Source organism: Astyanax mexicanus, chromosome 20 (genome assembly GCF_023375975.1).
Source record: "Astyanax mexicanus isolate ESR-SI-001 chromosome 20, AstMex3_surface, whole genome shotgun sequence".
NCBI classification, from domain to species: Eukaryota; Metazoa; Chordata; class Actinopteri; order Characiformes; family Acestrorhamphidae; genus Astyanax; species Astyanax mexicanus.
The window spans coordinates 28,752,073-28,814,688 of NC_064427.1; the positions used below are offsets into that span (position 1 = coordinate 28,752,073).

General features: G+C 38.4%; 2 protein-coding genes across 2 annotated transcripts; both read left to right on the forward strand.

The window, feature by feature from the left end:
* Window positions 1–28,139: 28,139 nt before the first annotated feature.
* Window positions 28,140–32,345, forward strand: LOC103032894 (zinc finger protein 703). Its single transcript, XM_007252428.4, has 2 exons — window positions 28,140–28,939; window positions 30,083–32,345. Exons 1-2 carry the CDS (start codon window positions 28,667–28,669, stop codon window positions 31,592–31,594), a joined length of 1,785 nt encoding a protein of 594 aa, XP_007252490.3. The 5' UTR covers window positions 28,140–28,666; the 3' UTR covers window positions 31,595–32,345.
* A 17,572-nt stretch (window positions 32,346–49,917) lies between these two features.
* Window positions 49,918–60,612, forward strand: gramd2b (GRAM domain containing 2B). The gene is made up of 14 exons (XM_007252430.4): window positions 49,918–50,385; window positions 52,597–52,752; window positions 54,682–54,769; window positions 54,888–54,957; window positions 55,161–55,264; window positions 55,364–55,459; window positions 55,903–55,974; window positions 56,073–56,153; window positions 56,593–56,704; window positions 57,574–57,678; window positions 57,774–57,864; window positions 58,013–58,114; window positions 59,060–59,144; window positions 60,214–60,612. Exons 1-14 carry the CDS (start codon window positions 50,279–50,281, stop codon window positions 60,250–60,252), a joined length of 1,308 nt encoding a protein of 435 aa, XP_007252492.2. The 5' UTR covers window positions 49,918–50,278; the 3' UTR covers window positions 60,253–60,612.
* Window positions 60,613–62,616: the final 2,004 nt, after the last annotated feature.

Consider the following 62,616-nt stretch of genomic DNA (forward strand, 5'->3'; position numbering starts at 1 on the left):
CCCGAACTCCTGCCCAATCATCTGAGTTTGCCCCCTTCTCTTTTCCTTCCTTTTCAGTCAAGGGTGTGGGGAAATACTAGCAAAATGTATGTCAGGGAGACCTGATGCTAAGCCTGAAGAAATAAACAGTCATATAATGCCAAAGGTAGCATTTAGCTTTTTTCTCTGCTAACAAAAAGAAGATAAGGTGCATAAAATACAGTAGTGAAGTAATTTGTTTATGCCTGTACCGCTGCTTTTCTCTGTTAGCAAGCTTTTTGGTGGCACAAACAAGTTTAGTCAAAACTGAGATTAGCTGTGACTTCCTTCAGCACAGTAAAATTGCTGTTTAGCGGCTGCCATTCACTGTCGGAGTGCTGACACTGGAGGAACAAAGCGCAGATATTGACACGGGGGCTCAAAGACGGTGAGCCTGTGTTAAAAATGTAATAAAGGCGCTGTCGCCTGCGGCCTCCTCGGCGCGGCGGTGTTATTATCGGACCGAGGCACAGACTCTGACCTGCAGCCATCACCAGCCGAGCCCCGCTAATCCCTCAGCTGAGCACAAAGAGCAGCGGAGAGACGGCAAGGAGAGAGAGAAACAGAGAGAGAGAGAGAGAGAGAGGGAGAGATGAGTACTTTCAGAAAGGGAGATGAGAGGATGACAAAGACGGCGAGAGAAGAGTCTGAGATTCTGTCCCTGAGGGAAATGCGAAGACGATGGTGATAATTATATCCACTTCAGCCCCAGCCTGTCCTCCACTAGCTCCGGGGCCTCGAGCTCCTCTTTCTTTCTCGCTCTACGTTCCACTTCTCTCCTTCAGACAGAGTTTTATGGGGAGGTCTTTTAGTTGGGGCACCTGTGTTAGCATTTCACAGCTGTCGTAAGACAATCTTTTAACCTTGCTTGTTTTTCTATTGTTTTATACATTGTTTCAAACATATACAGCTCTGGAAAAAAATAAGAGACCAGTTAAAAATGATGAGCTTCTTTTATTTTACCGAATTGAAAAACTCTGAAATATAATCAAGAGGAAGATAGATGATCACAAGCCATCAAACCAAGCTGAACTGCTTGAATTTACCAGGAGTAAAGGCATAAAGTTATCCAAAAGCAGTGTGTAAGACTGGTGGAGGAGAACATGCCAAGATGCATGAAACTGTGATTAAAAACCAGGGTTATTCCACCAAATATTTTTTCTGAACTATTAAAACTTTATGAACTTGTTGTTTTTTTTTGCACTATTTGAGGTCTGAAAGCTCTGCATCTTTTTTGTTATCTCAGCCATTTCTCATTTACTACAAATAAATGATTTAAGTGACAGTATTTTTATTGGAATTTGGGAGAAATTTTGTCCATAGTTTATAGAATAAAACCACAGTGTTCATTTTACTCAAACATATACCTATAAAAAGTAAAAACCAGAGCTGTATATTGCATTGCTTGATTTTAATGCATTATGGAAAGACTCAAAAAGGAACTAAACTATCTTGAAATGAGCGATTTTCTGACGATCCAGTCTGAGAGGTTGCTGATTGATAGCGTTAATATATAGAATTTGACTTTCCTGTTTTCTACCGTTTTTTGACTTGCCAAAAGCCATAGAGAAAAGAATTAGTCTCATGCGGATATGCATGTGGGGTCTCCAGCACAGAGATTTCTTGTCAGAGTGACTTGTCTGTTGGCATGGACAGTTGAACCAGATGCCACCAGTCACAATCATTAACACCAATTGCGATGTGGATAATATTGTCTTTTATAACATTCCTGGCACACACTGATACACTAATATCAGACCTCTCTCAGACCAAACTCCCTAACCTCCCTAGCAAGATATATCATCTCCTAACCTAAATACAGCACACACTGTTTACTTGTATAGCACTACAGTAAAGCTTTTATCCACATTGATTTGCTAAAGCCAGGAAATTGATCCTGAGTCATCATAGAAGGCATTACCATGAACAGTGGACAGTGTAGTAGGTGGTAATGATTGTGACATAGTATTGTCTGTCTGTGGAGAAACAACATCTACATTCAATGTACTGTAGGAGGCCCTGCATACATATCAAACAGATCGCTCCAGCATTCATATGCTTGCCTGGGAAATGACAAAAGTCATGGGACGTGATACAAGTTCCTGTATTATATAACATGTGGCTTGTTAGGCTTGTTATTTGTAATTGATGTTAATGTTACAGTTGTTTAAGAGTATGTTACTGCTATAAGTATGAATGTAGATCTACATATAGAATTAAAGAAGGACCAAGTTTAGGAAAACCAGATGGTCATAGCAAAAACTGTAGTTGTTTTTTGAGTCACTTTTTGAGCATTTGTACTTTACAAGGTTTCTTGTGCCGATGGGCTTGTATGTGTGTATACGTGTGTGTGTGTGAGTGTGTGATCATTCCCATTGTCTGTGTGAGTGTCGTTTCCCTAAATCCATGGCCAACTGGGTACTGTAAACCTCCTAATGTGCTCAATAAGGCCAGGTGCCGAAAGCCACAGCTCCATAATGTGTGTGTGCTCTCTCCTCAGCGGTCAAGGTGCTCTGACTGACACCTCCATTCATTACCATCTCAGGGGAGGAGAGAGAGAGAGAGAGAGAGAGAGAGAGAGTGAGAGAGAGAGAGAGAGAGAGATTGTAAACAGATGGCAGCAGAGCAGTTCCTGAGAAGCTGCGAGACACACAAAAGGCTGACACATTAGTTATGCATTCGCCCAGCATTGTCTAGGACAAGACAGACAATCTGCGGGATTAACACACACAGATGAACACACGCTTGTCTGACAAGTGACATCCAATATAAAACATCCATGTTATGTCAGCAGGCTCAGGTAGTTTGATTGACATATCAGAACGGTGACTCCACTGTGCTGTCATGAGAACATTGCAGATAATAGAGGACTTTAAATAAAGGCTTTTACTTATTCAGCTCTGCCCAGGAAATTGTCATGCCAGTTCCAGACTAATGGACTAATTCAAAACTGTTAAACCCTTTCAACCTTAAGACATTCATACGTGGGCCTACAGTCCTTATAACAACTTTACGTCACATATTCATTCATATAAGTTTCGTAGATTCTACAAATAGTTTAATTGTGTATCTTAATAATGAATGTCTAGAGGTTGTTGTTGTTTTATTATGTATTCATAATGAGCTACACACATATACTTCTTACATGAAGTATCAACAGGTTTGAGTCTGTCCATTTTTGTCACCTTAAAATCCATTAATCTGCTAAAAACAACAACAACAACAAAAACAAGGAGCAAAAAATGATGAAAAAGTTTTTTTCCTTTTTTAATTGTTGATAAATAGAACGTTTTGTAGGGCATTACAGATAATGTTCTTAAAATGTTCAATCAGTCATGTTTTCTGGATGTTCTTAGAACATTTTTATTGAACATTTTTAAACATTCTGATATCATGGCTGCAATGACACTTTTAGTTTTGGAAATGTTAGTATTCCTTGTGATGCAAATCATTATTATGTCACATGTTTTCACACCCTTCCTGGAACATTATTTCTGTAATGTAAACCTAAACAATTTAATTGCTGAACATTCTTAAAACGTTCTCTGTTAGCTGGGAGTCTACAGTCTACTGTACACACTATCACAACACAACAAACCTTTACCCCTCAAAAACCTGCTATATATTATACGTTTATAAACATGTTATTAACATTTTCACAACAATTATCTTGTAAAGATATGCTATTGCAACTGTTACCAGTGTTAAAGGCCCACTTTTACACATCTAGCATTGTTATAAACATGCTATAACAACATTCAACTGCTTAAAAACACATTATCACAAAACATGCAATCACATCATTAGAGGGATTAAAAACATGGTATCACAAAACATGCTATCACAATTTTTACCTCTTAAAAATGGGCAATGACAACATTAAACATGTTAAAAAGTACATTAGTACACATTTAATCTCCTAAATAAACATGTTATTAAAATATTTAACATTTAACTTCTTTAAGACAGGCTTAAACCATATTAGTAGTTAATTACTTAGTACATGGTAACACATTTAAACATGTTAAAAACATGATAAAAAAAGTATTCACAACAGTATCATAGCATTTAACTTTTTAAAACCAACTATCACATTTGACCTTTCTAACTTGCCAATATTGAATATGTTAAAGACATATTATCACTTCATTTAACTTGGTAAAGATACACTATCAGAACACTTTGCATTTTTTTAAAATCGCTTTGACAATATGCAACATTTTACAGACATGCCATAACAACATTTAACAGGTTAAAAACATGCTTTCATGACGTAAAATGTAAAAGTAATAAACACACACTATCCTGACAATCACAACAAAGCTCTGATGGACGCCTTCTGACATCGCACAAACGTTCCGGCAGCTGCACGTGAAATGATTTGAAGTACGTGTGAACAAGGCCCGTGCCATGAAATATGTATGGAGCCGTACCTGAGGCTGACCTCTCCTAGAGGAGCCATTCGTCTTGTGTCAGCACGTCCGAGTGCAGAGAGTGGCTTTTCTGCCCGAGAAGTGTTGGTGTCAGCAGAGGGGGTGTTTACGGCAAAGATCACCTTCGGCCTACTTAAGCCACCAGCTTTCAGGGAGGAAAATAAGAAAAAAAAACAGCTTTAAATGGAAGAAAGCTGTCACTGTATAAAATATCATTATCCAAACTAAAAATAAAATATGTGGAAACAAATGGTTTATCTGGGTTTATTGTGAGAGAAATATTAAGCAATATTAGTTTAATCTAAATTTTCTGAAATGCTTTAAATTCTTTTTTTTTCTACATTGCATTACTAGTGCAGGGAAGATGTTAAGGAAAGGGAAAAGAAAGGAAAGAAACAGAGACAAATGAAAGGGGTTTTTAGACGTTGATGTGACAGAGAAGGGCGATGGCAAATATTGATGGCGTGCCTCGCGATTATATGTTTTGTTGACATGAAACTGTGACTTTTAGCAATGTAATGTCACTCTGACAGTGTATTTATAAGGAGAGTAAGAATGTCAGTCATAAATCTACTGTCCTCTCAAGCTCTCTCTCTCTCTCTGTCCCTCCCTCTCTCCTTCTCTCTCTCTCTCTCTCTCTCTCTCCCTCCTTCTCTCTCTCTCTTTCACCGCCCCCCCCCTTCCATCCTCCCTCCATCCAGGCAGCAGATCAGCACTGCCTTGACAGCAGTATTCACACTCTGCAACACTTCCTCTGCAGGTTGCAATCTGACTAAAACAAAACAGCCTTGAAAGGCATCTGGCAAGAAAAAGCAGAAGAAAGGGAGGGGGGTGAAATAATTAAATTATTCAAGAGAAATCCTCTCATCCTCTCCACGCTCCCACCCCCCTCTCCGAACCCCCCCTCCCAACATCATCATCTCCCTCACTGCCAAATCGTTTCCAACAAATCCGGTTTGATACGACATCACAGGGCTCGCAAAGTGAAGATAATCCTTGACATTTTTATCACCAGCCCCCCTCTTTTATTTAGTCTGCGGCGGGCTCTCTCTCTCTCTCTCTCTCTCTTTCTCTCTCTTTCTCTCTCTCGCTCTATGCTGCCGCGGTGGCCCGATAAAATCTGCCAGCCAACGCAAAAGCCGTGGTGGATCACACATCAAAAAAGCCAGCCTGTCCCTCCGGGCCAGCGAGGTGTCAGATCCATCTTCCTGCGTGAACTCTGGGTGGCAGACGCATTCTGAAAACTTAATTTGATTTGTTACTTTGTTGCGTTTAGGACGGCCTCCGTTTCGCTCTCCTCCCCGAGCCTCCCTCGCATTGACATGTCAACCCACAGAGCTCCCTCTCTCTCCCTGCGAAACGACGCAAATAACAGTGCACTCTACAAATAAGACATGATGCCAATTAATGCTCAGTTCCACTTGTGTTTTTCAAATGTTTCTTACTCAGAACTTACCTGCAAATAATAAAAAATAAAAATCTGCGCATCAACTGGGCTCTGAAATGGTTTGAAGCAACAAACAAAGGTGCAGTCATTAATGACCTTATCCAGTCACGAATGCTTGCTTTCTTATCGGTATGGCCTGGAGAGCTTGACTGGATGGGAATCAAACCCCAGCACTGTTACATGGAAGATTGCATTGTTATCCACTACACTGTCCATTTATCTCTGTGGCCAAACTAGGGGTTTTCCAGTACATAAAACTGGTTTGTGGTTTGGTCCACACTTTGATTTGGGTCCTCAATGTGGTTAAATATGAGTTCCATATATATATATAATAAGTACAATTCCTACAATATCATGCTGAATTCCAAGCTTGCTAGTGGTTTACAGCTTTTTAGGTTTTCAGGTGCAATTCTCAGATGCTTAATTACCTACCAACCAATAAATTTATCCATCCATTCATCCATCCATCCATCCATCCATCTAAATTCACTCATCCATCCATATATCATATGCCACAGTTCCATTCATGCCAGGGTTTGGAACTTATAGTTTAATAGGACTTTGATACAACACGATTCCAAAATATTTATGATTAACTCACTCTCACAACTGCGCACTTACACATATATTTAAATCTCATTGTGGTTGGTAAATAATTTATAGTAGAGCTGAAAAAGACGCCTTGAGATTATTGACTGAATGATATCCTGGCAGTTAAGAGGTTATCAATTCAGTCAATGTCCAATAGTCATATGCTTTTAAGTAAAGTGGGCTAGAAGTGCTGTATTTCAGAATGCTGGGAGCAAACGAAGGTAGACTTTTCAACAAAACACATATCATATATTTATCATCTATATATGAGTGTGGTATGTCAATTCTCTGTTCCACCTTTTCCAAGTTACGTTCTGGCACCTGCATGATTTAGGGTGGAACAGGAATTCAAACAAGAAGCTAGTGAATAGCTAACTTTAGCTCCCTATTACTGAGGAAATATTTTTATTATAATTATGTATTTGGTTCTAAAGGGTTGTCCCATTTCTCAAGAAGAGGATTCCAACCACTACCCTCACTTACTCTTTTCTGAGGGGAAAGCTGACACCTAAAAACAAGGGGTAGTAGTACAAACGACAAATGAGATGGGTCTACTAATGGATATTGGAAACTAATTAATATAACATCCTCAAATCTGTTGTATAATATATTTATACAACTTGTATGAATAAATAAATGCATGTGGGTAGAATCGTATCAGGATATAATCCAGATACTAATTACATGAAGTGACCAGGTGTAAACAGGGTTTATCTCTGTTCCACCTCTGTCAGGTTCTGTCTGTTACCAGTGTGTCAATCAGTGTCAACACAGTACATGTTCATCAACACAGTACACGAGTGGATGAACGACAAGACAAGAGTTTCTGTGTGAACATTCATGCAGTGCTGTTGTCCCAAATACTGTAACACAGCTTTTCCCCCACCAAGCTGACATAATATACGGGGGTGGAGGAAGCTGAGACCAAGACGCATGGTGCGGGGGAGAACGAAGACGAGAGAAAAGAAGGAAGAAGAAAGAAAGCTGCAGCTTTTGAAGAGGGAGGTGTGGATTGTGAGGAAAAACGAGGAAAGAGGAAAATTTTTCCTGGGTCTCTGAGGAGGGGAAAGGGGGCATGGACTCAGAAAGAGAGAGAGAGAGAAAGAGAGAAAGAAAATTGAGAGAGAGAATTTGTTTGCATTTCCAAGGAACTGTGATTTATCTCCAGTAACTTTGATCTCCTAAAAGGCTTGAAGACGTACACAACAATAATTCTTCTTGGCCTCGGCTGAAATAAATGATGTGTTAGTGGCAGCTTTCCAGAATAGATTTTAATAGATTTATCCACAGACACCCAAAGGAAGAGACAGACAGAGAGAAGGAGAGAGAGAGAAAGAGGGAGGGGTAGACAGAGTTTGGGGGGACAGAGAGAGAGAGTAGAAGGAGGAGGATGAGAAGAAGAAGGAGGAGGTTGTGAATGAGTAAGTAGAGAGACGAGAAGAGTTACCATATGCTTTTTGACGTAGGAAAGTACACAAATGTGACACGGAGGAAGAACAGACAGCTTTAGGAGGAGAAGAGCGAGGAAGAGAATGATGGTGGTCGCTTCAGCTATGCTAAACAGACAGTGATAAAAGGCAGATTCTCACAGAACCATAACAATAGGAACGAGGAGAAAGATACAGGTGCATACACAGGGGTCTGAGAAAGAGTGTGTGTTAATTTGTTTCTCTGGTGTATGTGTGTGTGTGTGTGTGTGTGTGTGTGTGTATGTGTGTGTGTTCATGCTGGCTTCAAATTTGTATCAGATTGCTCCTGTTCTAATTGCAAAGTTTTTTGTCATTACCCCTAAAACTTATCCCTACATCATAAGCTTAAATAGGTTAAATTAGCTTAAATAATTTGAGGTCATTTGTTTTAAAAGAATCTTTACTGAAAACTGAGTTAATGAGACTTTTATGTATCATGTCTCAAGTGGTTGGTGTGGTGCAGTGGATAACACCACTACCTGCCAGGAGACTGGGGTTCAATTCCTGCTCTGAATGACTCTGCTGTGCTAAACCAATAAAAAGCCTTGGGCAAGAGTAATAATAAGCAAGTTTTGATTGTTCTTTTTGATTTAATTTGACTAAAAAATATAGGTTTGAAATACTTGTAAAAATAATTTGATGGAGAAAAAAATGCTATAAAGCAAACAGTAAGTTTAGCACACAGCCAACACAGATTTAGCAGGTGAGAAAATCTCACTACATGATGATGATGAGAGAACAGAACCTGACACATCCAGTGCCAAAAGCCAATATAAAAGAAATATAAACTCTGTTATTATAAGATGATTTAACTCAAATATCTCCATTTAAATAGAGATGTGCCCATAAAGGTTCATCTAACTCAAAATACTTAAATACTTTGGTAATGATTAAAAACAGGCTTAATTTGTTTAAGTTCAAACCAATTGTGGGTTTTTAGTGTACCCCTGTGTTGTATAGGCTAATGCCAGGCGTAGGGTGTCCCTATTCATGGTGGGATGGAAGGATCGAGTGAAGTGATAAGGGCAACATGACATTAATAAAAAAATTAACATTTTTCATAAGTACACTCCAAAAAAAAGTTTATGAGAAACACCTTTTCTTAAGCCTAAGCTTATTTTAAGCCTTATATGTCTCTAATAAATTATGATGGACCTAATCTTCAAAACAAGCATTAAAAATCACTAATAGTATATAGCTTGGTACCTATCTAAGTAGTTAGCTAGCTAAATTTCACCTTAAATGATGCAACAGTGACATTCTGGCACCAGAGGCTTTTGCATGATTTAAGGTGGAAAAGGACAACTCAAACAAGAAGCTAGTGAAAACCTAAGTTCAGCTACCTATCACAGATGTATTAAGCTTATTTCAGTGATGTATTTGGTTTTTGAAGGGTTTTCCCATTTGTCAGTGAGAGGATTTCTAGCACTTTCCCTTCCAAAGATAGCCGACATCTGAAAACAAGGGTTTAGTGGTACAAATGAAAAATGGGATTAGGTCTAATAGTTTGAATATATGATTTGCAGTCAAGGCTGTTCTGTTCTTGTAATTTCCTAACACTTCCTCTCATTAAATCAATGTATAACAGTTCCAAAAACCTAATGGAAACTAATGGATATAAAATATTCAGTATAGCACAGCTTGTTCCAGATTCAAAAAGAGCAATGGGATACTTATCTATCACTTGGGTTGGGTTTTTATACTAGGTGTTTTTGAAGCCAACACTTGTTTTGTCATGTTCCTTCATAGTTTTTAAATCTTTAATATTAATCTACAATTTAGTAAACAATACAAATATGTGCTCCAAAGTGTATAGGTAGCATGACAACATAACTTAAAACCAACAAAATATAATCACTAGCTCTAAATACACTGCTAACTGCACTCTGTAACTTTGGTGAAGCTGCAAGACAACACATGTCCACATGTGAGTGCTGTCTTGCTGAATAACCCATAATATGACCATGTACTGTTTAAGTGCTGATGCTTCTGTCACTAATAGTGATGATTCCTTAACTTTCAACTTGTCAACAAGTGCAAAAGTAAAGTGTGTCCTTAGGAGTGAATACCAATTCTCATTTTTAACTTTGGTTAAGATTTAGGGTTTTGGGGAAGCTAAACTTAATTGTGAATATCATTTAGAGCAAAGTTCCAAATCCAAGCATTTCATCTTTAGTTGGGGAATTCACGTATACAATATCCTTGATAGCACATAAAGTCAGCATGTGTGTGTGTGTGTGTGTGTGTTCATGTGCATGCATGCGTGAGTGAGTGTGTTTGTATTTTGGTGCATTTCAGCACATTTGGTACGCAGAGGCTGACAGCCAGAGATAAACTTTTCTTTTTTTTTTTTATCAGCAAACAAATATGCCCAAGCAAACACAACTTTAGCCTAACTATGGGCCATCTGTTACCGAGGCAGGGCCTCGCTTGCTGACTTTGAGGCATGTGAGTGATCAAAGTGACAGCCGTGACAAATGACTGCCATTAAAGTTTTGCTTTTTCGGTGTTGTACTGTGTGCTGTTGGGCTAAAACAAACACGGCACACACGTATCCACATTACTTTGGCGTGTGTGTGTGTGTGCGTTCATTTCTGCGTAGGTGTATGTGTGTATGTGGACGTGGACCGCGGGGCTCGGCTGTTTTCTCTCCGAGCCTCGGCTGCCGGGACGGCCTGTCAGTGAGGAATTCCCTCCAGCTGCTGGCCTGAAATGGATGGCCGTCACCCAAGCACGGTTTTGGTTTTAATAGCAGTAAGCACAAACACTATAAATTTACGGCCACGAGAGAGAGAGAGGGAGAGAGAGAGAGAAAAAGAGAGAGAGAGTTTTTTTCTTTTTTTTTAATAGAAGCTGGACTCAGCCAGTGCTGTAATTTGTCTCTCTCTCGTCTCCATGCTGGGGCAGCTGGTTGTACTCAGTGGCGCAGGCTGACATGCTACTTTGAAACAGCAATCACTGCGTTTATACAGCAGGGAGGACTCATAAATGTGTCTCACGGTGGAATATACAACGCCGTATTTCACCCCCTTTTTTTTCCCTGTTTAAGCCTGCTGAGTTATGGCCGGTGAGATGTGGAGCCATTAAAGGTGATATGATGTATGCCCTGCCTTGTTCTGAGGGCCATTTGTCAAGCCAGACAATAACGAAAATGGCTCCTGCTTCTGGCCCTTCACTTTCACAGCCCAGCTCCTTCCAACCCATTGCCCGCCACGTCAGGGTTATTAATGACGGCTTGGCGCTTTAACCTCTCGAAAAAGAAAATAAGGCATGAAAGGCGTGGGTTCATCCACTGCATAGCTTTTATAACTTACAAATTCAAAAAGTAGGCCGCTGTTAACTCCACTGTTAACCAAAACACGCCTACAGGTTCTCTTCCAGCTCCAGTTGAAGTCATGTAAAGTCGTCTGCTGAAACCTTTTTGCGACAATGTAGGCTGCAAACTTAGCATTGAGAAAATGAGTGAGAGAGCAAGAGAGAAAGAAAGAGAGAGATAGAGGAGTAATATAATTTACCATTTCCGTGAGGCTTCACGAAATGCTGGCTCCTTTTACTACAGAGCAGGACACGTTCAGCGGGGGAACGATTGTCCTAGTTCAGCAGAATCCGAGGTCAGTAGGGGAAATATTTCATAGGTGCCGGAGCAGTCCAAAGACTTTGAATAATGCTCGACATGACAAAGTAATGGTTGTTCAGGTGAAAAACGACTTCTCTCGGCTTTCTGGGGCAAGCATAATCACATTCCCGGGAAGCCGCGTCGACGGCATTTGCTAAAATATGGCGCTGGTTCATATTCATATATTCATTGGGAGGAAATAAATTACGGCACCGACAGTTCAATCTAACTTTTCAAGTACAGTAGTGCGTCCTTACAAATGAGAGCGGAGATTTAAGAGGAGCTTCCGGAGCTAGGTGTGATTATTACAAGTAACGCTCACCTTTTTCAGTCTATAACACTTACCATGTGACAGCTGGATGTAACACGTCAGTCTAAAAGACTCTGCTGTCAGACTGTGAAAGGATTTATTGCGTATAAAATACATATGTGGTCAGAAGCAAGTAATACGTGTTATTTAGAGACCTCATTTTACACATTTTAGCATAGATAAAGTTGTGAGATGTCACAAAATGCACGCAACGCATTTACATAGCCTACAGTACAGCCACCTATTTAGGCTAGAAGAGTTTAGCCACACCCATTAACGGTGAAGTTATAAGGACTGTTTCACACTGTGATGAAGTTCTCTTGTGTATTCTCTGTGTAAGGGGGGTAAACAAGGGGTGGAAAAAAAGTTAACCTGATGCTGCATTACATTTACATCTGATGTCAGATTTCGAAGCTGAGAATCACGTCACATCATATCCATTCATATCCATTTAACTTTTTCACATTTTGTCATCTCACAGCCACAACCTCAAATGTATTTTATTGGGAATTAAAGTGATAAACCAATACAAACCATTCAAACCAGTAAAACAAAAATGGTTTTCAAATTTCAGTGAAATAAAAATCTGAAAAGTATTCAGCCCCCTTCTCTCTGAAACCAGTAAAATAAAACCCAGTGCAATGAATTGCCTTCAGAATACACTTAATTAGTTAATAGTTGCAAGACATAAAAACTGCTGTGCACAGAAGCTCTCCATCCAACCTGGCTGAGCTTAAGCTATTTTGCAAAGAAGAATGGGGCAAAAATCTCAGTCTCTAGATGCGCAAAGCTGGTAGGGACATATCCCAAAAGAGTTGGTAGTTGATATAGGCAAGTTTGTGGTTGTAAGGTGACAAAATGTGAAAACGTTCAAGGGGTATGAATAATTTTGAAAGCCACTGTATTGCCAAGAAATCACATCCTAAGTTTATTTGTTAACACATCACAGTGGTGGTTGTGCTGCATTTGTAAATGTGGTGGAAGGTTTTTGGAAGATCCATTTTAATCGTATTGTATAAGGTTTATGAATGCGGTCCAATGTTATTTTTTTTTTATTATTATTTGATGGGATTGGGATTGTCTGGTTGTAGGCAATATTTCTAAACAAGGGTCAATCTGTTATATTTCTATACTATAGCTCTATACTATCTAACATGAGTACAGTCTAGAAAAGAGGGTCATCACTAAAGTAGTTTGGCCTTTTCGATTTGCCAGATAAGCCTTATCTGGCTTATAGATTTGCTCAGCATTAATGAAGCAAAATATTGTTTTCAAGGTAAATCTTAAGAGATATCTGTCTAAATACAGTTAGATTTCCATAACATAGCATGTTCCACTCAGACCTGTTTAACTAATGTACAGTCATTCAAATCTGTGTTTCATTTTACTCCATGCTAGTCTGTGCCCTGCCCAACCCGCCACCTCATTCTCCAGTCTGACAGCATGAATGTAGAACATATTAAGCTCATGCAGTTCCATAACTGAAAAAAAAATGAGATCCAGCCCAAGCTTTCTGTTGTGCAGTTAGCCAACCTGGAGTTGTCAGATGTCAAGCCTGAACTGAATTACGTAGGCGGAACCTCATAATAATGATTTGTTTGATGTGACAGGGCTGATAGGCATTGATTTACTTACACAATGATAGGCTTTTAATTGAAAGCCTGCAGCCGTCCTCACTTCAAAGCCTGTCAGCTGACACCCGCCCTTTTCACTCATGCACTAACTGACAGGTCTGGAGTGTCGCAATCTTTTTCCCTTACAGTCTTTCTCTTGCAATCTCTGTCCTTGGTCATTCAGCGCCATAGGGAGGGTGTAAACCCCACTATGCAGCCATAAATCCTTACAACCGCTGACTGGCTACAAGGGATTCAAACAACACCTGTTGAAAGCCCTGCTTGTAACAGATGTTTTTGCTTTCTGCCCACTTTAGTGCTCGAAAAGTACACATTCCTACTCCACAAACCAACACACCACCCCGGCCCGGTCTACCAAAAGCTCTTTGTGCTCTTGAGGAACTCACCCATGTTCCTTGTCAGCAGGACCCATATGGCGTGCTATGCAGAGGTTAAAATTGTGCTCAGTGCTAACAGACGTGGAACGGAGAGTGTGATGACACCCCGGCTGTGATGACACCTTAGTCTCCATTACAGCATGTTCGAGGCACCAAATGGCCATGGACACGTCGGTACACATACTGTATGACTAGCATCGGAACATCAGTCAGATTTGGAATAACACTACATACATATTAGTATAACACTAGTGTGACGATGCTGTTGACTTACAGAGAAAAAAAACATTATTTTCAAATAATAATATCTTTACTTAGTATTAAAAAGTAATAAAGAATGGTAACATTACTGACATTAAATTAAATATAAATTAGCATCCCATTATTTTGGAATAAGTTGCAGGTCTGAAATGCAGGAATGAATGTATAATAATGTATATTAATAATTGAAAATAAGTTGAGAAAACAAAACATGAAATAACCTGGGTTTATGCTGTCTGCAATGAAACTTCAGAGTTAAGAATTAAACTCTGTTTATGAAACTCTGTTTTCAAATGGACAAGAATTACACCTTACCCACGGCCTTGATCTCCAGTTAAGGAGGCTTTTATTGGATGGAAGTAGTCAATTTCACACTTGATTCTACTAAAACTAATTAGTATTAGTATTAATGCATTAATGAGAATACATTATTGGGGTTACCTAATTGTTTAGATTACATTTCCAGTGCATAATCCATAACACAGCACATATTAAAATGGATCTTCCTGCTGCCGGTGCTTATGCAAGATGTAGTAACACACATTCGCTTTCTTCTTTGGTCATGCATGTAGAGACGGAACACTGGGAACTGGTTTTATTTTAGCTTCCAGTAATTACATATTGACTTCTCTATAAAAACAGCTAATTCAGTGGAATTGTTAAATGACGGGCATTGATTGAGCTATAAGACACTGTGAAGGTCAAGTGAGATTATTTGGCTTTATGGATCTGTTCAGTATTAATGAGGCTTACAAACCAAAGACAGCTGCCCTTTCATTTTTACACGTGCCTTTAAGTCATAGCATTTTTAGAAGCATTGTTGTATGACCTAATGATAATGATAATTAAATTCTTGCATATATGACAAAACAGTGAAAATTTTATTTTTAATTTCAACAAATGTACTATTGCAACAAAATCTAAATTTGTATGAAGCATTTTTCGCATTATAAGGTGCCCATAAACTTAAAATAAGTTTTTTTTCCCAAAATCGTCAGTACGCCTTTTAATCCAGTGCATTTTATGCATGAATTTTACCAGCCAGGTATTAAGGAGCAGTAAAGCCACTCCGCCAAATTGCAGTGTTATTCAGGAGTTTCTGTTTTGTTCTCCAGAACGGGGCTGAAGTAGCATTAGCATTAGCTGCTAATCACTATTTCCCCATTCAGAGGTGAGTATTATGGGCCTGTAGCCTGCTCCTAACCCCGGCTAGCACATCTCTAGTAACATTAGCATTACACGCTAACCGCTCTAACTGCTATTTCCCCATTCAGAGGGGAGTTCTTTCAGCCTGTAGCCTGCCTTTAACCCTAGCTAGCACTGCTGAAGCGATTAGCTGCTTATGCTAATGCTCCAGCTTTAGTGCTGGAGAAATTCGGGAATCTAGGCTTACTGCAAATAAACAAAACCATTTTACTCTCCCAAATAAACGTTTTTTAATTTGTGTAGATTTACATCCAGCGCTCGTTTGACTCTAAAACAAAGTTTTTTTATTACAGATTTCTTTTCTTAGCTTAGCTTTTCTTAACTTAGTTAGCTAAGTTAACAGCAAGGCATGCTGAATTAGAAGTTCTTAATAATATCTCTTAAAACACGACTTATAAAATGGTGCGCCTTATAGTGTGAAAAATACGGTAGTATAGCTGTTTCAAACATGAGTAGAAAAAGTTAACTATAAACTTTAGTATAGTGTATAAATAATTATCACCCACTTGTTTCTAAACCTAATATCCATTTTATCAGATCCACTGGGCATATAGGAGCACTTTGTAGTTCAAACATATAATTAGAGACTGTAGTCCTGTACCTTTCTCTCTGCATATTTTACTATGCTCCTTTCATCATGTTCTTCAATGGCCAGGACCTCTGAGGGCCACCACAGTGCAGGTATTATTTGGTTGGTGTGTCATTCTCAGGATCACAGTGACACTGAGATACATGGTGGTGGTGTGTAAGTAGTGTGTGTTGTGCTGGTATGAGTGAATCAGACACAGCAGTGCTGCTGGAGGTTTTTAACACCTCAGTTTTTTGTCACTGCTGGACTGAGAGTAATCCAGCAAGCAGAAATATCCAGCCAACAATCTGTGACCACTGAGGACTAGTCTATGACGGCCACAAACTGTTCAGCTACATATTCAGAGCTTCTGTCTCAGATTTTACATCTACAAGGTGGAGCAGGTAGGCAGGACTGTCTAATAGAGTGGATACAGTGTTTAAGAACTCCAGCAGCACTGCTGTGTTTAATCCACCTTTACCAGCACAACACACACTACTATCACATCATCCCACCACATATGTAATACCTGCTCTGTGGTGGTCGATATTTTTTGCAAATGATTCAATATGGCACACCCGTAGTAAAACCATCCTCCCTGCACCTACAATACAGTCAGACATGAACCAAACTGAGCTCCACACCATGTGTAGTGCACAGTAGCCCAATCCAGAAGATGCATGAATTGTTTCCAAATGTTTAGATCTGTCTTTCCTTCACCACCTCTTCTTTCACTGCTTTGAGTTTGATCGTTCAATGTTTTCAGTGAGAGTTCCCTCAGACATACATTTGGAAAGCGTGGCTCCACCACATGGGGCCTTGTTTTCCCCTCACAGTTACGTAAAGCATCAATAGTAATAGATTGCTCCAGCAGTGGCGACTGAGTGAGTCAGAGACATTTGTTTCTGGCCCCAGGGTCGTGTGGTTGCCATCAATTTCCTTGTACCTTAACCGTTCTTAAAGAACTACTATGGATCCCTCAATCACTATAATGGGAGCAGCGCTCCTACACCAGAGCGAGACAGAGAGTGAATATCAATCCAGGTGATGGATGATCATTCGGGTTGATTTCTGCTGGTGGGTCTAGGACCAGCTGAGGCAACCTTGACTTGTAAATGACTTCAGCATAAACCCTCCATCGGCAACAATGGAACCACAGCTAGAAACTAGCATTTAGCAGTTAGCATAAAGCAGCTAACATCTAACAGTTAGCTGGAGCATTAGTTTTTTATATTGTTTAATTCTGTTTGTGAGTGATCAGATAAGTTATATTTACTCAGTTTTGCCTGTTAACTTTTCGTTTTCTGTCAGTGGCCAAACCTTTATTCTATACTACAATCCCCAGGACGCATCCGCCAGTGTCACATGTCCAGATTCAACCAATCACATCTCATTCTCATACTTGTCATCCCCGGAATTCTAAGTTGTTTTCAGATGTTGTTTGTTATCTCATGTATATAAACCTGTTTGTTTGTATTACTTGTCGCAAAGTATAACTGTAGTTTACCAGCGGCATATTAAAAGTTTTCATTTTGTTTGCATTTTCCATGTATGATCTTTTTTTTTTCCTTAAGTACATTTTTTTTTTTTTACTGGCTTTTTGGACATGTTAGCTCATTTAGTTTTTTAGCCGTGTGCATCTGGCTCCCGTCTGTAGTGTTGCTACAGTGGTTGCTAAGGTGTTGCTATGTTTTGTGCTAACATTTTTTGTCTAAATGTTGAGTCCAAAAACAATTGGCTACGCTAAATGGTGGGATGTAAATGTGTTTGGCTAAAACTGCTGTGTCTATAATCTTTTGGCTAAAATATAGGGTGTCTAAACTTTTGCCCAAAAGATGTGTAGTCCAAAACCATGCGTATTCTCTCTGCAGTTGTGTAAGAAAGCTGCTCATTGTGAGATCATTTCAGAACATCCCATTATTTATTCCTATTGGACAAAAAATTACAATTATCTTACAAACTGGCAGTCAGATAGATTCTAAAAGCTTAAAAGCATAAAACTACAATATACGTTCTATCGTTTTAAAAGTTTGTGGCCACTTTTTAATGCATTCCTATGGGAGTGTTTTGGACACAAAAGTTTTGTTTGGATGCGTACTGGACAAAAACTATTGCACTCATCCAAAAACTGTATGCAAACACACCTTTCCAGATCAGAATAGACGTTTTAGACTTGGAATAGTGTTTAAATCTTAAAAACTGTCAAAAAAGTATCAAACAATACTTGTGCACAAGTGTGCACAATAATATTATTATAATGATGTTTTAATAAAAAGAATACATTGGGATTTATATAACATCTATAAAGAAAATAATTACTAAAAGAAAGAGCAAAGAAGAGCAGTAATCTTAAAAGGAACGATTTGGGTTGGACTTTGAAAGAAAAGTAGGAGGAGTAAAGTCAGACTGACAGAGGAAATGTATTCATTCCAGAATTATGGGGCCACAGCACCATAATATCTCTGGAGTAGTTGACAGTTTAAAGGAAGGGACCACCAAGAGACCATTATCAGAAGACCTCAGTGTGCAGGAAAGAGGGTATAGGGCATAAAGGGGTCAGCTAAATGGTAGCAGGTGCTATGCGTTTAGGCTCTTGTAAGTCAAGAAGAGGGCCTTAAATTGGATACACAGTGAAACATGTAGCAAATGCAGCTGTTGGGGAACTGCAGCAGACTTTTGATAGTTTTAATGGTGTTGCAAGATTTTTGGAGGTATGCCAGTAAAAAAAAGATAATTAAATAGGTTTTAGCCTCTGAAAACACTTTGGTTTAGGGTAAGGGGTGGATCTGCACTCATTTAAGTCTTAAGTTCACAGCTATCCTCTAAAGGAATGTGGAGCGACACCCCAGTTTTTAGAAATGTCACAAAGGCGACATAATTAGACCACTAAAAGCGCTTGGAGAAGAACACTAACCGCCAATTATGTCACACCAGCTAACAGACGCTTGCGTTGCAGCTTGCTTAGTGATGGTGTGAGAGAAAGCCTTCTCACCTTTCCACAAACAACAAGGTTAAATTATGCTTGTTAGAAATTGACATATGAAGTATTTTGTTAGCTCTATATGTATTGTTTCTGTGATTATATTCATTCTGTGTAAAATACTGTATTTCCTTGTGAAATTACAGTAAAATACTGGCAGCAGGATTTCCAGCTCTACTGTATTCTGAATTACAGTTTCTTCCACATGTGTTTGGTCCAGACTTTTTTAAACCAAAAATTCTCCCCGATTTAAGAACTCTGGTCTGTGCCAAAGAATCAAAATTTGGTCCATTCAAAGTCAGAACTAAGGATAATTTAATCTGAAGTGTAAAAAACATTATCAGATGGTTTGTACATTTTCAAAAATTACAGATAGTTAAGTCAGTCTATCGTCAACTTTTAAAACAACAGAACAAAAAAAAAGAACCAGTGTTGTGTTTGATTACGTTGATGATTCCTGTGTCTACTGTAACTGTAGATTAACCCTTATTTATGAACAGAAATATAAGAAATCACAGTGTTATCTGATAAGAGGCATCCAAGAGACCGATGTCAAGTGGAAGATGCAGCCATTGTAGGTGATGACGACAGGATGCAATAAAAATCGATTTAATTTAGTTGATAAACTGCTATGTGAAACCAAAACTAACCAGACCAGATATCATTTAACAATGTAACAAAAACATGAACCATGGTTCAAACTTTGGTCTAGATATTTTAGATGTGAATGCATCCTGAGAAGATCTGCTGAAATGCTACAAGGAATATTCTGTCTAATATCACTGATCTGTTAAACTAGTTTGGGTAGAGTCAGTATTCATTAGACAAAACTACTATTATTATGATTTGAGTCTACAGCAGTCATGGTTACTACTGACAAATCTGACAATTCCCCTGCTGGCTGTTAGAACCAGCGTCAGTGACACAGATATCCAAGGCCCAGCTAAGAACGAGACAGAGAGATAACCAGTTCTGTCAACAGTGAGGCACCGGAGGCCCCTGTGAGACAGAGGCGGTGTTTAGTAGTAGACGTGCGGTTGTGAGGCTAAGCTAAGCGTTCTGCGGGAGACGGTAGTGGCTCCGTCACAGAGTGGCTACAGGCTGGGTAGATAAACACCTTTGATGTCAGATGAAATTTCACACAACAGCGCTCCGCAATCAGATTTTGGCCCTGATGGCTGGCCTGCTCCCCACCCACAATCCCCACCCACTCCTGGTGATAACTTCTTCATGAGGAATACAATGCTCACCTTTGTGTGTGTGTGAGTGAGTGTGTGTGTGCATGTATGCGCATGCATATGAGTAAAAGAGCATTTGTGTGTTTCCCTAAGCTAAATGTTAACCTCTTTCTCTATAGAGTTAAGCTGAAAATGATTGTTGGGAGAAACACCATTAAATAACCATTACTGGTTTCCTAAAAAAATCTTCCATGGAAGCTATACTGATGTGCCAAAAGTTATGGAATCATGACTAAATGACTAAATCATAAAGTGTTACTTTAAGGGGCGGATTGGAACACCCATACCTGTATAAGCTGTGAGGTGTTATCTTGGGAGTGAAGGTGAATACTGCACAGTGTGCTCTTGGCAAGACGACATGCATTATCGGAGTTAAAGTGAGGCCTGATAGTGGGTTCCAGATAGAGGGGACGTTCTGTTCCTAAAGTTAAGAATTCATTCAATATTTCTCGGTCCACAATGTCCCGCATGTACCAGAAATATGTATTAGAAAGCATTATCACCTATTGTGAACTTTGCGATTAATATCAAGGATTGTGACTGGCGGTGTCTGGATTCTAAACAGACAAGTGACTCTAAAATCACATCAACATTCAATGTAGGAGCCCTGTAGCATTCTTTCACAGGACTTTAGAACTTTTTTATGTACGTGTATTTTAAAGCTCAGTGGAAAACAAGACTTTTTAAAATTAGTAATAATTTCAATAGATAAAGCAAGAAGAAAGCTGTGAGGCCGCTGTTTTTAGATTTTATTTTATTTTTAGTACAGCAAAAACAGCAGAAATTAGTGATTTGTTGTCTTCTTTTGGATGTGCTTAAAACTCTGAGAAGCTAACCTGCTTATTTTCAGCATATTTCCTGTTATTACCATGGGTGTTATTTGTGAGCTGATTATGTATTGCAGAATTATTATTATTATTATTTTATTGTTGTACTGTGATTTGCAGAATAGCTGCTTTTGTAATCATCTCTCTGCATCCTTGCTACTTTAAATTTTCCTACTGACTAGTTGACATCTCCTTACTGCTGTAAATGTTCTAGTCGTCTAGTCAACTAGTCGATTAGTCTGTTCAATCCCTTCATTAAACAGCAGCAATTCCAAACCCTAGTGATAGAGTATACCCTACCCTACACCCTGTTGTCTGCGTAACTAATCTAACTCATCAGTTAAAGAGTTAAAGAGTCCTTCATGAGGTAAAGTTTGTGTATTAGAGCATAAAAAACCTTGTTGAGAATCTGTGTTTCACAACATCACTTTGAAAAAAAAAAAAAAGTGCAGCACCAAGTGTTTTCTTTTCTGCGTGTGTGTGTTTATATCTGTCACTTGGTCTGTAAGTCACAGCAAGTGTGAAGGGAAGCCGGAGACGTCTTGAGGGGCTCCGATTTTAAATATTTAAGTGAGATGGTGATGGTTGAGGCGATAGATGAGGGAGTGGAGAGAAGGTTGACAGGAGTAGAGACTGAGCTGTAGGGCTAAGAGCAGATAAGTCTAATACTCGCCCCAGTTGACTGACACCACTGGGAGATAAAGCTTAGGTAGGTGTGGGAATATGTAAATAATCACGACTTCAAAGGCCGTCAACATGCCTGACCTGTGTGTGTGTGTGTGTGTGTGTGTGTGTGTCTGTTCCCTTTACAAAAACGTCTTTTGTGTAACTCAGTGTTAAGTGCTTAAAGAGGCCTAAACACTGCTTTGCGTATTCAGCATAATTACAGCAAACATTATTAACTTCTTAACCCTTTCAGGATCGATGTCACGCAGGTGACGCCTTGAGGACAGTCTGTGTTTGAACCTAAATGACTTTGTAATCATTTGAGATGTTAACAAACTCTACTATCTACTACACTCCAAAACTATTCCAATACTATATCCAATACTACTCTGTTGTGTGTTACAGTTGCCTGAGAAACCTCTTCACAGATCTGCAGAATCATCTTCATTGCCTGCCTGCTCATTAGATTACAGTCTGTATAAAATTACAAATTGCAAATCTTTTTTAGGGCAGAAAAAAGGTGTATAAATGTGTAATAATGTATTCTGGTACAGCTACAGCAATGCACATCACCTGTAAATTCATTACCTTGAATGTTCCCAAAGTAGGGCCCTATAAAATCTTTTTTGAGTGGGTTCATTTAAAAATGTAGGTATTAGTTATAGTAGCCAGTGGATTATCTGAGGTAGAGTAAGACCTGATAGTGGATGTCACAGAAGGCATTAATGCCCACAGTGGACAGTACAGTGGTAATGGTGGTAATGATCGAGACCAGAGGCATCTGGCTAAAATTGTCCATGCAAACAGACAAGAAGCTCTTGCAGAAAGCACATCCACGTTTTATGCAGGAGGCCCCACAAGCATATCCCACAGGTCAGTGCAGAGGCCTTTAGCTTCCATGGGACATGGCAAAAGTCATGGGACACAATACTAGTTCCTGCCCTGTGACATTTGACATGAGATCTGTTAAACTTAAAAAATGTTGAGAAAGTGGTATGTATATATGCATAATAGACTTCGTTTCATCTCACAAGTTTACTTAAAAAAAATCACAAATATAATTTGTTTCATTCTGAATATTTTTATACAGAATCAAAATATTTTAACATTTGTACTAGCATACTATTTTTTTTTACCTTCAATAACAAGTTTATGTATTTTTACTAGTTCAATCATGAAAATTACAACCATAAAGTACTACATTTAGCCACATATAGGTTTAGTCCTCATAGGGTTAAACATTGTACCTTTTATTACAGCCTAAGATTTATTATTTAATAATTACATGGAACATAAAACAAACCGGTGACTGAGTTATTTCTAAGTTATAGAACTAAAGGAATGTGTGTCTGGAGCCACAGGCAAGTTCTTTGAGCCTAATCCTCATTTGATTACACGAAATATATTAAATGATTGTTTAATAGATCATTTTTATGTCAACAGTTGTTTGAGCAAAGTCCCCAGCCAACTGCATATCTCTGGCATGAATATTATGAGAAATCTTCACATGAGTGTACACTGCTGGTCTTTCATTACTGAATAACTCAATTTTATGCTAGACTGTGGCATTTGGGCTAGTTTCTGACATTTTTAAGAGCAAATAAAAAAACTTATCTCTGATTATTGTTATGAATTAGTGACAGATTTATCATTCAGCATGCAGTTCATGCTTTCTGCTGGCCAGAAAAGCAGAGGCCCTGAAAGCTTTTGTTGGGAACTGTAGTGATACCTCAGCTGAATCGAGTAAGGGCAGATATTTGCGCTTCATTTCCATCTATGCGTCATTAAATGAAGTGCTTCTGTGTGGATATAATGGCCATCAGCTCCATTTATCCGTCCAGAAGATTTATAGGCCTCACAAAGGGGGACCTGCTTGACAACCATCAACAACAGGAAACGGCAATCAGTCATTAACATGGTGACACATCTGTTGACGAGCAACTTCAAGGCGACCCATGAAACGTCCCATAGCGATCCCCTATTGTTCACGTCACACCCCCTCTCACTCCCTTTCTCTCCCTGGCTATTCTGCTTCCCTCCCTCCTGCTGTCTTTTTATTCCTCCTCTCTGTCTTCCTCTCACCCTGGTCTCCTCCTCTCTGCTTGTTTCTCAAGCTTTTCAAGTCTCCTCCGGTGGCTTCACTTATTAGAACAGCTCTGCAAACCTAACAACAACCGAACTGTGATATTGTAACCTTCGCTTAATCCAAAAGCATGGTTCAAATGTGAAGAGAGATAAGGAGAAGGCTGCAAGGTGTGAAAGATAGATGGACACATTCAGACACAGCGGAATCAGCATTCCTTCTGCTTATAGCAGGGAATCAGTGTGGCTGGCTGATAAAGTAGATCATCTGGGGTCGTGACCCTGTGAAGAGGTCATCCTCTGGTGACGTCCATTCATTCCCACTGCTGAGATAGCCAAGAACAAGAACACAACCCTGTAACTTGTCAGTTTGAAGAAAAATGGGAGTGGCCCTTTGGTCAACAGGACATAAATGGTCAAGGTTTTATGTTAATGTGACAGTTTATCATTTATGGTTGTTGAGAACATTCAGGCCTATTTCAGACTCAGAACAGTGGATATTAACAGGTAATAGTTAATCTGAATGTCTGAATCTGCATAATTCATACTAGCAGCCCTCATACTAGAGCATTTTCCAGGAATGCAGGCATCCATAGTTATCATGAAAGTCCCAGTAAAAAGGATGTACTCAGTATGAAAGGCCAACAGCTCGCATAAAAATACCCCCAAACACCCACACCCACATTTTTCTCTTGTGAAAACAAAGACCTTTTGCTTTTCCAGTTACAAATGCATTGCTGGTGCAGATGTTGCCACACATAAATGTATATTATTATAATTAAGGACCTAGCAATCCAATCAGGTCTTTTTTTTTTTATAAAAAGGCAGTTCTCTGTTGGCAAACTCAGCTAAGGATTGGAGAGGCTGCTTATAGCCAAAGCTATGTTGCTATGTCCCTATTTTTTAACTTTGTTTATGATTTCTCCTTTTACTTCCATTACTTATAGTTTTGCTTTTATATTTAAATACTTTTGTCTTTATAAAATCAGCGAATCACTTTGAAAGGTGCTATACAAAATACAGTATTGTGATTATTACTATTAACAAGGCGTCTCTGAGCGGCGTCTTGGAATAACTACTTTTGTCTCCATGAAATTCTATTTTTGTAAAGGATTTGTGTAAAGTAAGAAAGTGTAAAAAAAAATTGGCTTCTTTATACCCTTAAAAAGTTCTTGACAAACATACATTTTATACAGTATATCCCTTATATATCCCCTTACATTCAGGTTTTGCTTCTCCTCTCTCCTCCAGAATATATATACTCTACATACATACACACAGTGTATATAGTAGAGTATTTGTGTGATGGAGCTAACTTAATTGATGATTATTACATTTTATAGTCATAAGAATTATTTAGGCATTAGTACTATTAAGATTAGTTTTCCATGGGGAGGTGGCACAAAATGTCTAAAACGTCTAAAAATTAGAGATGCAAGCGGCCTCTTGATCATCACATTAACATAAAAAAAAAAATTCACAATATCTATAGCAGCTCACCAGAACAATACAAAACATCATTAAAATCCAATTATTTAATCACAGCTGCAGTTTGTACAGTCAACGCTGTGTCCTTTTAAGCAATTTTTACATGTTTTAAGGTTTATAATCCTGCACCAACAAGAAGACAGCGCATATTAACCATGGAAACTAGAATGAATCTAATTAAACTAATACTGTCTAAAGGGAGATTAAACGTTAATACTGCATAGCTGATATAGCTAACCATATTATTCCCCTGTATTGTTCCCATTTTTGGTAAAAGCTATATATATTACAACAGACATATGACAACTAGAAGATGATCTTTAAGAAATGTAGAATAAAAAAGGCCAAATAGAGTGAAGTAGCCCTGAAACATCAAACACACAAACACACTCACACACACACTCAACTACTTATTATCTCGCGCTAACCATCTGTGTGTGATCTTAAGAAAAGCAGTCACACAGTAAACCCATCACCACACATGCTCTCCAATGCAGTTTAACCCCTGACCTTTCTGCCCGACGGACTTTTGCCCAATCTCCTTATCACTGAGCTGACCTCCGCCGACCTCAGGAGGACTCCATGTAGTGTCTGACACAAAACAAGGGGCTAGGACACGTAGAATAACATTCATTAGAAATCGTTTAAAATGAGGGTAATCATTCCCAGCAACAGTGTATGATTAAAAATAATGGTTAAAAATAAGCACTGGTGGTTTCTAAAAACTACAAATGTTAAAATAAATATACAGTCTATAAGGACTGGAAGAATATGTAATAAAATCTATAGGAAGATTTTTTTAGGACACAAAATATGAAATAAGTGAGTTATTGTGGAATAATAACCTATCTGTCCTAAACTATAGCCCTTTGCAGGATCAGAGAGAAAGAGCGAGAGAGAGGAAAAAAAAAATCATCCGCTTCTCTTTGTAGAAATAAGCCCATAGGTTATGAAGGATAAGGACACATTTCGCACTCCATTGAGATGGCTAAAGGATTCTCGGCTTCAAAGCCTCTCCAGCTCAGACTATTTCGGGCTGCCACTAATAGCTCTTGTCAGGCATCATTTTTAAGCACTTTAACCAATTCATTGTATAATTAGGTTAACGAAATTAGCTCATTGCCAAGTCAGTCAGGAGCAGCAATGAAATAAAGTTATTAACATTCCAGATTTATAGACAGAACTATAGAGTCCTTCTTGTTTCATTGCTGTTTTTCCTTTTTCCTAAATGCAATTGATTCCAGAAAGCTCCGGCACATTAGCCTACATTGAATTTACTTTAATAAAAAAGGGTTAGAGTTGAAATGAGGGGAAAACAGAAGGGATCGTTCCTTGTTATACTGAATTTAAAAAATCCATTAGAAAAAAAAATCTGTCAGCAGGAATGTTGGTGGATACAGACATTTTTAAAATGCTTGGGAAATGCCTCTGTGGTTTGAGTTCAAGTCAGGATATAAGTCTTCTTTCTGTCTTCTGTCTTTCTGCGGGGCTTTTTTCTCAGCTGTTGGGTTTTTAGATTTATGGTTCAATTTGTGAGCGCACCCCTTTTACACAGGAGGTGGAGGGGCTTCGTGTAGCCCTGCTTTTCTGAATCAAGCGCCCTCTGTCTGCCACAAATTATGAAACGCTTTGCTGTGAAACCGACGGAATGCAAGACAGCTCTCTGAGATCTCTGTTAGCAAATACAAACCGATCCGGGCCGAGAGCGTCTAATATAGTGACATATGAAGGGCTGTTGTTGTCATTCTCATGCCACTGTGTGTAGAAACGTGACAAAGGAGCGTTGGGTGGATTTGATGAGAAAAAACACGCCCCGAATGTTGATAGGCCACGCCTCTCATGCAGATTAGTCCCGCCTCCAGACGCTACACTGTATAAACCAGGGCTGTTGTATTTTTTTATGGCTCTGCTGTTTTTGTACTAACTAGGATTCCTTCAAAGCAAAGCTCGCCTATGGAATGATTTCTGTGCCAGTAGGAGTTAAATTTTAAATTTTATAAATCTAAATAATTTGTCCTTGATATGAGCATAGTGATAAACTAGATTAAATGACAATGTAATCTGGAAAAAAAACATGCTTCTCGACATGTTACTACTTCAGTTAATTAAGTTCAAATCTTTAAATTCTTCATACTTTTTGACAGCTGATTGGCTGAAACTAAGATAATAAAACCTTGTTTGCTATTTCTAAGCACCCAGATGTAGTGTTTCCAAGTAATTGAATATGATTTTTTTTTACTGAATTTTAATTGTGCATAATTTTGTTATTTGAAATATTCAGTTTAGCTCTCTATGGCATTACGTTCCCCTAAGGCAACAAAACATCTTTTTGTTACTACACCATTTCATAACATACCATATCTTACAAGGTATATCTACATCCAGAAATGAGGCATACAAGCAGGCTATAAATATAAATAATTTGGCTGTCTATATTCTTACTATATTCTTACACTATAATGTTAAGCTATTATTATAGGTTTATTTTAATTGTTGGGTTTTTGTTGGGCAACTTTATGATAAAGGAGTTGTGATTCAAATAATCAGCTTGTTATCAAAATACAAAAATTGCCTGAAAAAAAGTTTGCAGAGAAAAAATTTCACAAATAGTGATGTGATTTTTTTTTTTTACCCAAAAGATAATTCTTGGCATACAGAGTTAGATTACTGACATAAATACATACCTTTGAACTAAATGTAAGATTTTAAACACACATTCACATACATGTAGTTTATTACAAACTTTCATTTTACTTTCCTATTAAGAACATAATTTAAATAATGAAAACATAACAAAACATAAGAAATAATTCCTTGCGCTATGCGCGAGGATTGGCTAAGAGTTCACAGAGCCCAGACAAGCCAATCATATTTCAGGGAGGCGGGGCTTGTCGAAACACAGGCGGGGGGAAAACAGCTCGGTCCTCATTACTGATGCAGACAGCGGCTATTGGACGGCAGCTCCCGTGCATCTGAAGGTCTTCCTCGCGCTCGTAACGTACGTGAAGTATTACGGGACGGAGCGGAACAGGAGCGGAGCTGTAAAGAGCCGTGTTACTGTTTTATTTCTGCCTTTATTTAGGTTAATGTGGATTTTTATACTCTGCTAGCGCTAACACTTAAATTAGAGTCGGGTTTAGCTCCTCTAGCGCTGATTTTACGCAGGAATCGCCTCAGAAAAAACACTTTTTGATTTTTTTCCGGTGGCGTGTGTCGGTTAGGACGACCGGAGCCCGAAACGGAGCTATGAGTGGCTTTGGAGTAATTCTGCGACCCTGAAAGTGTCGTCTGAGCTCGACTGGACCGACATTCTGCGTGTTGTGGATTATTTTAGCTAAAGAAAGGCGTGTTATGGACCTGACTCTTAGCCGTTAAGTGTTTTTACCGGGCAGAATGTATCTTGTCTGATCCTGCGGTCCGGACCCTGCCAGCCCCCCGTCGAGTCTCGCTTTCAAATGAAAGATACTTTCGGTGGAGCTACAGTGCACCGCTTTCTACACCCCGATAAAGAGCACGCAGACTTTCCCTTCAGAAAGGTCTCTGGGATTAAGAGCTCGCCTGCTGCTGACATTATTAACCTGAACGTTACCTCGCTGAAACCCTCGGATCCTTTCCGCCAGGCGAAGCGGCTCCCCGTTAAAATCCTAACCATGTTAACGGCACATTCAGGACACTTACTGCACCCGGAGTATCTCCAGCCCCTCACATCAGCGCCTGTGAGCATCGAGGTAACTATTATTTTACCTTATATACTTAACCTATATATCACCACATAGCTTAGTTTGCATTTAATTTGTTAGTTAACTCTTAACTATTCGTTATTTAACTGTTTTTTTTTGTTATTAAAATAATTGTTTATATAAATGTAAGGCAAATTATCTAATTATTAATTGACACTAGTTAAGACATTAATAATCATTACATTTAACAAACATTTAAACTTAAATTTGAAATGGAATAATATTTAAAAATGTCTTAACTAGTGTCAGTTGATTAGTTGAGATATCACTTGAGATATATAACCATTTAACAATGTAAATGTTAGCTTAAATGTAAAGTGTTATCTGCCTATATAAAAAGAGGACAATACATAACACGTCCTGTAATAAATCAGCCTGGATGATATATTGTCCCAGAAATAATTGCAATAACGATATTACTGTTATTTTAAGATCATTTTACGCTGTAAAATGTAATTATAATAGAATAGTTATTACAATAATGTAGTTAACCTTTCAAATCATTTTAATTATTAAGATTATTAATACATTTAATTAACTTAAACACCAAATGCCAACTCCTTTATGTTCATAAACCGTCCTTGCTAGGAAAAGAAAAACATTATAGGCAATATTGAGGTCAGCAAAAATTATTGAGGTCATGTCCATATACTGTGTGATAAGTTAGATAAGATAAGATTAGATAATTATTGGGATTGGCCTAATAATAAATGTCCTATTTTCATGATAATAAAAAGTAATTCATCTGTGCAGACTGAACCAGTGAACCAGTAGATTTAATACCATATCAGAAATTACTGATTAAAAAAATATACACATTTGAATTCCAGACCTAAAAAATAAACACTAGGCTCTTTTAAATATGGTAAAATTAGTCACCACAGTTAATTCATATTCTTCCAACTTTTGTTTTTTTTACGCAAATTTTGTCTATATCTGTTCCCCCAAACAATTAATCCCAAGTAAAAAATAATTATAGGGATCATGACTGAAAGTATTGTTCTAAATATATGTGGGTGCACAGAGTAGTATTATTAGAATTAATAACATGCCAATGTTATTGTGGTATTTGAAATGATTCGCAGTGAAATGAACAAAAATTGACAGATATTATTTTTATTTCTCTCACAGCTGGATGCTAAGAAGAGTCCGCTGGCCCTGTTGGCTCAGACCTGTTCTCAAATAGGTAAGCCAGATCCTCCGTCATCTTCCAAACTGGCCTCAGTCACTTCCAGTGGACTCAGCGACAAAGACTCATCTCGTTCCTCCTCCTCCACCCTGAAACTGGGAGAGCAACGACCCTCGCTGGATGACAAGTCCAGCTTCAAGCCCTATTCCAAAATAGGCACAGACAGCCAGAGGGATGGTACTAACAGCAGCAGCAGCACTAACAAGCCTGGCTTTTGTCTTCCCATGGGTGGAGGTAATGGCAGCAATAGCACACAGAGCTGTCAGTCCCACCCTCCTCGTACCATTTCTCCGAACTCCAGAGTGGGCTCCCCACCACAGACGCAGACGCACAGGCCAAGCGCATCCCCCAGCACTGGACGTTCGTCCGGCCACTCGCAGACTGTGAATGGGGAGTTGCAAACCACAGAGTCGACAAACTCTGACAACAGTAGCAATCTAAAGAAGGAGGCAGAGTCAAGTAAGGCTAGTCTGGACAGTCCCCAACTGGCCAACTCGAGCCATGCCAGAGCAAGTGCCAACTCCAGCAGTGGCAGTTCGGACAGTAGCCCCAGTCATGAGGGCAAGGCAGAAACGCAACCATCACAGCCTGGAGGATTGGGGCCTGTTTCTATTTCTCCCTTCAAGTCAAGTCACCCTGTTTTTCCTCTTCCATCTTCCAGTATGGGCTATCATGGGTCTATTGTGGGCACTTACGCTGGGTATCCTGGTCAGTTTGTCCCTGGCTTGGATCCTACCAAGTCCAGTCTTGGGGGTGCTGGTGTAGGGGTTGCAGGAAAACACCCAAGCTCTAGCCCACTGACTGGAGCTTCTCCTCCCTCTTTTATGCAAGGCCTCTGCAGGGACCCGTACTGTTTAAGCTACCCAAATGCTCCTCATCTTGGTGGTAGCAACTGCAGCACATGTGTTCATGACCCTTCCACTCTAAAGAGTGGCTTCCCACTAGTCTATCCTACCCATCCTCTTCACTCCCTCCACCAGTCTTCCAGCGTCACCCCCTCACTGTCGCACCCCCTCTACACATACGGCTTCATGCTGGCCAACGAGCCTCTGCCACACGCCTGTAACTGGGTCTCCGCTGGTGGACCTTGCGACAAACGCTTTGCAACCTCAGAAGAACTCTTGGCCCACTTGCGCACGCACACCTCACTGCCAGGTGTGGATGGCAAGCTCCTATCTGCATACCCCTCTTCTTCTTCCTCTGCTGCAGCAGCCGCTGCTTCCTGCCACCTTCACCTGCCTCCCCAGAGCAGCCCAGCGTCTCTTCCCACCTCCTTCTCCCTCAGAGCACCTCCTAGCCTGGGGCTAGCACGCTACCATCCCTACAGCAAAATGCATCTACCCACAGCACCATCTTTGCCCATGCACTCTTTACCAGCTTCTGCGCCCTACTACTCCCATTACGCCCTCTACAGTCAAAGACTGGGATCTGCTTCAGCTCTTGGCTACCAATGAGGCAGCACACAGACTCTCCACACTTGAGAATCTTAAAGAGCCAGAACAAGCAGAGTGCTTGCATGATGACTGCTAAAATATCCAACTGATACTGGACACTGTTTTTTTTTACCCTGGGTACCAGCTGTCAGTGCTGAGAAAGGACTAAATGAGTGGGACAAAAAGGAAATTTATAGTCCCTTTCGGCTGAGATTATGGGTATGCAGGGTGCATGCAAGCTTGAAACAGTGTATAAGACTGAAGCGCCGACACAGTTTTCAAACAGAATTGTATTTATTTTTTAACAAGCGCTTGGCTTGCCAGTTTATAATCCAAGACACAATGTTCTTAATTATTGTTTACTTTTGCAAAATCAGACTTCATTAATTAATTTCACTATTAATTTCACTTACGTTCTCCGCCCATCATTTGTACACATTATTGGTGCAAACTTCAGAAATTTCTGTTCTGTTTTGTTCTGTTTGTTCTTCATGAGACAGATGTCCTCTTCTATGTTGCCTCTGTTTCTTTTGTCTGTGCGGTATGAATGTGCATGTCTGAGTCCTTTTGGACTTTCTAAATACTCCTTTTTTATTTTAAACAGCTTACAAATAAATGGTATAAAGAGCTGTATTATTTTTTGTAATGTGTCAAGATTATTAGGCTGGTTAAGGTGCCGGTTCAATGAGAAAAAAAAGAAAACTAGCGATGGCAGTGCTGTCCAACTTTGGAGTTATAATTTTGTTAAATAAATGAAATGGTTATATTTAAACTTTTAATGTTTTTTTTGCATTTTTTCATCTCTCTTTATCTTGCTCTCAATGCAGTATCAATGTCTATACTATATTGTTTTGCTATTCACTGCTTTACTACAGGGTGTTTCAAAAAATGGGTCTCTGGTTAGAGCAAAACTATTGGGGGAGGGGGAGTGGGATCAGTGGGATCAGCATTACTCAAAGCCACAGGGAATTCTTATCAGCATCACTTTAGATTGGTCCAGGCCTATCTTTATAATGCAGGTCTCCAGAGATGGTGTCAGGAAGTGCAGTATCGATCCACAAGGCCGAACAGTCTTTTCCTTTGCCCTGAGTTGTCTCGCCCTGTCTTGTGTCCTGACACGCTGAGTGAGTGGTGCAGTTAGGACTTGACTAGGACAACAGCCTGCAACTGGGGAGAAGGGCAGTACAGCCAATTCATTCCTTTTATATTCACCACAATTTAAAGGATGATTAATCACACAAGGAAGGCAAACAAGCATTTTATAAATTTGATTGTGCTTCATGCTTGTGGAATCTTGTTTGCTCCATTAAAAAAAAACGTTTGAGTGCTTTGCCAAGCTAGCTGTCCATCCAGCTGTCTGCTGCTGAGCCCTTATTATCTTAGTGAAGTTATGTGCCTGTCACCATGTTGTTTACTCGTTGTCCTACTAACACACAGCTATGATTGGTGCACAGCAGCAAGGCTCCACCCACCACTGCAAAGCTATGAAGCAAGAACAGTGCCGGGAGCAGGCTGGTGCCTTACTGCAGGCGATGCAGTCTTCAATGCCACTGTGGATTTGTGCCTTTCCTTCATGCTGGGAGTGCCGTCTCAGCATATCCTGAGGCGTGCTGCTGTTGTGAAACCTGCGTGTGTGCTTGTAATGACGACCCAAGGGACCCCCCTTGCCTCCTCTGCTGTCTTTCTCTTCTGCTTCCAAGCATTTCTTTTTGTGTCCCTTCTCCACAGAGTGACGGCAGATGTCAATTGATACATCAGGAGCTGGCTCATAGTTATGCAAACATTTGCCTTGAAGGTTATCTTTCCCAGCGTGCTATTACAGTTTCCATTCTTGCGCGTGTTTTTTTTTTGGTGCATATTCTCTCGTGCGTGCAGTAATCAATCCTCAAGGAGTGCCGTGCTGCGGACAGTTCAATTAAATTTAATTACACTGAGTTATTTCACTCTTATGAATCACACTTTCATAATTAACAGAGTAATGCTGTGGCACAAGCCACCTTCTTTTCCCAAAAGAAGCTTATGCTGGCTTTTCAGGTTCCAGAGGGGAAACTGTAACTGCTTATGTCTATTCATATGTTCTGGCTTCTTCAGCTTCTTTAGCATCTGCAGACACTTTAGCTTCCGACACTTTTTGCCTTTAGCTGCCAGTATAGGTCAGGCCTGCTATGTGGCCCATAATGGTGGAGGAATTTGATTTGGAATGCAAAACCAGTCATCAAGGGCGAACAGAAACCAGAGCAGTGTATCTTGTCAGCTTGATTGGCAACAGGTCTTGGTGTCGGGCCTGAGGTCAATGCCAGTGCTCATCACATGATGGAGCAAGGAGAGCTTTAAAATGGTCTAGCTGACTTTGGAACAGCGCTTCTCGACTGCAGCGTACCGCTGGCATGGCTCAGCTTGCCAGTTTGATTGGCAACAATAATATCCTACGGCCTCGCAGAGCAACACAACAGGGACTGACAGCTCAGAATCTGTGTACCATCACTCACACACACTGACAGTGAGCTCGCAAGGTTACAGTGTGCTACCCCTGGGGCACAGACTCTCATTACATTCTTATCCAAGCTGATCTAGGACCACTCTTGAAGGTGCCCCATTCCTTAATGCAATCAACTGCAAAGCTTCAAGCACTGATCTGCCGCATCAGAGCGGAAAGGCATTGTGCCTCCGTCGGTTCTGGGCAGGTAACCGGAGAGGTCGGGCTCGGCTCGCTTTTCCCAGACATTGTGCGAATCACGCTTTGTGACGCTGAGTGAGGGAACAGATCCACTTGGCTGGACCTGAGTGGACGGGTCAAGTTTCCAAAGCCTCTGGTCGCCGGGTGAGGCAGGATGCCGCACAAACATGCGGGTCGCATCTCTGTCCCTCACTCTGAGTAATCAGGCTGTCAAGGGCGCTGACTAACACCAACACACGGTGACTTGGACAAAAGAAGGTCAGGCCACATTCACTGTAGCATGTATTAATGTCGGGGTTTTTTTGGCGCAATGATCTTTGGCATTCTTCAGACTCAACCACATTTAAATGTGCTCCAGGTTTGTGTTGCTACTTACAAGCTTTCAGTTAAGTAATACTGAGCTAACTGAGAAAATTGGTGCCAAAATGACATTACCAGCGACGACTGTTGTGTCTTAAATCGATAAAGGTGCAGTAGATGAAATTTCAAGAGCAGAGGTCCGCTCTCGAGGGAGAGATGAATAGTGGTGCCATTTTCCATTTTGCTGTAACTCGTCCATCACGCTGTCATCCGATCCATCTTCCTTTCTTCTTCCTTCACTTCTCATCAATCACTCTGTCCGTCTCTCTCTCTTCCCCCAGCTCCCAGCCATGGCAGGAATCAACACCCACACTCTATTTCTGTCATCCCTGCTGCTCATGTCGAGGAGAGATACATCACCGCCGGCCCAACGAAGATAGACAGAATGGACTACTGTGTGCAGAGCTCGGAAGAAGCTGGCTTGCAGTTTAATATGATGTCTTTTGGGGAGCAGCTGTAGGCACACTTTTACAGGCCCAGAGATTAAGACGATTAAGTCCCATTCCTGGACTTGTTTAACATGTAAACCCACATAAATACATATGAAGACTCCTTGGCCCTGCTCCCTTCCCCCAAACGGTGTGGGTAAAATGCTGGGAAGTGCTGGTGGTGTCTAAGGCCGACACTGGGTGGACAACTGACAAGACCCAGTGATTAATGATGACAGAGTGTGGAACTGCTGCTCCATCACCCTGCCAGGCTCCAGCGTCTTTTAGCCTCGCTTGAGATCCAGCAATAGTCCTCGTCACTAACTGTGAAGAAATCAAACCAACATATCACAGTCTCCAAAGCCACCTTGGGCTGCACACCACAATCTGCGCATTTGTCTCTTTTTCTCACAGGGTTTTGATATTCCCAGACGCTCCCCAGCACAACGTGCGGCTTTGCCTCCCTCTTTTGTCTCTCTTTAAAGTGGCTTGAATGAGGAGATGCTTACAGATGTCGTCCATGTTTCAACGACGCGGCGAAGCTATCAAACAGCTCATTACTCCCACTCACACAGACGTAAGGAAAGGCAAAATGCAGAAAATATCAGTTACAGCCAACCACATTCATGGCTCCCTGTTGAGCGGCACCAAGAAACCTTTTGGTCAGGAAAATCCTTTTAGGCAGTCCCAGACTATTACTGTACTGCTTTGTGGTGGACTGCATGGGTCCTACAGTAAATTAACCTGTCTTATAATTCTTTTTTCTTTACTCCCACCATAAGTCTCCACGTCCTCCCCCACATACATCCATCCATCTACAACTGAGGCGCCAACTGTAGTTCTAGACATGCAGTTTCAGTGTATGATGTGGCTTTAGCGTGAAGTTCACTAACGTCTTGTGTAATAAGTATGTTGTATGTTATGTTCACATTGTGACAGTTTTTAGAAGATTGATAGTCATAATTGTTAATAGTGGTAGGTTATACTGATCTTTTCACACATTTCTTGATTTGTTTTGTCTTTTGTTTTAAATAATAATAAGTCTAATGTAATGTACTGTACATTGCAATTTTTATCTTAAAAAATGTTTATCATATGACCTAGCATAAAATTAGATAGCTTATGTAAAGGAAAGTGACTCTATGTAGCCATAACAACTGAAAAAAAGGTTAAATGCATAGATGACCACAGTTCTACATATACAAATAAACTCTTGAGCATATGGTTCTGTCTATGAATAGTTCCGTTATATATAAAAATGTGGTAGAACTGTTGGTTACTCTCTTGCTTGATGAAAGGCCTATTATATATTGGTTCTTTAAAATAACATTGTTTTAAAACAGAGTATAATGCTATTATATAGAGCCACGTAGTCTACCACAACTCTGTTTTTTTTTTTTCAAAATGAAGAGTATCAAGATTATATCTGGATCTGTTTTTGTCTGAGTTTTTGTCTGAGATCTGATATTCATCCATCAACCAAGTATATAATAATTGCTGCAGAATGAGCAAATGTGTATATTTCATCCAATCAGATTCCAGTATAACAAGAGATGCGTTTTTTTAATGAATGTAAATGCATGTGGTTAAATCTTGTAAGGCTACAATACAGATACTAGTCACATAAGGTAGCCATGTGTAAACAGGGCCTATATGTGGGCTCACGATTTACTAACTTGTAAATTAAGTATATCACTTTTATACAAAATTTACAAGTTAGTGTACTAAGAAATTACTTTAAACAGACTACTGCCTATTATGATTACATTTCAAACTAATCTTCTATCTGTGTGCTGAACCTAAATCATCAGATGACTTCCCTGAACAAAACTTAGAAACTACTTGATGTACCTCGAAACACATTTAATGCCTGAATCAATTGAATCATGGTAATAAACACATACTTCACACACAGCAAACAGAGTTTAGGTTAAACAACTCTGGAGTATTAACTTAAAACAATCCAATGGCCTAATCCTTAAGACCTTAAACTATGGTATGACCTGAAACTGCAGGACTTGCTCTCTTTCCTGGCCTGCAGATGGATGATGTTGGGTTGGGGGTTTGGGTGGGTGCATGTAACAGCACAGGCAGACCAGGCAGGCCCAGCGGTCCATGAGAGGGCACTTGGCAATTATGGCAAACCGCTAATACGCACAGCTCCAGCTGGTTTTGATCTGCCGCTGACTTGTCAGCTCTCATGCATCCCAAATGAGACGCTCCATGGAGAAACGTGCCTTGGCACTGGGATGTAGGAGCCAGGGCTGGCCGTGTGCGTAGCCGCGTGCATGGGTGAGCGTGGCTCCATTCACCCCACAGTCTCCTTCTGACATTCCTCTCGGTTTCTGCACCCCGTTTCCGGGCGTAACCAAGCCCCAACTTGCTTGGTCTGACCTAAAGCAGAACCTCCTCCTTCAGAGCACTGGGGAGGTCTGTTTCCCAATCAGTTCGTCTGCGGCATGACCTTCCGTTGTGTTTTTGGAAGAAACCTATGGGCCGTGAATTGACTTCTTCTTCTCTTGATCTTTGATGAAGAATTGCATTATTTGCACAGCAGCCAGTTACACCAGTTACTCCAGTCACACCGGCACCGATGTCTTTCAGCTGGATATTTAGATGGGTTAAATGTTCCTAGGTTAAATGTGTGTTGTTTTACTGTGCAGTGTTGCCAGCAAAATAAGAGGTGAGGCCTTATATAATACAATTACAGTGCAAGTGACTGTGATTGGGTTTATTTTAAAACCATGACTAACCATATAATAACATATAATAACATTTACCTTGCTGTCAGTGATTAATTAGAACATGGTTAACCCCCTCACCACCCCTCCTAAACCATCCCCACCCCTCCCAGCCCTTTGGTAAGGAAAGAGCCCCTTTCAGAGAAAAAAGGGGAGGCAGGAGCAATGCAAAGAGAGGAAGCAGACGTGATTCTCCAAATACAGTCATTAAAGGGGAAATGTGTTTTTCAAACTGTCAAGATGATTAATGACTGAGTGCAAAGCAGCACAAATGCTCTTGTTTAGTCTGACTGGCAGACACGATCCTGTCCATTGATTTATGGCAGGCCCTGTGTGTGTGGCACTGCTGTGGTTTGAACAGCAGGAAGGTGGGGTCTGAGCACACTGCGGTAAAATAACAGAACAGAACAGAGCTGGACAGAGAGAGAGAGAGAGAAAGAGAGAAAGAGCAAATCGTATTGTGTGTTATTTTGCCCTTGGAGAATTTGCAGCTCATTAGGAACAGCCCAATGTTTCATTGCTCTGTCAGTTCACATAATAAAATAAAGCCCTAGTTAAAACGCATGAAAATCGAAACTCAAGGCTCAAAATAATAAGCTTTAGGTAGTGTTCTTGGATGAACACCTGCTGACTGAGATGGGCGGACACTGTTTTTCTTTTACAATACTAATATTGGGGGGAAAAAACTTACATTTTCTAAGCAGGTAATGAGCTATATCTAAATTAAAAAATCAATTAAAGAAAATCTTTGTAGCATTTTACCTTCAAATTTACTCTAGTGCTTCATTAACCTGTAATAGACAGAATAGCATCACTGCTCACTCCACTGCTACTCCAAGCTCAGAACACTGCTAAATGCAGATTGCATCACATAAGTCTTATTCATGTAAAATTTGGTAATATTACTGAACCTCATCAACTCCATAAGCTTCTTATACTCTTAGTAATAGTTTAATACCTCTCAGATTGTCCAGAAAGGTATGTTCTTAAGTGGTGGTTTAAAGTGTGATTTACACTTCCTGAATGTACATACACCCAGCCCAAAAGCAACATACCTGCTAGCTAGTCCTAGTGAAAACTATAATGCAGTAACAACATAAAATGACAACATAAAATATAAAAGATGTTTTTGTTAACTGTAGTCAGTTTTCTTGCTACAATTGTCCATTAATAACTCTAACGACCAGCCTATTACCACAAATCTGCAACTAGTACATATAAACTAGACCACCAAAGAGGTAAAACCGGGATATCTCTGGGTATCTGTGCTATCTGTGCTAGGATAACGGCTAATCCTAACCAACTGGCATTATCTATTCAGGTAGCTAATTGTTTAAGGCTCAGCAAAAAAATACATTCTTGTTAGACTTAGCTTGCTATCTAATATGACTGGATTTTTAAAAATTTCTTCAGCTATCTAAGCTATCTAGCTAGGTTAGCTTACTTTACGCTATCTGCCAGGATAGCATCAGTATCTGGTAAGACTCAACAAAAAATTACAATGAATTATGAGAGTGATAAAAAACAAAACTATGCTATGCTGTGCCAGTAAAAGTTGAGGAAGCAAGTGGGTATCTGTGCTAAGATAATAGCTAACCCCAGGCAGCTAGCTTATCATCCCTTCTGCTAGCTAACCTCATGCTGTAGGCTAGAATAGAAGCTCTTTCAACAAAATAAAATCTCAACAAAAAAAATATCTATTTACAGTGCTAAAAAAAGCTATTCAATAAGTGACACTAAAGGATTTTCATTTTTAGTTTATTATTATTATTATAATTATTATTATTAAGGTACATACACTAAATCAAATTAATTTGTAATTTGTATATGACTTTGTTCAACTGATGTAGTTGCAAAGTAGCTTTACAAAAATCAAGTAATAATAAGGCACAAGATCAAACATGCCAATAAACATAAAGCCCCTAATTTAAACTACTGTATATACATTCGTTTTTTCCTAAACACAGACTAATACTAATGGAGTAGGTTAATTGCTATGACACACACTTTAACCCTTAGTGAAAATCTTACATCACCTCCTTTTCCGTCTTTCACTCAGGTTGCTCCGGCCTTTTGACCTCATAGCCTGTACAAATGAAGGTGTCTGGTTCAATCAGGCTGTGGAAAACCTTGCAGTACAGAGCTTTGTATGAAGCAGGGAAAAATAGCGCCAGGCAAAGAAACAGGAATTACGCTCACATTTGCTGCAGTTTCAGTTCAAAGGCTTTTCTCTGAAACCCCGGCATTCCTTCTTGTTAACCCACTCCACAAGGAATGATATAGAGTGATAATTACCGCCACTAAGTGATGAATCACTTATATTCCAAAGAGCAAAACACTTTAAAACAACCGCACTGTTGTTTGTCAGATATAAAGTCATTCCCCTCTGAGAAAAAAGCCATTTTGGTGGCACCACATACTAATGAAAGTTGGCTATGGTCTTTTGGATAAAAATAAGGCATCTCTTTCCTGACAGGAAAAAGAGAGACCGACCATCTCTAAAGCTAAGTAAGGACACCAAACAAGGAGATTTATTATCTTCTGTGGAGAAGAGCAGCAGCCATATTTCACTTGACAATTGAGGACCTGCTACTCCGAGACGGGCTTTTTCAAATCCTCCAAGGACTCGCAGCCTATTTTTTATTTCTCATCCTGACTCTCCAGAACTTGCTCGGAACACAAAGAACTCTCCAAAGCTTCCAGCTCAAAACCAATCCCCAGCGCCTGTAAATCTGGAGGCGAAGAGGGAATCGGGCAGAGCTCATCTGGAAGAAGTTACATGTGGAAGACAAGCGAGGAAATAAAAGAAGATAAATGGCAGGAGAAAGGGATGGGGAGAGGCCGAGAATGGCGGTGGTTGCGTAGTTTCCCTAAAGTGTCCCTGAAATGAGGAAACTTGAGGAAAGGAATACTTCATCAATCTCAGTTGTTTGTGAAAGAAGTTGGTGTATGAAATTAAGTGCTAAGGAAATATCTTGAAAATAAATGCTCCTGACTGGTTCATGGCATGAATTCATGGTTATATGGAAAAAAATATCTGATTATTGTAGATGTGAAGGGTCTTAAAACTTTTCAACAACAGTTTTTTTAATAAGCCATCCAATGGAAACTTCTTCAGAGGAATAAACTGTGGTGCTTTTAGGGCATCGCTCCAATGAACCATTTTGTAGGACCTTTTAGTTTTAAGAGTGAATAACAAATATGTGATTTAAGGTGGTTTGAGATGTTTAGACGGGTGGATGGATAGATGGATGGATGGACATCTAGATGGAAGGTGTCATAGATTGGACAGACAGTTGATGGAGATGGATGGACGATTGAATGAAAGCAGGAATGGTCATTAAAAGAAAGAGCTAAAAAGAAGGAAAGCGAGGGCAACAGAAGCTCGTGGGATATCCATCTACCATGCCAGCAGTGGAGCCCAGCTGTATGCACAGGGGGGCCATGGCCCCTGCTTGCACATGTCAGAGGCCGTGATTAATGACCCTGAGGCCCTGCTCTTTCTCCCCCTTAACCTCCCCCCCCAAAAACACTCACCCCCCACCCTCCCACATCCACTCTCCTCACCAGTCACACTGCACTACTGCCTGTCAAACTAATGGACACAGGCAGACTGACATGACATGAAAGCCCTTAGTGCTCGCAGCGAGACAGTGTGTGTGTGTGTGTGTGCGGGAGTGCACACAGTGAATATAGGCCTACTTATGCCTTTGCATGCAGATAGAGCCATTTAACAGAACCGTTCAACCCATCACGCAATCACTACTAGAACTTTTAGGTTTGCCAATATTGTTACTGGGAAGTGTTTAATATTAAAGTCACATTGTAAAGTTTCTATTACACTTACTTACAGTATTGTCAGGGGTGCAGATTTGTTCTGTAAATAATGAGGGGCATATTTATTTTAACAGTATTACCCTGTATTTTCTTCCTGGAAAATATCACCTTAAAAAAGACTAAAATATGGTGTTTTTAGTTATATGTGCTTATGTTCTTTTAGAAATCTGTATATGTGGAATGAATTAATTATCTATTTTTAACAGCTGTAGCCTGGCAATATCCAGGAAACAAACTGTAAAATAAAAAAATTCTTTGTTAAAAACAACAATATAAACTTTTTTTGTAATTTTTCAAATGTTTTTTTTTACATATATCACTGTTTAATATAATTTATAACTACAAAACATATGCAAGAAAATTAATAGTAATTTCCCCCGGCTGCCAGAAAGTTACTGTTTTTTTTTTTTTTTTTTTTTTTTTAAAAATAAAATAAAATAGTAATTTCTGTATTTTTTCTGTTATTTAAGCAATAACTACAATGATAATGATGATAAACCTTCTCTCAGCTTTTTTACATTCACACATATGGCATATTTACAACAACTTCTTTGAGGAACCTTTCAAAAACCCAAAATGATCTTGTGAATGATTTTGTTGTGATTAGTGTATTTAGATGTGTATAACTGTGCTACCCTGTGGTAGGGTAATTACCTGAGCCTCACCACAAGCACTTTAATGCATTCATGTCCTGACATGCTGTGCGAATGACAAATAAACCTTGACTTGACTTGATCTTGCATAAAATCAAAAAGTTAGAAGGTCATGACCCTCCTCTCACCCCCTCACCCCCCTCCACCCTCCACTCCTTGCATTTGCATCAGTGATGACTATCATATTAAAATATTCAAACTTTCCATTTTTGGCACCTTTTGAACAGTAGCTACTCTTTGTGTCAGACTTGTTTGTTCCTAAGACCCACTATAAACAGTCCATAGTGATTCACACCTGGCTACCTCCTGTTTTTTCAGTTTGGTCTTTAAACCAAATTAGCAAGTGTGAAAGCTGCAACCAAATGACCAAATTTTGGCCTAATCAAATTAGGTAATCTCAGTCTAGAACAACTGAACCAGGCTTTCAGAGGTACAAACTCCCATAGCAAACTATAGTTTATATTAGGAATTAGTTTAATCCAGAAAAATACACTCTAAATGAACAACACACTAAAACAGAAAATAAACAAAAAATTTCCAATCTTTTCCAGGCCTTAATCCATAACCAGCCATGTGAACGTTGTGTAGCTGAAGATAAATCAGATGATTAGGACTATCAGAATGGAGCACAATCTCCTTTGAGATAAGAAGTAAAAGCATTCCAAATCTTTTAAAATTCCTCATGTTTATCAGTATTCTGAGTTTAAATAATAGTTTTTTTCATTATGTTAAAACATTAGCTCTGATTTATATCAGACAAATTGAAATGTTCTTAAAATAAAATCCTGTTATATTAGCCTACACTAATGTTAAGAACGCTATTTCCTTCTGATATTCCGAAGTCACCATACAATTTTTTGATACAAGACATGTTAAGTAGGGCTGTATACTGTCAAGAACCTGGCAATACATCATTATATCTCATTATACAAAAGTTACAACTATAAATCAGATTTTGTGATTTAACGTTCCTGAAGTTCAATTCAAGTAAATCCTTAGTAATTAGTGTCCATTGGTCAGTTTTAAACAAAACACAGACAGAGGCATGAATCTACTAGTTGGTCACAGCAAATGACAGAAGATGAATATCTCAGCTTCTTTGTATTTTCACAAAACAATAATCATCGAATTTAGCATACTAGCACATTTGTTGAGGGAACAATCTGAGTATAATGTATTTTTTTACATTTATTTTTTTATTCAATCAGAACAGTAGGATTTGAAGAGTACAAAACTGAAAACCAGTGTTCAGTTTTAACACAGCACAAAATAAACCACTGTCTTTCACAAAAATTAAGATTTAACTTATTAATTTAAAATTAATACTGTGTTTTTGATGTATCAGTTTAAGTAAAACAGTTTTGTAAAATATTAATGCAATACTATTTGATACAACAATATGGTCATACATTCCTAATGTTAAATCCTGTAACACATACTCTCATACATAAAGCAGAAGGGCGTATGTCTGCCCTATGGTGCTGCATTCACCCTCATCCTTCCCCCAACCATTATATCCAAAAACCCGGCTCTTACAGTTCTTCACTCCAAGCCTTGCTGTGAAGAAATGAGCGGCCTGTAATCGAGAAAGGAGCTCAAGCCCCAGCTGAAGGGAGCTGCTGGTTCTTTGATGACTTGTTTTGGGCAAGCGTGTGTGCGCACACGTGTGTGTGTGTGTGTGTGTGTGTGTGTGTGTATTTGCTCTTGCTTCAGATGTGCTGAGCGAGAAGGAACGGAAAAGGCACCCGCATGCATGTGCGCTGGTTCCCAGCCTGTCAGAGGGCTGTCGGCCCGTGATTTATGGCCACAAGACTCCAACCTGTCTTCGCTGCCAGTTCAGTATTGTTACAACTGACAGCTAATGAGGCCAGACATGCTTTCAAGCCGAGCACTTAACAGCGCCTCAATCTCCTCCAGTCACGAGTCCATTATGCTCTCTCTCTCTCTCTCTCTCTCTCTCTCTGTTTTTCTCTCTCTCTCGCTCGCTCGCTCTTTCTCTCTTAGTCTGCTCTCTGTTTTCCTCAGAGGAGGCCAGTGCTGAAGCTGAAGCAAGGAGGGAGCCGCCGAGCCGCAGACAAATAGAGATAGACTTTGAGAATATGGAGCTCTCAGGTGCTCTGGGTGTCATACATAAGCCCAAGCACTTCATCATGTGGAAAGGAGCAAAGTAGGATTGCACCCAGGACATCTGAATGGATAGACTCCAGCACAACTCATAGAACAAGATTGAATTCGTGATGACTTGGGAAGTGGGAAACCTGTGGAGTTTATTCCACCTTCTGTGCAATTCATGAGTTGTAGGACCTTGGAAGTTGCCATATACAATCTACACAAAAATAAAGGTTCCCAAATGAAGCTGTTTTGGATAAATGGGTCACCTTTAATTGGTGTGGAAAATAATGTTTCTCAAGCTTCTCGTAAAAACATCTCATACAAAAAATTATTCCTTAAAGAAGCACCTACTCAAAGAGTGCATTTTCACTTTATAGTTACTGCAAATTACTGCAGAATTTGTGCAGTCAGATAATGGTAACATTACAGTCAATAATCATACAACTATTAGCATGTAATCCATTAATTACAGTAAAAAAAATATTGTGTTTTTGATGTATCAGATAAATTGATACAGTATTGTAAAATACTATTGCACTTATAATGTTGTGATTCTTTGATATAATAATATTGTTGTACATACCTAATATTGAGTCCTTAACATATACCCTCATATACAAAGCAGCAGGCTTTATACCTGCCCACATTCACCCTCATCCTTCCCCCAACCATTACATCCAAAAACCTGGCTTTTCCAGTTCTTCACTCCAAGCCTTGCTCTGAAGAAACGAGTGGCCTGTAATCAAGAAAGGAGCTCAAGCCCCAGCTGATAATTAAATTACTGCAGAATTTGGGCAATCAGATAATGGTAACATTACAGCCAGTAATCTCACAGAATAGAACATGACATGAGCAGCTTCTTTTAAACACAAGTCACAATATGAACATCAGCTAGAAGATGAGAAGTTTAATTGTCACTCCAAAAGTGTTTTGTCACCATTATTTATTTATATGCACTAAGAAATCTGATTACTCAGCTAAAATCCAGTTCTCTTTATCAGATTTCTTAATTGGATTTTTAGATCTTACTCCAGTCTAAGTCTCTCCAGTCTTTAAAACTTTGTCTGGTTTCGAGGTTTTCTTATGTTTCAAGTTCTTTATGTCCTTTTCATACTAATAAAATATAAAACACAAAATATGAAATTAATACATATTCTGTGATTAATAGCATAATACATGCAAAAAAAAAGTCCTTTAAAGGTCATGCAAACATTATGTGATCCTACATTTATTAGTATAATTGATTTCTAATCAACTATAATGGTCTGATCATTTATGGCCAGGAAGCCAAAATCTAGTTAACATTAAAAGAACTTAAGAGGAGGCTTGGTTGTTCAATAAAATGTCTACAAAAAGATGGAAAATAAGCTAGTGTTATATGTCCTGAGGAATTTTTTTAAAATTGTACTGAAGAATCATCACATTACACAAGGGTTCTTAGGGGTTTCACATATTGGGGGCTACTTTACCTTCACACACCTGATTTATTGTCAAAGTACTGTGTCACAGACAGTCAGAAGATGGTTCTTCAATGGTATCCCTCCATAGAACCCATACAGCCTTCAGTCATTTCTTTTTTCATGTGCTGAAGTATTTAAATACGTGGGTTTTAAATATCAGCTTTGTTTCCAGACATCATGCTTAATGTCTCCTTTCCATTCCTTCCCAGAAAGGGGATCAAAACAGCTGCAGCAGCACAAGAAGTCCCATTGTCAGTGTCATCCATCTGCGTTCGTGTTTGTGTCGAGTTTTGTAATCCTAAGGTTAGGACACGGCCTTATTATGGGAACGTCAGTCTGTAGCTTTTGCTATAAGTTGCTTAGAGTTGCTAGAAGTGTTTCCATTCTTCTCTCTTTCTCTCTCTCTATCCCTCCCTCTCTCCCTCTCTCTCTGGCTCGCTCGCTCTACACTATAATCACTATCAGAGGCACTGGCAGCTCTCCCACCTTTAACCCTGGTTCCTTGTCAGCCATGATTAATGGCAGCTCGGCGCAGTGCAGCTTGCATTGCCACTTTCAGCATTGTTCCCTGGATACATAATGAACTCTGACAGGACTTTTCTTCTCCCTTTACTTTCCTTCTCTTTCACACTTTCACAGGCCCGTTTCACAATGTACGCTGGCAACAGCGACACCTCCGCCAGAGGCTGTGTGAGATGAAACAGTAATTAGGATTGAAAAGCTAACGTTGCATGGGGGTTCTGCAAATATTCCTCAGATGTTCACATGTTCCGAGACAAGACACGAACCGTGTTCAGCTGGAAACGGTTAAAGAGATAAGCCCTGGTTAAGGTTTAAGCTTTTACTCAATTCTGTTAGATCTTCTTTTTCGGTCGGCCTTTTAAATGGTTGCATCCTGTTTACACGCCAAAATGCTTATATGTTTTCCTTGTCTGTTACAATTAATATACATATTTTAACATTACGTTTTTTAAAAGTTCTTTGTATTAGAATTGCCAAAACACACACACACATACATATATATGAGGTAATGGGACAGGACCCTAGGACTGTGTTACAGGGAGCCCTGGCCAAGGGCCTGATCAGTACTGAGAGTTTGTGAAGTGCTTGTGAAGAGCTACGACAGATTAACATCTGGCGTCCTCTACTGGTCACCAACTGGTAGTACATGAGAAAATGGTTATTTTGCATTGTCTGGAGCAGGAGATACAAATCTTTTGCAACTCATTGTCAATTTAACCCACAGCAAATATGTCCATGACACACATAAAGATTTTATTTGCCCTTTAAAACGAAATACAGCACAACTATCAATTTAATAGTTTTCTATTACTGTGCACATATAAATATTGTTTGGATTAATGCTTGCTTTTCTCTGTTTTCTCTGTCAGAGCTACAGTGGCTTCTTTCCTGTCCAGCACATTTTAGTATTTTTCTTTTACTAAGAAATTACGAATTACTCGGTTGTTAACAAGCTAATTAGTTAGATTACATTAAATAACAGTTGGCCTCCAGGTCCAGAGTTACTAACAGTAGGGGTAGAGCTAATAAGCCTACTGAGAACCAGAATCCTCAAACAATGAACAATCACACTATAAATATCGACTGCATCAAAGTCAGTACACTATAGAAATCATTCTTAGGCTAAACAAATATATGTGCATTCATAAACATAATACACCCTCCTTATTGTTACTCAAAACATTTGAGGTCATGCCTATTGTACTAAGGTAAAGCCATTTGTTCACTTCATTCTATAACATTCTGTACATAATGTTTATTTTATTTATTTTTAATAGTTCTATGAAATCTGATCATACTGTAGTATTTTATTCTATAATGCAAACACAGACTTTAGCACGTAGTGTCAATAGTCTGTGCTCTGTGTTCTTGTCTGGTCTGTTCAATGTGGTACGTGTCATACGTGTGTGTTTTACCAAGACCAATTCTTGTATCATACTTGGTAAATAAAAGTGATCAAATATATTTAAATACAGGTCAATAATTCAATAATAATTCAAGTAAATTTTGATCAGTTTTGCTATTTATGGTGTAAATTGAACAGCATTCACTTGATTATTGTATATTCTGTGGGCATGCCTGTGTAGCTTGGTGTAAACTGACCGAGGGAAGACGCCCAGGCAAATTACTATGCAAATATGGAGGTGTGGATTCAAGCCTGACAATTTTTAAAACCATTTACACGTTCATTAACACAGATTCAGACCATAGCATTAGACCTCATCTGGAATGTTAATGCAGTTCATTTAACAAAAGGAAAGCCATTACAGTGGCATCTTCTTATTGTGCTCAAAATCCCTGATGCTTAATTTGTCTAATCAGTGTTTAAGCTATTATCCATCACACTTCTGGGGTGTACTCTAAATAGTAATAAATGAGTGGTGCTATTAGAAGTGCAAAGGTTCGAATGTTTTATATACAGAACACATTCTAAAACAGGTCAGGGCAGAAGCATGACATAAGCATCCTACACATGTTTATAATTATGTATTTTTATCATTTCTGTCATCATTTTAACACACAGTATATGCACTATTTTACCAACCATTTATACCTAAAGTCTCACAAGTCCAATTTCTCAGATAATACTGCTTAGTTTCTAACATTTAGGCCAATTAGATTAGATCGGTTACAGAAAAAGCAAGCAAAACAGAAATATAACATGCTTTAAGTGTAAAGGTGACAATACAAAGTGATTTGTGTGTAGTTTGGAATAGTGTTAGTAATAATTTTGAGGGCTAAAAAAACACAGTGCTTTATTTATGACCAAAAATTGTATAATTTACTTTCCAGCAGAATAAAACATATGAACCCCATTTTGCTAATTTGGGGGATTATTAGGGACAGAATAACTTTGTAGGGACAGGAAAGTATGCTAATGCTATGTCAACTGTCTGCTAAGTTTTCTTATTACCCTGTTAATGAACAGGAGATGAATGAATTACAACAGATAGCCAGTATGAGGTGAGATGTTGTTGTCTGTAGAGGTGAGACAATTTGAATTTCCACAAGAAAGCAGTGTTTTTTAATGTTAATCTAAAATACTGTCTGTAAAAACAGCCTATTTAGGATTTTGACTAAGCTTCATCATGCAGACTTTCAACATAAGAAAAGTTAGTAATAAGCACCACAGGTTAAAATGCTAGGCACATAAACTAACCTCATGTCCCACACAAAATCAATTACAACGATAATGTAATAAAGGAGTCAAAAGTATTTACAGAAACACTGAAAGTTTAAGAACTACTCAGCCTCAGATTAATCACAATAAAATAATTTATCATTATATTGGATTGGTTTGCCTGGTATGTTGAAATATTTAACCAATCAGAAAGCTAAATACTATGACTGACATACTGTGGCAAGCTGATTTAGAAATGTTCTAATTCAGATTTAACCCTAGTAAAAAACTATAGATTAGAAACTCTAATCCCAGAGATCAGATATGAAATCTACAGATCTATAAATCCAATCTGACCAATCACATTACCTAGACAATATACTATATCCTTTACATTAATCCTTAATGTAATTTTTTACTGTTTTTTTGCATAATTGTTTATTTTTACTAGTGGGCACTCCAGTTACAGATATCTATACTTACTTATTCTTTTCTTTTCTTTTTTACTAAAATAAACTGTAGTTACATATATCTACCATGTAATTCCTAGTGATATCATCATTATTATCACTGCAGTTAAAATATCATAGCTGATATCTGAGATCTAGATTTTACTAGTAGCTAAAACTGCATCTGTAATCTGTAGAGTTTTAGAAGTAAAAAACTTTAGTTAGGACTTGTAGGTCACTGCTGGTGTAATTTTACTATATTAGCTAACCTATATACCCCATTATACATTTATCTCTAAAGATAACTGTAACCTGTTCACTTTGTGTACATGAGAAAAGAGCTAAATGGCACGTAGTTCATAAAGAATGTGTGAATTTGAGACACGCCCCCCAAATAGATATGCATATATAGCTGTTTAACAAGCAAGTCTCTAGCTATCATCTACAGACATTAGTTACTGCTGCTGGTGAGGAAAGTAGCTGCACAGCTCTGGGCGGACTATGGAAGTATTGGATTGGATTATAATAAATGGAAAACGCTTGGAAATAAGTCATATTTAAGCAGCTTTGATTAGCAATAGTTGACTTCAACGGAGCGCTTATTGGAGCACAGCCGCTACTTTTATTTAGCTCGTTATTACAGCTCGTCAAACAGACATAGAGACGCGAAATTAAGGACTTTCCCAGTTGTGAAAGAAGAGGGCGACATTTCCCGTTCGCTCCTGGATAAGGACCTCCTTCCCAAATTTAACCCCTTGGAGGAACTGTGCCTAGAGTTGGTCTGAACTTCTCTGAAGAGACTCTGGGCTCTGCAGGCGGGGGAGGCGAGCGCAGTCCCTTGCGAAAATGGTGCTTATGATCGATCAGGCAGACAGAGCCCAGACTCCGTTTTCTTCTCCGGACCTGGGTAAACCCATCAGGACCGAGAGAAAAGACTCCAGAATTCAGAACAAGTAGGTTAACTAACTTTTCCTTGCGTGTTTTTATCGGTTCTCTAGCTAGATAAGTTTAGAACACTGCTGTGGAAAAGGGCCGCTAGCTTGCTAACTAGCTAACTAGCAAGGTTAGCTATCATGACTTAAGTTACTTGGCGAAGTTCATTGTTGTAGCAGAAACAGTTTAAAAGTCCTAAAATAGTCGTGTAATGTCAGTTTACAGGGTCTGGGGCTCAGTATGTGTATAGTTAAAAAATATATCCGACGCCCCAGGCAGCCAGCAAAGGTACTAAAAGGAGATTCTGGTGTTTATTTTCCCAGCTGAGCTGCGCTGCGCTCACTACCGTTAAACAGATAGAGCCTTTTATGGTGTGGAACTTTCTTTTTTATGGGTCGTAGCTACGCATTTATTATTTAAACAGTAAATTCAGCTAACTACAGGGTTGGAAACATACATTAAACTAAAAGTAAATAAAATACGTAGATTTTAATGTCTCAATTCATATCTAAAAACATATTAACTAGTTTACAATATTGAAGAAAACATCAAAATAGTTAGCTAGCTAGGTTAACTTATATGCTTATACACACATGCAATAGCTAGCTGGTAACTATTTAACTTTTTTTTGTTACATTTTTCTGTATCATTTATGTGTAAAAGTTCACTGTACAAGATGGCTAACCTATAAGATAGTATTTCAAAAGGGTAGTCAAATTAAGCAATAGCTTCGGACTACACCTTTTCGGTCAGTTATGACACTGAGAAGTTTTGATTACTGAATATATATTTTTTTTCTTTCTTTTATTTTGTGTGTGAAAGCATATCCGCACTTATTTTTCATTACTGTTATTATTGTGACTTTGCTTAAAAGTGTGTAACTTTGATAAACTAAACTAAAATAAACTAAACTATATAAGCCACACGCTGATATGATCAGTGTATTTGAATACAGTTTAAAAGTCAAGGCCCATTTTTGAATGTTGATACTAAATTCAATCATGTGTAATCAGATAAATTCATGTTTATTTTTTATTATGATAAAGAGAGTGTAAACATTTTTGCTTATTATTCCATTCCACACCGTACCTTAATTTCATGATTACTCATTTTCTCCTGAAAAATATAATTCATGTAATGGAGGGTTAAACTCTTGATGTATCATAAATGACACCTCAACAATTTTATAACTTGTGTTTCAAGATTTTGTTCTAGAGCAATAAATCCTGTCAAAAATTTATATGGAACATAAACCATTTAAATAAACCATTTGAATTGTTAAAATAGTTGGAACAGACCTGTAGAAGCAAAAACACTCTTTTAAAAGAAGCTATTTTTTTTCTCAATCACACACTGTCCTGTATTGATACACTCAGGATGTTCAGTATATGTCACTGTCACTCATTTTCATATACTGAGTTACCATGATTGAGAGTGCTGTGTGGAACTTTCCCCACCTTTTGAAAGGTCTGTGACGCATGTCATCATGGGCTCTTTTGCGTAGTAAGTTACGTTAACAGAAGATATGTATTATTTACTTTAAAGTGTTTTTGTCTTGTTAATATATATGACAATTTTCAAGTTAAGTGATTAGTTTCATAATCTGATAGTCATTATTATCATATTGTAGGAACAGGATCATATCATTTATAGCTATACAGTTCTGCAGAGATATAAATACCATTATATCTCCTACTTTTCAGGATTCCTTTTAAAATGTAGGTACAGAATAAGTGAGTGATAGTTTCTCATCAGTGGCAGGAAGAGGGCTGCAAGCTAACCTATGTCGAGTTAGTTATTTAGAACACTAATGCCCTTGTTACTCACTCCTTGTATGCAACTCTACACATAAAATCTGCACATTTCTCCATCAATATACGCTGCCATTTTACTATATTTTCCTTTAGTTCACTTGCAAATGTTGATGTTCTCCCCACATATGTTGCTCAACCTTGTCGGTCCATTCCACATTTGCATCTGATTTTCTTAACAAATATTTCACTTAGCTAAACCTAATTTTAAAGAATTGTCCACCCAGGAATAATTTAACTACTTAGCTCTCTTTTTTTGTCAGTATCTTTCTCCATCAAGAAGTTCAAATTGCAACTCAAAGGAAAATAAAAGTATAATGCCATATGACGATGCTGAGGTATGGAAAAAAAAATGTGGGAAAGTAAGTGTCTGATTTCGCTTCCACACTATTTTTAACTCTGACAAAATCTGATTTATAGGTTTGCTGTTGTGGACCTGCCAAATATTTCCAGTCCCGAGGCAGAGAATGGAGAGGAGAGGCAGAGAAGAGCTGGGAAGTCAGTGTTTGAGTCCCAGCTGTCTGTGGACACTGAGTCTGATCTCTCAGAGAACAGGAAGAAAACAGCTCTAATGAGGTGAGTGTGGATTAAGTATCAGCTATAGGGTACTAGTGTTAAAGGTAGAGCATTGTACTGGCAAGAACTTGGTGATACAAAACGTATCATGATACCACATGATAAATATCACAATACCTTAAAATATAAATATTTGCTTACACCACTGTTAATAACATTTTATCGATATTTGCAGTCTGTTTTACTGTTTCAAGATGTACCTAAAAATCAGACATTGACCAAAGATTTCCATTACTTATTAGTTAATTTGCCCTGGCAAATTATTGATATCAAATATGTCTGATTGTCTGTGTTCGTGCTTGATGGAAATTGCATAAAATAAAATAAAATAAACCTGATGACAAAAAGTTAAATCTTTATACCTAGTGGCATGTTTAGCCTATTTTTAGCATATTTAGTAGTGCCACATTTAGGGGTTAACATTAATTCAGTATCAATATATATTGAGATAGAATATGTTTTAGGTACTTGTTATTGTTGCATCTCAGTATGTCACCATGCATTTTTACATACTGGCCAACTGTGTGTTTAATTACAGAGACAGCACAATTAATTCTGGTTAATTAGGTTTTGTGTGAAACAGTGTGTGGAAATATCAGACAGTAGAATTTAAGTAGTGTTCTGGGTAAATTTGCAGGGTTTTTATTGTTCAGGATAAAATTAAAATTGGTCTAAAGCTGGTGATTGATGATGTACACAGTATATCAGTCCTCTGAAAGTACTCGCTGAGGCTGTCACTTAACGTATGGATGGCTGGCTCATATCGTTAAACACACTCCATACGTGTCTGCGTCAGCAGACAGTTTGCAAGCCTTGCAAACATAGGTTTATGTAACTGTGTGCATGTGTGTCAGTTAGTCGGTTTGTTTACAATACAGACCATCACTGATGCTCACTGCCTCGCCTCAGGTGTAGCCTTCACTTTAGTCTTTGGTTTCGCTTTTACTGACCAGTTAAAGCCGCTTTATTTTGTAAAAGGAAGCTCATGTAAGGGGGAGTTCATGTTAAAGTTACAAGGATTCAGTTCTTCTGCTCCTCAGGCTCTTAACTGTTATCTGGTCCTGAAGGTTTTGTACAGGTGACAAAAAGATGTTATCAGAAGCTAGCTGAGAAGGTACTGTGTGTGAACAGCAACAGCAGCTGATAAACTGATAGTGTTGCTTGCTAAGTTTATCTAATGTTGAGGGAATTGACTGTCTGTGCCTGGGAATATTTCTGACAAGAAAATTGTGAGCACAGATTGTGTCATGTACTGTGATATGCCCATAACAAACAGTGTTTCTCAATTGGTTTGTTTAAATTTAATTTAGTTTTAAATCCATATCCTACATTTTTTTATATGAATTCAGAGCCTTGAGCCCAAATGTGCGATCAGCTGATAACTCGGACAATCCTGAAAACAGCACTTCCTTCCAATAAAATAGAAGGCTAGATTTCAAATAATTCATTTAGATATTCATTTCTGGAAACCTGTCTGAGTATGCAGGATTTTTTCCAGTACAGCCTGTATCTTACTTAAACACATATGTGTAGAATGCGTAAAACTAACATGTTTTTTGGGGAAGTGGTGTAAAGACTTTTAACCCCAGATAACACCAACACTTAACTCTAACTGGTTACCCCTCTCAAAAGTACATATCTGGGCCCAGTACAGTGAGTATCGACCCAGCAGAGATAGCAAAAACAACTAACCTAAACAACATAGATGAAAAAATTTTAGAAAATTTGCTTGAGGTTCATTTACAGGGGTTTAGAATCTAAGTTTACTTAAAGGGCCACACAAAAAAAAGTAAATTCTGACCAATATGAGTTACTGATAAATACATTATAGCATTATACAATTTAATTATGGTATACTTTGCTTTCATTTCAGGTGACTTGAGGTAAATATCAAATCTCTTAACCTTTATTTTCTCAATTATTTTAAAGGTTTAAGCCGGTTGACCAGGCCTCGCTTTCACAAAGCCCAACAGACTGTGAGTCGAAGCTGGAGAGGAAGTCTGCCAGATACAGCCAGGTAAGAATATGAGTGATGAATAGACAGTTTTATGTATATTTGTTTTATCTAATCTGTGTTTAGTATGGAAAAAAAACATGAAAATACTTAATGTTGAATCTGTGCCATTTTATTTCAGTTTTCCAAAGCAAATGCCCAGTATCATAAGCTCTTCAAAGAAATAAGTAAAGATGAGATACTCAAACAAAGTAAGTCATTTAAAATGATTAATCCTTTTTGTTGTAGATGAGTTAATCCCATGAGGATGTTTACCTGGCCTATCTAGAGTTTTATTAACTCTTAAGTCAAACAGAGACTGTGTGTTAAGGATAGCAGTTGAATCATATCAGTGAATTGATATCTGAGGTCAAAGGGATTTCTCTCTTATCTAACAGCTTCTGTCTGTCCTCAGGTTACACCTGCGCTCTACAGAAAGACATTCTTTATCAGGGAAGGCTTTTTGTCTCTGATAACTGGATTTGTTTCCATTCCAAAGTGTTTGGCAGAGATACCAAGGTATAAATCCAGTGTAAACATGCATCTGTTTCTGTTACTGAGATTTAATCACCTGGAAAGATTTAGGAATGAACAATTTGTTTTGTTTTCATCCCACAGATTGTTATCCCGGTTATCTCTGTCACTCATATAAAAAAGACAAAAACTGCAATTCTAGTACCAAATGCACTTGTTATCACTACAACAAATGAGAGGGTAAGTAATCTCCAGAATATTTTTGTTACACAACATTGGGTCCTATTGACTAGTATCTTCCTAAGGATTATGTAGTAAATAAAAGTTACTTGAACTAATAAACAAAAACATTGGGTCACAATAGAATGAAGCAGTAACACATAATACAAAAATTAGTTTTTTTTTCTTTTTCCAAATCCCCCTAAATATCTGAAACAGGAAAAATGAGGAAACATCATAAATAAGAAAACTTAATTTACTGTCAGTCTTTGTAAAAACTGCTTAGGTGAGTTTTAAGAAGACCATTCCTCTTAAAAACAATTGGTTTATGAGGCCCATTGCCCGTATTTGTTTTATCTATTAAATAAACACTTTTTTGTTATTATATTTCCTCTGTATTTAATATATCCAAAACTGTTCTATAGCAGTTTTAATAACAGATGTGTTTCTGTTTTTGTCTTCAGCACGTATTTGTATCTTTCCTGTCTCGAGACACAACATATAAGTTCCTAATATCAGTCTGCAGCCATTTAGATGTAAGTATATTCCGGCATTTCAAGCCAGTTTAAGATTTATTCAGTAATTTTCTATGTAATTCTATAATTAAACACAAATCTACTTCTATTGACTTCAGAGGGACAATACAGGAAGCACCCCAATCACATCATCAGCAGAGAACAGCTTCAGAGGGGACTGTCCGTCATCACTTCCACTGGTAAGTATGACCTTGCCTGTTGCAGACGTACATTTTCCACTTTATGTCCATTCATTATGTTTGTTTTATGCTACAAGAACAGAGCTGTATCTGTTCCTTTGGGGAGTATCTGTGTTATGTGGTATGTGGGAGTCCAGTGGTGCCTGTTGACCTAGTGTAATCTCCCAGTATATTCCTTGTGCTGTGTGAACATAAAGCTCATTGTTCTCTGCTTTTTGACCTTTGCTTTATAAGTTTTTTGAAAGCATACATAATGTACATATAAAAAAATGTTCTTTTATTAATCTTTGTTGCAGAATTGACCTTTCCAAAACGGCTATAATATATGAATAAATTATGGTTTAAAAAAAACATGGTTTTACTGAGTGCTACTGATTGTGGCTAGTTTTCTTTAATTTATGCAGTCTAAAGATATAATGAGGTTTGTGTGTACTTGCAGGACTTTTCAGCTGATTTCTCAGATCTTGATGGAGTGGTTCGTCAGAGAAGAGAAGACATGCTGGAGAGCAGCAGCTCGGGCTCTCAAACCCCAGACTATGACAAGATGACAGGTATGTTATCTCAATTAATACGTTTTTAACCCTGTACACTGTATATTCATAAAAGACAGAAACCAGAGTAGTTAGGGCTGGACCATATGACCAAAATTAATATAACAATATATTTTTGCATTTTTGATCAATGGGATATCATTCTGATTTGCGTAGAATGCCTACAACGCATGCCTGTTCCTTCAAACTTTTGAAAAATGAATATGCCATTGATATAATGCACCCTGTAATGAACATCGATCACTGATGAATGCTGCAAATAATGTTTATTAAAACATTAGAATCGAATTACATTCAATTACAGCTGTTCTGGTTACTTTGCTGTTTGTATTTTCAGCCCAATTGTATAACAGATGCTTAAAGTCAAACACTGCTATATATTCAAAAATAAATAATTTTTCCTTACTATATGTGCACAAGCCAAAAGCACTGCTTAACAGCTAATGGATTTCCTGAAAGTTGCCACAGCTTGTTGAATATTTTTTTTTATGTACAAATAGGAAGTTAATGACTTTGGTTAGAGAAAAGTTTTGATGGTAAAAAACAAAGCTGTTTTATTTGTTGGTTTACATCACATGATGGCCAGCAGTAGCCGCATTCACTAGACTAGACTAGACAATCCTGGCATTGTTGGTAGATCTGTAACAAGAGTCCTACTGGATAATGTGTTTCAGTATTCTGTAGGTCTTCTCAATGTTCAGTCGACACATGGTGTGGTTTGTTAGCTGAAGAGATTGTAGTAGGGTCTGGTAGGGTTAGCGTTTAGGGCTGGCAGCTGTTTTGTTTTCCAAGTGTTTGGCGCTCTGTGTCCTTTATTTTTGTGAATCTAGGGCAAGGTAAATTGAATTTCTTTCTTGTCTTTAATTCAGAGTATTCACCGCTTTCTGAGAACTTTCTGGACGTGATAAAGACCGGAGAGATGGCAGTCCATGCTGACATTCATCTGCAGGCCTCCAGCCCAAAGCATCTGAATGGTATCTAATTTTAGGATGAAATTTCACTCTGATAGGTCCGTCATTCTGGCCCAGGCCATTAGCCATTATTCACCATTACACTCTTTCTGACTCAGGTCCTGGTAAGGCAGTGTCAGGTGCAGATCAGCAAGTGAAGGTTCTGCAGCCGCTGTCTATCAACACTCTTCTATTCATCTATCTGTTCTTGTGAGTACTGGTAATGTGGCAGTTTAATGAAGACTTATGAATGACCCGCTCTGCTGCTTCTGCATGTTATAACAAGTTGTGGGCTTTTGCTTCCTTTATGTGTCTTGCTTTGTGAAAGGAGTTAAATGGAGGCATTGTGTCGTTGCAGGGTGTGTGTTCTGGTCTTGTCCTCATGTTACATGGCTTTCAAGATCCTGGCTCTGGAGCAAAAGCTGAATTCATTGGGCCCGGCTGGAGAATATTCACATGAGTGAGTAACTGTGACTCATTCAGAGTTTTTTTGTTGTTGTTTTTTGTACTGTGTACATTTTGGGTTGTCCTTATCAATTATAGTAGTAATATACTAGGCCTGTGACCATAACTATTAATTAAAAAAATATTTATATGCTATTTATATAAACTATTTAAAAAAAGAATAGTCATTTAACAATGTTATTGTGATTTAAAGACCATTATCATGATGTCATAATATTTGGCCTTAATATGAAATTAAACCTATTTTTTTTTATCTACTAAGAATATTTACAAATTGTAACTGAAATATTAAATATCGTACATAAATAAAAAGTAAATTATACACTCCTTTTTAAGTCCACATTCACCTTATTGGGCTCTCTTTGCTATAAAAAAACAGTGGACAATATAAATAATCAAAGTTATTGAGCTTATGTCCATATATTGTACAATAATCAATAATGCTATTATTGTGACAGGCCTAAAGTGTACAAATGAATTAATATACATATAATAGTGCAATTAGTGTATGAAAAGTACATTGATTTGGCTCTGTTTTTTCAAACTAATTATGTTAAATGTTATGTAATAATTATTTACTATCAAATTAGACAATGATTTATTGTTATCATCCTTAATCTGTCCAATAAACTGAATTCATTGTAGTTTATTATGTATACACACACGTACTACTGTACATTCAGGCATGACTGGACTCATGCAGACAGTTTAAACAATGCTCGGAAAAAGCCCAGCAAGCTACTTCTATTTGTCTTTTATTAAGCGTAACATGGTGTTTTGGTTCATGGTGAAATTGACATTCAGGACACTTTGATCTGCACGTTTTATGCTCTATATAGACGTGTTTACGAACTGCTCAGAATACAGACTTCCTTCCATTGTTCCATGTTTTTTCACCTGAAAATATGCATTGAAACGTTGGAAATGCTTTCTCCTATAGGAACGCTCTCCATCATCGAGCACAGCCAGACATCACTGCAGAGATATATGGAGAACTGTCCACAAACCTGTTCAAATTAGAAAAGGTAAGTAAAGCTTTGGGAACTGGTTTGTCGTGGTTTGACATTGGCCTTGTTGTTAAAGCAGTTGAGTAACAGCATGATCGGTTCATATATGAAATCATTTACAGTAATCACTAAGCTGAACTTGTTTTGTATATGTATTGTACAGTCGTACTGTTAAAGGTAAGCAGAATGCCATGCACGGTGTGTGTCATTGTCAGTTGGGTGTGGGTGTGTGCAGGCGAGGAAGTAAAAAACAAAACAGAAAAACACTAGTGGTTTTTCCTTGTCAGGTGTACGGTTATCCACTAACGGAATGTTTAGCCTGCTTTTTATAGCGGAGCACTTTGTCAAGATGGCACCAGTCACGCTAATTTAACAATCAGCTCTGCAGTGCTGCTGTTATGGTAGCTTTACGTGGCATCATTCAATATTTACTATTTATTCAGCTGTTTCATATTGTTCTGGTTACTGTAGTGGCAGTGTACGAACAAAATAGCTTCAACTAACATCACAGCCTGATACTACAGCCTAAAAATAATAATTAAAAATAATAATTATTTTCCTTCCACTATGCTGAGGCCAAAATACGTTTGCCTGTCATTACATTTTACCCGTAAATAAAATATTTACAATTAACAGCTATTTTAAGTTGTATTTCCAGTCTTTGGAAAAAAATCATGATAATCTTCCAGTAAAAACTTACTGAGTTGTAAAAACTAGGTATTTTTGTTGCATTTAATTCTCTGAAGTCCATTACTATTTAAAAGATGATAATTAAAAGAGAAAATAATACACTACTATTTTTTATGTGAATCAAGCACACACAGACACACACATAGCTAAAAATGTTGTTTACTTAATAGATTAGTAAGTAAATCAGCTAAATCAACATTCTTTAAATCTATTAAAATTGATTTTTAGGTGCAGCCATACATACGCTTGAAATAAAATGAGATTTAATTGTCTTTTTTTTTTTTTTTTTTTTTGCATTAACCAAATGTTAATGCAGAACCTAGACTCATAATTTAAGATGATCTACAATTATAAATGTAATATTGGTTTTAATTTAATTTAATCACTGTTCTTCCAGATTCAGAGGAACCTGCGGAAGCTGCTTGAGGAGAGCTGACTGGCCGTGTAGAAGCTGCATCTACAATAAAAACACTTTGAAGCCTTATTCTTGAAGAAGAGGATTCTTATCTGTGCAATAGTTCAACACTTTCTCTCTACTCAGGTCCACACAAACTGTTTTTACACAAATTATGTATAAAGAATCCTCTGTGTTAGTCTGAGAAAGAAGAAAAATAAGCTTTATTACTAGTACTGTAGAAAAGAGAAATGTTTCTGTCTAGTGAGAAAATGGGTATAAATGGGTCCTAAGGACTCGGTTTTTGTAAATTTCTAACATTTCAGAGGTCAGATATGTACAGTCTGCTCCCTATGGTCATTTGTTACACTTTAGAATTGCTAATAAAATATTTATAGTGTGTTTTTCAGTGTGATGTCTTGTGATTGGTAACTAATCCCTAGAAATGGTAACTTGAGCTGAGCTGAGCTGATGTTGAGATGGAGAATCAGTGTGTAGTTATATTTTAATAATGTGTTTACAAAGAATACTGGTCATTTATTTGTGTAACTCTGGTCAGGCTGGGGCAGTGAGGGGTTGAATGCCTTGCAAAAGACCACAACTAAAAGTACACAGCCAGCCCTGGAATTTCAACCCCACAGACCCAACAGTTGCTGGTTTACCCCTCATAACACTAGGCTGCAGGCCATACCAAAGCTTAGCCAGTGTAATATTGACACAGTCACACACACACAAACCTTCAACTACTCAAAATAGCAACTTTACAAAAGAAGGGGAAAAAAACACTAATTTTTTAGGGTAAAAATGCCCCAGCAATTTAAGAACATTCCTGTTGGTGTATTCATTATGAATTATTAAAACAATGTAAAGAACAACTCACAGATTCAATGATGTCAAGGTAAACACCAAAGTGAGGATTTATTGTTGTGTGACAGTTAACACTGATGAGTCTTATTTTTGCAATTTTGTAGAGGTATGCAAAACAGTACAGAATATTTAGTGCACTATAACAATCTGACTGTTCACCAAAATAAATAGCACACAAATTATGTACACTGTAAGACTTAAAATACCCATAATCCATCATCTTGTCTGGGGTAAAGGTTCACTCAGCTTATTTGTGGAAGACAGACATCCAGAAGTTTGTGATGCAATCTGTTGTTGCACAGTAATGAGCTCAAGCACATAATGATGTCAAATAACTGATATTGTTAAAGCAGCAGTCTATAATTTTTTTCCAATTGTGGAGAGGGGACAAAATATACTAAATAATGGAATTATTGTGTCCTGATATGACCATCCCAGCAACATCTTATACACAACCTGGCCAAAAAAGTCTACACCTGGATTTAACTGAACAAATGATCTGGGCTTGCTGCAGTTGTTCAGGTTTAGGTTCAGCAACAGTATGTGCTGAAAGAATTAGGTCAGCTGACTACCTGAATATACTGAATATAGACCAGGTTATTCCATCAATGGATTTCATATTTCTTCGTTGATGATGACGGCCATATTCCGAGATGACAATGCCAGGATTCTTGGGGCTGGAATTGTGAAAGGGTGGTTCAGGGAGCATGAGATTTTTCACACATGGATTGTTCACCACAGAGTCCAGATCTTAACCTCATTGGGAATCTTTGGGATGTGATGGAGAAGGCTTTGTGCAGTGGTCAGACTCTACCATCATCAATGCTGCAAGATCTTGGTGAAAAATAAATGAAACACTGAATTGAAATAAATCTTGTGACATTGCAGAAGCTTATTGAAACAATGACGCAGTGGATTAAAAAAAACCTAAAGGCATTTTTTGGGGGTGTTGGTGACTTTTTTTTTGGCCAGGCAGTGTATATTCATTCCTATATACAAAGTGGTCTGGTAGGTTTGTTGTATGTACTTGGGTGCAGTCTCCACATTTTGACAATATTTAATAAACAAACAAAATGAATAGAACAATACATTCAAAAACATACAATTTCACACACAAATGCATTTACATTAACCTGCTTTTTACATTAATTTGCTATTCCACATGCTTGGTGCAATTACACATTCTAACCAGAGAGGTCTCTAAATCTCCAAATCCACAAAATTTACAGACTCTCACTTTAAACAATTATATTTTCTGTAATAGTGGATTGGATTTTAACATATTTGAAACAGTGAGTAGAGCAAAGATATGGTTCTGATTATTACCTCGCTGGCAAGAGCTTATTTTGCTGTACAGCTGAGGAGCTCAAGGTTCATCAGCCCCTGTGTACAAAATACCCAGCCTATCAAAAGCCACAGTCTCTGGAGGAATAGATACACTAATCCTAAACACTCAGCCAAAGAAGAAAGAGTAATGAATTATTGAATGCTGGGATTGTGTTGTACTATTAAAATATATTCTCTGTATCTCTGGCACAA

Coding starts and splice junctions, on each gene's coding strand:
- LOC103032894 (XM_007252428.4), top strand. CDS start 28,667: ATGAAAGATACTTTCGGTGGAGCTACAGTGCACCGCTTTCTACACCCC. Junction 28,940..30,082: donor CAGCGCCTGTGAGCATCGAG/GTAACTATTATT, acceptor TTTCTCTCACAG/CTGGATGCTAAGAAGAGTCC.
- gramd2b (XM_007252430.4), top strand. CDS start 50,279: ATGGTGCTTATGATCGATCAGGCAGACAGAGCCCAGACTCCGTTTTCT. Junction 54,958..55,160: donor AGATGAGATACTCAAACAAA/GTAAGTCATTTA, acceptor GTCTGTCCTCAG/GTTACACCTGCGCTCTACAG. Junction 58,115..59,059: donor GCTGGAGAATATTCACATGA/GTGAGTAACTGT, acceptor TTTCTCCTATAG/GAACGCTCTCCATCATCGAG.